General features: G+C 42.0%; 2 protein-coding genes across 2 annotated transcripts; one reads left to right on the forward strand and one right to left on the reverse strand.

Annotated features, from left to right (window-relative positions):
* Positions 1-35,077: 35,077 nt before the first annotated feature.
* Positions 35,078-36,627, forward strand: LOC147424880 (heavy metal-associated isoprenylated plant protein 8-like). The gene is made up of 5 exons (XM_086499796.1): positions 35,078-35,220; positions 35,384-35,480; positions 35,677-35,852; positions 35,925-36,012; positions 36,162-36,627. The coding sequence occupies exons 1-5, from the start codon at positions 35,212-35,214 to the stop codon at positions 36,428-36,430; spliced, it is 639 nt and encodes a 212-aa protein (XP_086355922.1). The 5' UTR covers positions 35,078-35,211; the 3' UTR covers positions 36,431-36,627.
* A 5,189-nt stretch (positions 36,628-41,816) lies between these two features.
* On the reverse strand, positions 41,817-44,337 carry LOC147424881 (uncharacterized). The gene is made up of 8 exons (XM_086500623.1): positions 44,035-44,337; positions 43,560-43,726; positions 43,412-43,466; positions 43,202-43,321; positions 43,026-43,096; positions 42,778-42,819; positions 42,450-42,568; positions 41,817-42,273 (listed from the first exon to the last, which is right to left on the reverse strand). Exons 1-8 carry the CDS (start codon positions 44,302-44,304, stop codon positions 42,251-42,253), a joined length of 867 nt encoding a protein of 288 aa, XP_086356749.1. The 5' UTR covers positions 44,305-44,337; the 3' UTR covers positions 41,817-42,250.
* Between the last annotated feature and the right edge of the window lie 27,752 nt (positions 44,338-72,089).

Below are 72,089 nucleotides of genomic sequence, written 5' to 3' on the forward strand. Positions count from 1 at the left end.
AGTTTGCACGCGGATATGTTTATTTTGTATGCACAGGTCCGGTAAAGTGGGCTGAGTTTGCATATAAGGTGGTGAAGAATGTGACCAATGAAGGTCACTTAGATAGGAAAAGAGAACAATGGAAGTTAGAGACTTCCCAAGTATCCACAGGAACCCCAAGTGGTTCTGCCATGTTATTAGTAAATACCCCATCCAAAAGTACACCAGCCGAAAGTGGGCTTTTTGCGACTACTCAGTCAGCGTTTAGTGTTGAAGTATCCACTTCCTTGCAAGAACTTCTTGTTGAGGTTAGAAAATCTCATGACAATGTATCAGCCGAGTGTCAGAAGGCTAAGGATTCTGTGGTCAAATCTGTGTTGCTGATGTGCATCGTTGTGAGGGTGCCCTTGACACCATCTGAATGCACTTCCCTGACGATGTCAATGTACCAACAGGCTTGCTTGATAGCCTCCAAGAAAAATTTGACCAAGCAAAAGCCACCCTACAGCAGGAACATGTATGCTTTTAACTCCATCTGGTTGTAGTATAATACCTGCACAGTACCATACGGTATGATTTTTCATACCGGTAGGATTATATCATATTCGGTAAGGGTAGAGGACAATACCGGTAGGATGTTATCATACCGGTAGGATTATATCCTACCAGTAAGATTACACCTTACTGGATGTTATCATACCGGTAGGATATTATATCCTACCGGTATGATTATGTCCTACCGGTATGATAACATCCTACCGGTATGGTTACATCCGACCGGTATGGATAGATCCGATCGGTATGATAAAATCCAACTGGTTTGATGTTATACTTCCGGTATAATGTTATTCTACCGGTATGATGTTATACTATCCATTATAATAACATCATACCGGTAGGATGTAATCATACCGATATGATAACATCATTATACTAATCTTCAAGCATTCATACCGATTTTATACCTGTTTGACATTGTCTGATAACAAAGGTCTCTTGCCTACAAGAAGAATTATCCAAATGCTTGGAGCGTGAGGAAACCTTTGGTCTCTGTGTCACATTTGTGACAGACATGATTAGTCAACCAATGCTACCTGAAACCATAGTCTTGCCTGCATGAGTTTCAGCTCTTGGACATAGTGTTGTTCTCATTGATGTGTGCAATGCTTGTGGTGTAAAAATTCATGATCACAATCGCTCAAGCCATGTTGTTCTATTGCCTTGTTCACATGCATACCATGCATTCTGCTATGCTCACTTGGCTGAGAAAGAAAAGTGCATGCTTAAGGATTCCCCCGGAGTTATTTCTGCAGAAGACCAATCCCTTCTAAAGAAGAAGCCAGTTGAACCATGCCCAAAAACAGGTGAGAAAATTGTTTCAATGGGTAAGAAACACACCATTGTTTTAATCAGGTGGTTGATTTTTGTCTTCTCTGATGTTTTTTCAGAGTCAAGCTGCTTCAGAACTACTGCCGGTAAAGACACAGGGAACGATGCAGTGACGCTGCATACAAGACACCTGTGGAGGTTTTGCTTGATGAAAGTGTCCCTGGTAATGTTGAGAAACCTGTTTCGGAAACAACAGAAGAAGAACAAAACTTTGAGGTAAAGGAGCAGAGTATGATTGGTGCTGAAGGGAAAACCCAGAATGAGGAAGACGATGTGTTGCTAGACACTGGCGTGCGGGTGATAGGATCAAAGACCCGGAGAAAACGAGGCCAACGTGGCAAGAGTAAGTTTTTTCATTGGTTAAGGCTCTAATAAGTGATCTTTTGATGCACATCTTTCTAAAGTTGATGGTCGTGTAGATGTCAGGCTGGAGGGAAGTCCCGAGGAGACCCTTGCTCAGCATATAAGAAAGGCAAAATAAAATAAAATTGAGAAGACTGAAGATGAGAAGCCTGAAATGGAGTAAAAAAGCAAGGAAGAGGAAGACACCCAAGGGCAGCCAGAAGAGGAGATGGACATAGAAGACACTAAGGAGATGCAGAATACCGGCACAAGTTCTGACCCTAAACCCAGAGCCTGCAAAAGATTATAGTTTGCCCCCCCTATGTTTCTTTTTATGTAACCACTTCTGAAATTAATATAACTTTCTTTCCCATTCGACGTCTCTTTCATCTTGTGCCTAATTTTTGAACATTGTGTATTTTTATTGTATGATTTCAATCTGTAGATATGTCCTAATTGCATATTTAAATTTGAGTCTTGTGTAATTTTGCATTTGCAGATATGTTTTCAGTTGAAGAATGGCGCCTTGTAGATAGGTTCAGGGCTAACAAGTAGAATGGCAGGGCGGACATTCGTGCAATATGGAATTGCGTGTTGTCTCCTGTAGTGCTCATGTTTCCTCTATGGTATAGACTAATTAAAAGAATCCCACTGATATGGCCAAGGCCACCACCTCCGTTGAGCGTCCAATGTAGGGTTCTCATTTTGGACCTTAATGGAATACTGCTTAAGAAATTTGATGGAAAATATGGTGAAGAATTGCCTTACTGGCCAGAAATGTGGTATGTTGTTGAAGGGGATACACAGTTTTGGGTAAGGCCCGATGCAGAAGTGTTTCTGAATTTTTATTTCAGATGGTTCGAAGTGTGGATATGGAGCTGCTTCGAGTTTGAGAAGCTCAAACGCACACTAGCGACAGTGTTCCCTGACCACCATAAAAGATTCGATAGAGTGGTAAGTCAGGCGCAGTGCACAAGGGCCCCTTTTAAATTGGCTGCGACAGATAAACCGGTGTTCCACAAGAATCTCGAAAATTTTCATGACCTACCACCTGACACACTTATCTTTGATGATTCTAGATATAAGCTAATGTTTAATCCATTGGGGTCATTTCTTGTTTTTCCCAAGCTAGAAAAGCAGTCTAAAGAAGTGCACACCTGTTTTCTGTCAACCACTGCCATAAACTGTCTGGCACACTGGTTGTACTCTAAGGACAGAATTGACTATACAAAGAGGACTGTAATTTGTGCAGACGGACAACCTGACGACACCTATGTGCGTCGTTTTTATTGGAAATGGCGGATTGACTTTTTCAAGAAGAAAGGAACAGATTTTTTTAATTAAAAAAAAGCTTCATAAAGTCTGTGAAGTGGGCGACTTTTGTCAATGTATTTTTTTGTCGATGGATGTAGACGGAGAATTACTCAGCCTTCTTGTCAATCAATGTAACAGAATTCATGTATAATACATTTACAAGCAAATTGCACGACAATACGTTGTATTCTATATTTGAAATATCTTGCAAATAAAAGGAGAGAGGGAGAGGGACAAAGAAGAGAGAGAGAGAGAGAGAGAGAGAGAGAGAGAGAGAGAGAGAGAGAGAGAGAGAGAGAGAGAGAGAGAGAGAGGGGGGGGGGGGGGGGGGGAGGGGGACTTGTATGATACCGGTATGATACTGAGGAGTGACTGGTATGATACCGGTATGATACTGAGAAGTGACAAAGACAGAGAGAGACCTGTGGTAGCAAGAAAACACTTCGATGGTTGTAGCCATAGCCCTATCTAGGTGGGGTGTTGTGTAAGTTGTCTCTGTAGTAGCAGAGAGAGAGAGAGAGAGAGAGAGAGAGAGAGAGAGAGAGAGAGAGAGAGAGAGAGAGAGAGAGAGAGAGAGAGAGAGAGGAACTTGTATGATACCGGTATGATACTGAGGAGTGACTGGTATGATATCGATATGATACTTAGAAGTGACTGGTATGATACTGAGAAGTGACAAAGACAGAGAGAGACCTGTGGTAGCAAGAAAACACTTCAATGGTTGTAGCCATGGCCATATCTAGGTGGGGTGTTGTGTAAGTTGTCTCTGTAGTAGCAGAGAGAGAGAGAGAGAGAGAGAGAGAGAGAGAGAGAGAGAGAGAGAGAGAGAGAGAGAGAGAGAGAGAGAGAGACTTGTATGATACCGGTATGATACTGAGGAGTGACTGGTATGATACCGGTATGATATTGAGAAGTGACTGGTATGATACTGAGAAGTGAGTGAGTGAGAGAGAGAGAGAGAGAGAGAGAGAGATAGAGAGAGAGAGAGAGAGGGAATGTATGATACCGATATGATACTGAGAAATGACTGGTATGATACCGGTATCATACCAGTATGATATTGAGAAGTGACTGGTATGATACCGGTATGATACTGAGAAGTGACTGGTTTCAAACACAATTCAGTTTACAGTTAAAGGCAGATATACACAAAATTATGCATTATGTATTTCTTAGGATGGTTACAGCTCAAAAGGCATACTATTGTAGATAAACTCATTGACATCAAGTGATATTGTATATAGTTTTGAGTTGCTGGGATGGGGTATCATGGGGATTTTGATTGCCCGAACAAGATGTGAATATATGAACATCTCTGGCTTTTTGTCCAAAAGCTCGTAGGTCTGCTCATTTATCATAGGATACATATAGTGACATCCAAGATTACACATGAATTTATCACTCACATTGCATAAATAGTTCTAACATGATTCTAAAGGCAAGTGGCATTATGGTTGCTAGGTAGGACTTCGAAGAACAATAGTCAAATAGGCCACATGGTGGCAAGCCAGGAGATGATGTAGAGTTTCAAAGCATGGCAGCCAAGGAAGCCAGGAAACCAACCAAGAGATCATCCACGGCATAGAATCTCACTTGGTTTGTTATCAACACACACACACTCTATAGGCACATGCACACCTACTCCTAAATACTTGAGGGATTCCTTTTGTATTGGTGGTTCCCATTTGGATAGATAGAACTATTGCACTTGGAATTCATATGATCAATGTGGTCCCTTATCTTGTGATCTTCTATTCAGAAAGCCCACTATCAACATATGTCCCACTTTCTCAACAAAGATTCGACATCTAGTTTTCCCTTCCAGCTCAACTATCATGCGCAAGAAATGACATGTTGGATAGGCAGCTCATGAACAACATCCCTCACCATTCCCCCAACAAAACCAGATAGGGTCATGAGCAACATTCTAATGGAGACCTATCATAGGTCTACCATGGATTCTAAGCGTTTCATACCATCTTAATTTTGCCATGGAAGCCTCTCTGAGCCACAATCCAAATCTTATGCATTGATTGTCTGTGGCTACCACACTGCCACAAAACCCTAAGCATTAGCACCCTCAATTTTGTGTGTGTGTGTGTGTGTGTGTGTGTGTGTGTGTGTGTGTGTGTGCATGCGCACGCACATGCGGAAGCCGCTAGAGAACTCAACAAAACACTTAATATATTCTCTCACTAAGCTGTATTTGAAGGTGATTGGGGCTCATCATGGTGACGTGGGAGGTGGCTGTAGGATACAGATGCAAAAAACCTTTTGCATATGCACTCTCCCTCCTTAAGCACCACCCTATTTTCTACTACATCAGTTTAACATCATCAACCTTCACAAAGCTGCAAATCCTTCCTCACATATAGTCATTGCTTGGATCAAACACATACTATGGTTGGTTGGTCAGACTGACCATAGTGGTAGCCTTACCTATGAACCAACGTGGTCCATGTTGATGAACTCATGAACAACATTCCTCATCCTGTCCCAAACAAAAGCAGAGGCTTCATGAGGGCAATAAAATGTTGGGCCACAGAGAGAGAGAGAGAGAGAGAGAGAGAGAGAGAGAGGAGAGCCTTATTGGAAAAGGCCTTGTCCTTCATCCTACAAATGGCGTGCAAACACATTGCTTGCATGTTCTAGCGTCACCATGTTGCCATCGGCTGCCAATTTAACCATTTTTTAAAACTACTTTTTCTTTTTTCAGAATATTCTACACTCAGCATTGCCTAAATCCCTCCATCAACCACGTGGCAATTTTCTCATGTGCGCATCTGTCGCATGTGTCAAAGCAAGGGACTTTTCGTACATTGTGTGTGAGCCACAAATGGCTGCAAGCACACAACCAGATTAATCTAGCAAGCTCAAGAGAGCAAGGGTGTGTCACTAACCGCCCTACGCTCGCCTTCGTGGAGGATTCCTCGCCGCAAAGAAGAGGAAGCTACGACCGTGCCATGATCAACCGCCTCGCCGTAGTCGTGCAATCGCAATGCCCGATCACACACACATACTCTCTCTCTCTCTCACACACACACACACACACACACACACACACACACACACACACACACACATACACACACACATACACACACACAAGGAGATGAAGAAGAAGATGGAGATGGAGCAAGAGCACTCTCCAATTGCACAAATGAGAGAATGAGTGAATTTTAGGTTTAGGTGACTTTTATATGAGCTCACCCATGCATACTTGGGCGCCCATGCTTAGCCAACTAACCCTTGAATGTTCCAGTTAGAGTGCACCTCTCATTGGCGATCATTCTTACTCTTTTCCTATTGGACCGACAAGCCCGGCCCATGACTACTAGAAGTGGACGCCGGTGGTTAACATGCCCCCCTTCCTGATGTCTAAAGTTACTACAATTAATAGACTATTTAGGAATTAAAGATAACAAATTAAGTGGCTTAGTTTAGCCTAAGGTCCTGATACCTACTTAAAGCCAACTAATACACCAAACTCAAAGAGAAGAAAAAGGTACTAGAAGTTTGAAAAAATTATAGCATCTAAATTGGCAATGTCACAACTGCATAAATTTTATGCATTGTTAGATTTTCAAATGGCAAGATGCAAACATGTAACTGTGGAAAGCATAGATAAAAGGAAGTAGTACACCTGATATAATGGAGAACATCCATTGTAACATGTAAACATCCATTGTTGCTGTCCTTAAAAGGCATCCTTATGTAGTAGTCACAAACTGCACAATAGTCACCACTAAACATCCACCTTCCAGAGGCACATCAATGGGAAGAAAGAATTTTGCTAATCACTAAACTCTAAAACAAAAGCACTCCTATCGTACTAATCCTACCTACCCTCCATCACTCGAGTGATGAGGATCAAAGTAAGTGGATGTTGGAGATCTCGGTCGGTAGCTCTAAGGCTAAACCACCATCCTCATCATCAAGGTAGGTGTAATCCTCTTCGGTAAGGCCGTGTGTCTCATGTGTCCAATCACCATTATCGTCCTCATCCTCTTCTGTGCAGAATAGTATTAGGAATGCCACGAGGTGTGCATACTCAGCCTGACCAAAAGGGTAAACTTGGGAAATTGGGTGAACTTCCTGGATAGAACAAGGATGACCAGCCACTCTAACTCCTCAACATTTCTCTCATAAGCGAGTGTTACAACCGAATCCCATTCAGAGGAAATATGAGGATAACATAAATGCATTACTTGGGATAGGTAAAATTAATATTCATAAGAATCAACCATATATGTGAACACAAATAGAGGATGGTTAGGTGTTTGATGACATAGGTTTTTGTTTCATTGTACCTGATGTGACATGTGTAGGTTTGGGTCAATGATTTTGACTAGTATTGTGCATGCCAAAATTTTGCATTTGAAATAGCCTTTGAATCCAAATTTGCAGTTGCAAAATTCCACCCATACTTGTCATACAAAGTGAGCTTATACAGCCCACGGCATAAAATGCTAGATGCAACAATTTCATCACCGAAACTGAGATCATGTACAGTACATCTACCATCCACAAATTTGACTACAAGACCAAGTCTAGCAAGTGCAGATACATACAAAAGATTCTTCTTGATCCCAGGTACATAAAGTGCATCAACAAGTGTGAAAGAATTGCCATTCGCAATAGTAAGCACAATCTTTCCAAGTCCCTGAACCGGATAAGAGGCATTGTTGACACACGTAATTAAATTCCCATGAGGGACAGACTCAAAGAGGTTAATAAATCATGATGTGAGGTAATGTGCTTTGTAGCACCACTATCAAAATACCACACATGTGAATCTGCATCAACTGACATGCATGCATCATGGACAACATGATTATAGGTACACTCAACACTAAAAGCCCATTTTGCATCAACATCAGCATCACAGTCTCCTTTCACAAAAGACTCAACAATAGCTGCATTTGTAGTGGAGCCAGCATTTGCAGTGGAACCACCCTCTTTCTTCTTAGCCTCTTTGGCCTTCAACTTAGGACACTACTTGATCAAGTGATCATTAGCTTTACAATAATGGCAACCCATCTGCTTTTTTCCCTTTTCACCAGAATTTCTAGACAAATTGCTGCCAGCAGAAGCATTAGGAACATGTGATTTTCCACTTGTTGCAGAAGAACCATGAAAAGTGGCTACATTACTATTATCACATGTTCTTTGAGCAGCAATAAAATCATGTTCAACTACACACTGTCTTGTTGTGGTTTTTTTGGAAAGTGACTCTTGCATCAACAATGTGCATAATGCATCAAACTTGACAACTTCAAGATTTCCTTGGGTCATAAGTCTCCAAGTACTAGCAAAAGTCTGGTAAGAATCTGGCAAGGCATCAAGAATAGTCTGCACAAGGGAACTGTCTGAAATGACTTCACCTGCAGAAATAAGTTGCTCATTGATATCCTTGACACCAGCAAGGAAAGTGTCCATATCATCTTGCTCATGCATCATCTTTGATTCTAGCTCTTTATGCAATAATGCAATTTTATCCTCATTGCGACTTGCATAAAGGGCAGCCAGAATATCCCAAGCCTGTTTTGCAGATTTTGCTGAACAAATGTGAGGAGTAATGGTACGCTTCATAGACAACGCAATCAACACAAGAGTCTGCGCATCCTTTACATCCCAATGAGCTTTTTCTACCGTAGGCAAAACAACTCTAACATCAGCAATCCTTGCAGTAAGACCTGCAACATCCTTAACATCGCCTTCATCCTCAGAACTAGGACATACATCAAAGGCCTGCACAATATTCCAGACGCCCTTTGACACAAGAACATGCTGCATCATGTAAGCCCGTATAGGGTAATTGTCCCATCCAATCTGTCCTCAGTAGCAAACATCTTGAACACATCTGTGTTGTTGTCAGCCATGGTAAATGCTGCACCTGATGTGAAAACTGTTTGAAAAAAGGAGAAACAAAGTGGGAACAACACGTGCTATATAGCACAAAACGTAGAAGACTGTCAAGGACCTCTTATGCAAAAAATGGCACTGACAGAAATTCTACACATATTGATAAAAAGCTTGTGTAGTATTGCCTATAGTGGAAACAAAGGCCGAAATGAGCCCGAATCAGAAATCTGAACAGAAGGTCTTCAAGTCTTCCCAAAAATTTTGACGACCAGCGAATGCTCGCCTAAGCTCACTAAAATCGAAGAAAGTGAGCAGGCGTGTGTTGGAGCTACTGGCGACTAAGCCCGAGAGGACCCAACCTGGTCTGATACCAATTGTTGGAATTAGGGTTGCAAAAAAACACACGCAGCTTGGAGAAGATGAAGGAAGCTCAAGGCACACAATAGAGAGTATATTACTTAGTGTGCAATGAAAAGATAGATAGCCCTAGAATGATGGGCGTATATACAATACACATGAGCAAAAATCTCCTAAAGAAGGAAAAATACCCCGGCGGTCCTAAGTGTGTTCACACACATCACTACCACATGTATATGGTAACAAGGTTCACTTATACAAGCTGGCAACTGTCAATTTGAACACTTGAACGAGTTCATGCTAGGGCAGATATTCACAAGCTCTTTCTCTTCACGATGCTTTCGGACATGTAGTCGTATCTAGAATGGCGTTGGTGTTGGCGAAGATGAAGAGATTACCGTTGGGGAGGAGGTGCAAGAAGGGGTAGATGTTTTCCATTTGCTTGTGTTGGACTTGGCATAGGAAAGGAAGGTATAAAAGAGAGGAGTCGGGGCCGATAGGGTAGAATTCGATGGTGAATTGGCTCCGTCTGTTGACGATGATGATTCGAACATCTAGTACCAATTGATTGGCAACGTACCATCGCCCCGCTACAAGATGCATCTGGTTGAGCTCCTCCCAATCGCAGGTGCCATCTTGGGGGGGACAAGGCAAGGATTTGCAGCTTTTGGTAAAGGCATCGAAATCGCCACCTCTGTGTAGCAGCGTGTCATCTGGTAGAAATCGGGCAAAGGAGCACCTGGTGTCGGAGAAGATGAAGAGCAGATGTAGGGTGTTGGAAGATGGGTCGAACTCCATCGAATGCGCCATGCAATCATGGTTCAACACCTTGTCTGTTGCATCATGACGACACTTGCCCTCGGACAAGTCAATTTGCGAGACGCCAATGTCTGTGCGGTCCAATAAGACCACCGTGTGGAAGTGTGTATCTCTCCTTGCTTTGGCTATGTCGCGCAACCACATAGCCAGAAGGCACAAAATCAATTTCTCTCTCTCTCTCTCTCTCTCTCTCTCTCTCTCTCTCTCTCTCTGTCTGTGCGCTCCAACCTACAGTCCTAAAAAAAGATCTTTTTGTCTCCTCTCTCTCCACGTGCCACCTTTGTTCCTTCTTCTCTTAAACCCAAAAGGGAATCCAATGAGATTCCCCTTAATCAGCACCTCAAAAAAGATTGGCAGGAGTACCTAGGTAGCCTTTGCCTTTCCCTTTTTCTTTACCAAAAGTATTCTAGCCTATATTTTTCTTATCTTTAAAATAGCAATGACAAAATGCATGATTGTTATCATAATGCTCACATGGATTGACAGGGTAGAAATCTTTGGCCAAATTAGTATTTCTTCTACAATGGTATCACTTATTTTTAGGCAATGCCACCACCACATTAAGTGGCTTCTATTGTCTTCTTCTCTTTCTTGGCATGCTTCTTCCCCTCTGCTTAAAGAGTACTGATGATGTTGTTGAACGTTTTTAAAAAACGGTCATCTTTTTGTTTGTAGTGTAAGGATGCTGGGCTTGGGAGATTCGTATAGATACATGTGTGTGACAAGGTGGATGCAAAAGAAGAAGGTTGGGATGATACCCTTTTTCAACTGCGTCAAGATTCAAGCCTCGCTCACTCGCTAACCAAGTCAAGCTTTTTGCAGACCCTTCGCATGGCGGGTCACGGCCAACAAGGTCACTTGCGTGCTTGTCAAGACTACTACTGTGGCTTCTTCTTGTTGTTGACGTGGCGGCATTGTCGTCAGGTCCCAAGCCCCACCACCTTCACTCGGTCCCCTCTCTATCTTCTAGCTTCTCATGCACGTAAGTGAATCCTCACACACATTTGTCCCAAAACATGGACCAGGTTGTTTTTTCTCCGCACTATTTGGCATGGGCATTTCAAATGGTATCGACGATAAGGATCATTCAGGCCGTCAGATGAGTTTTTGTAAATTTGGGCCATTGTGTAAATTCGGGTCGAAAAGTAAATTTAGGTTAGCACGTAAATTGGGGCTAGTAGGTAAATTCAGGCTAGCACCTTGAAGCTCGAACCCACAACCTCCCTTGTGCGGTGCATGTGCTCTAACCACCACGTCCGCATGCATTCACTGAAGTATGTGGCATTTCAATGCCACACATGTAAATGCGGGTCGATTTGTAAATTCGGGACAATTTTATATATTCGAGCCACACAATCTTATGAATTTGGATCACGCGATTTTGTAAATTCGGGCCCGCCCGATCGCACGGAATACAATGCACACGCCTCACTATTTTCACCTCCCAATGTGTTCGTGCCATGTAGTGCTTATCCCTTCCAAATATTAGCCATGTTACATGGTCAAGCAAAGGCCGCATACCATCGGGCAAGGGCCGCGGGTAGACATCACCATGGCCAGCTAATTGATGCACCACGTGTTGGGAACGACGGAGAGAATTCGGCGAGGAACCTTCTCCTCGGGTGACCCACCCCAAGAGGGGGATGAACTCGAATGTCCAAGGGCAAGAGCCCTAGCAACATGAACACCAGGTGATCACAAGGTGTCCCTCTAGAGTGTGACCCAACGGGGGAATTGAACCCACAACCTGTGATTGAGAGGCCAAAACCTTACTGCCGTTAGACCAACTCTTTGCGGACCACTTTTATTTTTTGGGAGAATTTGATATTGTATTAAAAAGGGGGGTTATTAGTTAGTCACAATTTCCCCAAAGATAAGAGGGAATTCATGCAAGCTTGGATGAATCCCCGTTTGATTACCTCAACGAACGCTGCCAAGCAACATGTAACTCTGCCGATTTTGGTAGAGTTACAAATCCCTTTCTCTACCTTCGCCACTCACTCCACACGAACAAAACAAGCAATATCACAATGATAAGTTTGATTAGCTCAGTTTAATTCTGCCCTACGACGTATGAAACTCCTCTAAGAAAAAGGGAATTCTTGAGAGGAAAAGAAAGAAAGAAAAAAAGTCAAGACAACCATAACTGGTAGATTACAATATTCGAAATGGTGGGAAAAATCCATCTAGATTGAAGGTGTCTCCACTTATTGAGCACAAGGACTCTTAAAGATAAGTAGAGTCTTGCCAGTTCCTTGGCCCAAACCTACCATCTTTCTTCTCCTTGAACCCTCGAAGATTCTGAACAAGGGCATCCTGCAGCTTGTTGAAGAAGAACTAGTAAACCTGCACTATCTTAGATTTGAACAGGGACAAGGAGCGAAGATTGTTTCCAATGAAAGTGATAGAATTTCTTTGATCCCACATACATCAAAGTAAACAAATTTTGGTTGTATGCCATAAGCTACATTAATGCCTTACAATCCCCTAGCACAATCTATTGAGAAGGTGAAATCCTTGGGGTGAACTGAAGTGAAATACTATTGAAAGAAGGAAAGCACTTTTTTATTCATTGGGCAAATGAAAAACATATGAACCACTGCTACCTCGGTTTTATGACATGTAAGCATTATCCATTTTTGATACCAAATCTCTTTGCTTTGGCCCCACACCAAACCCCTTGATGAAGGTCTACTAACCGTCAAGGTCCAAGGTCGTGGGGCAGGGGATCTCGGTCACTCATCTACTGTCCATTACTGACAGTAATTTCAACATGGGCCGTCAGATGTGAGACAAATCAGCACGCGTAATCACTCATGGCAATGATTGGCAATCATTTTATGACACCTCAGCATGCGGAAAAATGGCTGCCTGTACTTGCGCTGCAGGACTGCACATGCTCGTCGTTAGAGTCCAGTGCTTGGCCCCCCTCCCCTAGACCTTGACGGCCAGGAAAGGTCTTTTACTGACCTTTCCCTTGTAAAAACTGCTCCCGCCATAGCTCCCGGCTCCCCGCCGGTCGCCATGGGGTCGCACTTTTTACGGGGAAAGGTCAGTAAAAGACCTTTCCCTACCCCATAATAGATGGCCATGCTTGCACTAGGCCTACTGCGAGAATGCCCATGTGGATTTAAATTTGTAGGACTATTGTCCAACACTCTATACTGTTTTCCACTTGGTGTTGAGCTTTTTCTACAGGAAGACTTCTTTGAATTTAATGCACGCTCAAAAATACTTTTGGCCTTATTTTTGGCACAACTATCTATATAGCTCCATTCTCCTTTTATTCTATGCTATGCGTTCTCTTTACTTAATTCAAAAGTCAAAGATAAGTGATTAGACAACCGTGAAGAAGAGTCAGACATGTAATCAATATGCCAAATTTCATGTAGGAGATCTATTAACATGTACAGTCTATCCAGTCTAGGAACTCTATAATTTCTTCCCAATTATGTATCAAATGAGGTGCATCTAGTACCTTCAAAAATGTCACAAAGGCTCAAAGACTTAGCAAGCATATCCCATGCTTTCACTCCCATCAACAACTTTTCCCAAGCTATTCCATTTATCTTCTATGATGTCCACCATGTTAAAATCACTCAATAATAATACAAGGTTAGTCAAACAAGTTAGTTCTTGCCACTTCCTAGATCTGCCAAAAATATTGTTTGGAGCATACACTCTAACAAGAGTAAAATTGAAAAGTGCTAACAAAGAAATTCCAATCCACTTGCCTTGTCTATTGTGATGATCTTATCAACAAAAGAAACCAAAAAAGTGTCAATACCAATGACATCTACTTCTCTTCCAAATGTACCACATGTTGTGTACCAATGATGGATCAAGTTGCACAACCAAGATTGGAACCAAATGGAGCAGAAACACGTAAAAGAGTAGGGGCATCTGACAATCTTGGCATGATTGCATTGGCATTGAAAAAAATAAGTCACTACGAACCCGCAGAAAAAATGGACAATCCTCCTACCCCTATGAAAGCCTTGAACACCGCTTGTAAACATGGGTGGAAGAATAAATATCGGCTAGTGGGGAGATATGAAATTGAGCATAACCAGTTCCTTGGTTGTTGACAGTGTTACACATTTCACAAATTGTCTGTTGGCATTGCCTTATGTGAAATGGGGTGGAGGAGCTGTTGGAAATAGGGTTGTAGGGAAAGACTTACAATTTGGAGAAGATGAATAAGCTCAAGGCATACAACAGAGAGTATATTTCTTAGTGCACAAATGAAAGATAACTTATCTCTATAAGGAAGGGCGTATATACATGCATGGGGGGAAAAACCTCCTAGTGAGGGAAAAAATGCCCTGATGGTCCTAAGTATGTTCACACACATCACTACCACATATGTATGGTAACAAACCCCCCCTAGGAGTGATGCGGTGAACAAGGGCTGGCACCTAGTGTAAAGGGAAGTGCCATGCCCTAAGGAAATTATCAATCCGCAAAGGGGAGTAAGCCCAAAGCTTTGTGGAAATTTTCGAACTTCTCATGTGGTAATGCCTTTGTCAGTAGGATTACCAGTATCAATTTCAAACCTGTTTCCATGGGGGTAGCAATAGGTTTGCAGTCCTCAAGGCCAAACTTACATAGTGAAGTCATGGAGTGGAGCTTAGATCAACACACACACACACACACACACACACACTCACACACACACACACACACACACACACACACACACACACACACACACAAAGAGAGATACACAGACAGAGAGCTTACATAGTACGCAGAGAATTCGTTTTAGGGTTATCACCCAAATCTTATTATTCACACAAGTATAAGTGAGTATATACAAAGAGTTAGTGATAAGCAAGTTAGGTGGGCGGCCGACCATATCCGTATAAGAGGCCACTTGGGCTTTAATCCCAACAACCTCCCACTTAAAGTCCAATGTGGCACTTTAAGTAACTGTAAATCTATGAACATAAATGTACAAAGATTTACATGGCTGCCATCTATCCAATGCCCAATAACTCACGACAATGCACAAAGCTCTCTCCTGGAAGTCCCTTTGTGAGTAGATCAACAGGATTGTCCTTGGTGTGGGTCTTCATCAGTTGTATCTACTTGTCTTCAAGTACTTTCCTAATGAAGTGATATTTTACATCAATATGCTTAGTCTTCGAATGGAACAGTGGATTCTTTGCCAATTGTATAGCACTTTGACTATCACAATATAACTCTGGAATATCTACTTTGATTCCCAAGTCTGCTACCAATCTACCAAGACAAATAGCTTCTTTGCATGCCTCATCTGCTGCAACATACTCAGCTTGTGTAGTAGTAATCAGCTTCTGTAGTAGTAATCAAGATCACCATGATATGGCACCTCCAACCAATGTACATATGAAGCCATTGAAGCTCAAAGGGGAGAGACCATAAGGTGTTGCAACGTCTCCATATGGACAGGGGAAAGGCATTGATGACACCATTGCCGTCATATGTGAAACTAAGCAACACCTTGTCAATATACTCTTCCTGAGATAAGTAAAGCATCTTCTTTGACCTATCTTGCTGGATACGCATACCCAGTATATGACTTGCCTCACCCATGTCTTTCATGTCAAAAACATTTTCCATTTTTGACTTAAGAGCTGAAATTTTTTCCATTTGTCTACCAGCGAGTAACACGTTATCCACATACAAGATGAGGATTATCAAGCTACCATCCTTAGCTTGTCGAGTATACAGGAAATGATCTGTCTCACTTCTCTTGTATCGCTCATAACATCTCACCACAACTGATTCTGCCTCTCTAGCCACTATAGGTTGTTCCTGAGCCTGACCATGCTGTCTTGATGTGCTAGCACTAGGTCTATCTTCCCTGAAGACAACTCTTCTGATCTCCTCTATCTTCTCTAGCTTAGCGTGAAACTTGGCTTCATTGAAATGCACATCATTGCTACGAATAACTTTTCTGGACTCAGGATCCCAAAGCCGGTAACCCATCTTGCCCGATTCTTCGTAGCCAAGAAATATACACTTCCTGCTCTTTGGTTCTAACTTATTCCTCAAATCCTTAGAAATATGGCTATAAGCCTCAGAACCAAAGATCCTGAGATGCTTATATGAAGGAGCCTTTCCTGTCCATAGCATCTCGGCCACTGCTTCCCTCTCCAGAACTCTACTAGGAGATCTGTTGATCAAATGGACTGATGTAGCCACTGCTTCCACCCAAAATCCATCAGGCCACTCAGCATTTGACACCATGCTTCTGACCTTCTCCTATATGGTTCTATTCATACATTCTGCAACCCCATTCTATGAAGGATTATATGGTCCAGTAAGTTCCCGCTTAATCCCTTTTGCTTCACAAAAGTCTTGAAAAGCTTTGGAAACGTACTCTCCACCATTGTCAGTTCTCAAGCACTTCAGCTTTTGACCACTTTTATTCTCCACAAGCTGCAAGAATGTCTTAAAGACCTTGAGCACCTCATCCTTGTGCTTCACAAAATAAACCCATACTTTATGAGAATAGTCATCTATGAATGTACAAAAGTACTCTGCTCCCCCTAGTGATAAACTATGCATTGGTCCGCATAGATCACTGTGCACAAGAGCTAACTGTTTGTCCTACGATCCTCTTTGATCTATGTGGTTTCTGTTTTTGCTTACCATAAACACAATGCTCACAAAACTCAAAATCTTGAAATGAAATTCAAGGCAAATAACCATAACGAGAAAGTATTTCCATTCCTCTTTTTGACATATGTCCCAGCCTACAATGCCACAGTGAGACACTTGGCTGCTCAACCACATTAATTACATGGTTTTTAACCTCTGAAACATGTAAAGTGTACAGAGTTCTTGACTTGCTGCCATGTGCTACGGTCATCGAACCTTTGGAGATCTTCCAAGCGATGTTCCCAAAAACTGTCACATAACCCGCATCATCCAACTTCCCTGTACGGATCAAGCTCTTTCGGATTGCTGGAACATGGCTGACATTCTTGAGCCATAAAGAAGAGCCATTATAAAACTTCAACTGCACATCTCCCACTCCAAGTATGTCACAAACCTGCTCATTGCCAAGTCTGACATAATCTTTAGTAGCCACATATGAAATAAACCACTCTGTGTGCGGAGAAACATGTAAAGATGCCTTGAGTCGATAATCCAATCACTCATAGCATGTCCATCCTCTGCAGTCAAGAAAACAGAATCAAAATTGATTGTAAGGAAGATGTCACCAGTTGCTATACCAGAATCGCTGTCTGAACCAGATCCTGTGACATTCACCTCTTCAATCTTCACTGAACTCTTCTTTTCATCTTGCTCAGAACTCTTTGTTTTGCCTTTTTCTTGTTTCCACTTTGTACAGTCTCTCTTCATGTGACCCTTCTTGCCACAATGGTAGCATTATATGTCATCCTTTGACTTTGAGTCACGAGACTTACTTTGGTTTTGTGCCTTTTTACGCTTCTTCTCTTTAGATTGTTGTCTCCCTCGAACGATCAAAGCACTATTGCCTTTGCCTTTGTCAATGTTCTTCCTATTCACTTCCTCTGTGAGCAAGTTGCCTTCTACATTGATGGATGTCCCTTCATCTTCAAATCCACCTTTCTTGAGCCAGTAAATCTGAGAAGCAGTACTTTGTTTCTCGTACATACCACATAGCTTTTGCCATACGCCATACACTGTAGTCTCTTCTGCTACGTTGAAGTAAACATTTTTTGCCAGTGTCAATATGATTGTGGAACAAGCTAACTCGTCAAGCTCTTCCCACTCATCTTCAACCATACCTTCTGGTCTCTCCCCTTTGAGCTTCAGTGGCTTCACTTGTTTTTTCTGCACCAAAACCTGTCAAATCTGCTTCTTCCAGAATGGAAAGTTTGTGCCATCCAACTTCTTTATGTTGTAAAGAGTCTCACTTGGAGAAGATGCCATGTTTGCCAAATTGTTTACTCTTAGTAAAAATCCGACAAAGTTTCCCCTGTAAACTGGCCTCTGTACACAATAAACAAGTTGTAAACAACAAGCTGAACACCTCTCCTCAAGAACTGTCATTATTTTAAAAAAATTTGACAGTCTTCCCTGTAAACTGAGCTCTAGAAACCAAAAGATAGCTCAAAAACAACCATAAATAGCTGGCCAATGACAAACCTAAAAATCTCTGTAATATGCTATCTTGTAAGCATACATTGTCTCCTGTCTGGGTGATCACAAAACCTGTATCTGTCTCAAGACTGAACACTGAACAATGCCTCAACGGCCTGACGCATAAGATGCAATCCAGTGTCTACACAAAGTCATACATCCTATGGGATAAAAGTCGCCGAATAGGATGCGTGTAGAGGGGAACTCCACCAACCTAATCCACCTCACACTGGGTAACCCATCCCCCAGTGCTTGGCTTCAAAAAACCTCACACACGACCCTCTCATATGTCTCAGCAAACTGCCCAGAACTAGCATACATCCTACAATAGACCAATCACTATCCTATGACCATTGTGGCGGTCTGTCTGCTAGCATGACTCACAACTAGCAGATCCACAATCACAGTACATCAATCTGCAATACATGCCAGTGGTGTCAAGCCGTCGTATGTCCACACCTCCCCTAGAACCAGGCAAGCGCAAGAAGTAGCAATGCAGACTGCAATATATATCTCTGATGATATATATGTGTACATGGTCTATAGATGATGCTTTGAAGACTAATGAGTGATGTATGTCGATGCTGATATTGATGCCGACTACCTCCTGCTTGCCAATCTACACAAGACGAGTTTCTTTGCGACTGAAACGTATCTTTTGATGTAGTGCTCAGAACAAAATTCTGAGGGCATAAAAAACTTCGAAAGGAGGGTAAAACCCCAGGTCGCCTAATGGAAATACTCCCGGAACGCCGAGTGTGAATTTCCAAGCTCTGGATCCAGAATCTGCCTGAAAAGTGCACGCGCACCCGATAATGCAAAAACGCACTGAACCTTGCTCTAATACCAATTGAAGTCACGGAGCGGAGCTTAGATCGACACACACACACACACACACACACACACACACACACACACACACACAGAGATACACAGACAGAGAGCATACACAGTACACAGAGAATTTGTTTAATGGTTATCACCCAGATCTTATTATTCACACAAGTATAAGTGAGTATATACAAAAAGTTAGTAATAAGCGAGTTAGGCGGGCGGGCGGCCATATCTATATAAGAGGCCACTTGGGCTTTAATCCCAACACATAGCAATCTCTCTATGTAGCTTGTTTACACAAGGCAATACCACCATCACATTGCTTAAATTGTATACCCAAGCAATGATGCAATAACCCCCAAATATTTCATCTTGAAAGTAGCATTCAGATCAACCTTAAATTCAGAATATGTATCTCATTTGTTCTAGTAATCAACAAATCATAGAGAACGATGATGAGAAGTACATCGCCCTCACGCTTTACATACAAAGTGCTTTCTATTGGACTGTTACAAAAGCTTCGTTCCACCAAATGAGTGTCAACTTTCTCATACCAAGATTGAGGAGATCACTTTAACCCATACAAATCTTTCTTACATTTTCACAATTTATCTTGTTTTCCTTTTATGACAAAACCGTGAGGCTATGCTACATAAACTTTCTCAAATATATCACCATTCAAGAAAGCAATAACAATGTCTGATTGATGTACATACCATCCAAAGTGAGTTGCCAATGCACATAGAGAATGCACAATAGTCATACAACAAGTGGGAGCAAAAGTCTCTTCATAATCTTGCCTTTCTGTTGTACACAATCTTTTGCAACAAGTTGAGCCTTATAGCAATCAATATCACCATCCGGCTTACATTTCAACTTCTAAACCCACTTCGTACCAATGACCTTTTTGCTAGGAGGAAAATCACATAAAGTCCATGTGTCATTTTTTGTAAGTGCATCATATTTTGATTGCATGGAAGCCATCCAATTTTCAGAGTTCTGTGATTTATCAAAATTGGAAACAACCAAAGCATAGCAATCTGACACATAAGATGCATGGTGGGAACATGAACGAGTACGACTAGACATAGGTACATCCAATTTACTATCACACAAAGTATGCATTAGCCATTTTGGCATACCTCTAACCTACTCATTCTCAGCCCTTTCCACATTAAGTACATCATGTACATCTGCATAAAAAATAGGCTGATCCATAGCATGTAAACTCCATAGCTGACCTCGTTGGAATTTACATTTAAGTTTCCACCATTGAAAAGAGGTAGCAAACTGTCATAAATGTCATGTGAGCTTACATTACTATCTCTAGTACATGACAACAAAGGCTGAACAGAATCTTCCTTAAACACAACATCTCATGACACTAAGATACGTTTCGTTTGAGGATGGTCTAACCTGCAACCTTTGCTTTCAATACTGTAACAAGCAAAAATGCATTTAATAGCCTTATCATCCAATTTTCTACGTTGTGTTTGTGGCACCAAAGCATAATCCAAACAATCAAAAATGCGCATGTGATCAATAGATGACTTCTTTTTATGCCATGCTTCATAAGGAGTAATAGATTGCAAAGATTTTCTAGGACACCCGTTAAACTTTGGTGGAATGGGCTTCAAAAGCAAAAAGAGGAAAAGTGAGAAACAAAACAAAAAATACCTCTAAGAGGCAGTGGCGCCGCGCTGTGGCTAAAAAAAGAAAGGTTTTTTTTTGTTTGAAAAAGCTAAGAGGAAAAGGGGAGAGAGAGATCAGCCGTTTTCGAAGAAAGAGGGAGGGCTTTTCTTTTGGCAAGGAAGGGGAAGAGGAAGGGGTTTTTTTTGTGCTTCCGGCGATTGAGGCCAGTGTACACGTTGTTCGTGATGCGGGTCAAAGGAGCGAGGTCCTGGTAGAGGAGGCAGCCAACGGAGGAGAAAGAGAAGGGGCTTTCGGGTGTGCTCGACAGTCGGAGCTGACACACGATGGTGAAGTGTGGTCCGTGAAGCGATCCGAGAGCACGAGGGCTCAGAAGAAGAGGGAGCCAACGAAGGCTACCAAGAGGAAAGGCTGCTATCGAAGCCAAGCCAGAGTTGAATTTTTTCGTCGATGTGTGTGCCAACGTAGTCAAGTGGCGAGGGAGGTGTGTGCCCCTCTGTGTGAAGCAGGTGATGGCCTTGTTGTGACCAAGAGCAGGCCATATGGATTTTGTACAGGTGTTTTTGTTTTGAAGGAGAAGCTTTCATTGTCGATTTTGGCGTCGTTTTTCCCCCCTTCTCCCCTTTCTTCTTTGCTCGTCTCCAGGGTGTGTGGTGTCGGTGTGCGTGAGCGTGTGCGTCCCCCGGGCCCCCTGTGTGTGAGAGAGAGAAAGAGAGAGAGGTGTTGAGTTGTGGAAGAGCTAAACGCGGGCAAGATCGGTGTGGTAGCTGTCTGAGGATTGTGCAACGCATGTGTGCGTTGGGCGAAGTGTAGGCGAGGCCCTGCTAGTGTGAATCGTCTTTTTTGAAGGTGTTTTCGAGAGGACAGGGGTGCTGTGAATACCCTGAGCTATATAGAGGCAGTTGCGTGTGTGTCGGGTGTGTTCCCCATTCCCCCTTTCCAATGCTTTGAAGCTTTTGAAAGTCACTCTAGAACTTGCTTTAACTTTAAGAGAGGACTCATTTTTCTTTGTGTGCAGGAAAAGCACAAGAACGCCCGTCTTGATTGAACTTGAAGGAGTAATGTCGCCTCAGTGGTGTGAGCTCAGTATTCTCTCTCTGAAACCTTCTCTCACCCTGCTTGTACACGAGGAGCTCTTTCTCTCTCTCACTCGTCGGGTATGTGGACAGGGGCAAAATGCCGAGCCGATAGCCGAGAGTAGGAGGGTGGGGTGTGCAACCACCCTAAGGATTATTAAAAAACAATTCAATGCTTTGTCAAATGTTGCAAGAGTCTCTAACAAAGACAAGTTGTGTGTGTGTGTGTGTGTGTGTGTGTGTGTGCGCGCGCGCGTGCGCACAACACCACCGCACACTCAAAAAACAGTGTTGCCTTCAATTGCTACCAAATTGTTTTGCTCGCAATTGCTTCACTTCAAAGTCTCACAATGCTGCTTTCCCTTGATTCCTTGCGTTGGTTTGCCTTCAATTTACTGCTTGCCTTGATGTCTTGCAATCCCCCAAGCTTGCTCGAAAGCTTCATGCTCCCTGACACTCAATCCTTGCTTCTCAAACTCCCCCAACTTACTTGGATTTTCTTTGCTGGTCTAATTTGTTGATGCAAATTTTTTTAAGATACTCAATTCTGCTCACACAGTGCTCCCCAATTTGTTTCTTCTCGTTTGGCTCCTTGCTTGCTTTTTTAAAAGAAATTGCCAAATGCTTTCAATTTATCGGCTCTCGATTCTCCGCTAAAATCCCCAAATGCTCAACTCTATGCTCTCAATTTTGATTTTCTCGACCCAGCATTGCTTTATCGAGATCTCCTCCAGCTCGTTTCCACTTGCAGCTTCAAGCTCAAGAGCTTCAAGGTTTCAAGGAGAGTTGCGCGCGATGGGGGAAGCGAGGGGCAAGCCTATGCTTTGATACCAGTTGTAGGGATCACGTGGATCAACGGTGGGTGTGTGTTCCAGGAGATTCAAAATCAATCAAATACATGGTTTACATAGAGAGAGAGAGAGAGAGAGAGAGAGAGAGAGAGAGAGAGAGAGAGAGGTACTCGTAACTTAGGCTCATGATATGATTACAAAATACACACTAGCAGAAAATATGTACATGGAGGGCTTTATTTATAAGCCTTGAATAGATATCCAACTGGCACTCCTCTACTTGGCTTACATATAGCCATATAGAAAACCTAACAGCTCATAAGCCAAATGCCATACTAAGATATACATGTGTGGAGGTGTTTCCCATGTCCACCTTTCACAAGATGCTACAACAAAATGAACCTCATCAACAAATTCATCGACCAATGAAGCCAATATAGCCCTCGACCACCAATCAACAACCTTCCAGCCTCCACGGACACTTCTCAACAGGGCCCGAGGATGGGTATTAAAATAAAAAAGGCTCAGTTAACATTCGAATACAAAGAAACAATAAAGATTGGAGATACACATTTTCACATGTTTTCAAAATGACCATGTATTATAATTTTTCAATTTATTTCAAGCCATTGTAAAAATAAATTGTGTTACGGACTCAATGAGAGTTCCAAGCTGTAAAGAATATGTTAGTTAGTGTGCCTAGGTTGCAGATACAGTACTAAACGCCTTAGGCACTCAAACATTGCTAAGGTATAAAATCCAATTTTTTGTACGAGTTTTGTAGGTTTTGGATAATAAGCATTACAACGTCTCTGCAGATCACTATGTACTCTCCTCTTGTATTTTCAAGCTTCTAAATCCCTTGTGAAGTGTCGAGTTAAAGTGTCGTCTGCTTCATCGCGTTCGTAGGTGAAAGCCCTTCGCGACATTGTGCTTCGCTCAATGTAAAAGTATGTTTTTGTTGCAGCTAACCTCCTTCTAAATCTACTCATAACTCAAGATTTACATCACAAAACTGCATTTTATGCATGGGAAGGATGTTGCAGCATCATTGCTAAGGTCTAGGGAGCATTCAAGGTTGAAACGGTCAGTTCAAATCTGCCCTATAGATAATATGCACAATTTTGGCAAATGGTCGAAGGGGGATTTAAGGGCACGGGCATGTTTCGTTAGATGTTCCCTACCCATCCTATAAATTTCATCCATTTGGACTTCATTTGCTTAGTGAATTGACGAGATTTGCTTGTTCTGTCGTAGTTAGCTTCTGCTACCTGACATGCAGTTGAGTGTAGCTTTAAAATGCCTATGCAAATTATAATTGTTTATATCTTCCTCTCTCTCTCTCTCTCTCTCTCTCTCTCTCTCTCTCTCTCTCTCTCTCTCTTCATGTCTCTCTCCTTAGTGTGTGTGTTCTCAATATATGCTCGTCCTTACAGTTGCTCATTAAACAACAAAACAAAGATGCTTGTTGGCTACTAATAACAAATCTCAATGTTTGAGAGAAATTCACTCGGTTTTTTTTTTGCTTGAGAATGTTCTCTCGCCATTTAATAAGACTTATCTTCATCAAAGCTTGCCCATAGATAGTTGGAAAGGCTCTCAAGATTGTGCAAATGTTAACCACAGCCTCTAAGTCAAAATGCAATATTGAAAAATCAAGATTGATTTCAGTGTCAGAAAACTACTTGTTCGATCCATTTGTGTGGACTGGAGAGATAGCTTCAAAAGGAAAGATCATCCATATTCACCTAGGTGCTTTGTTGGGGGTTGACATAATGCACAAGCAAAGATTCCAGTAGGTCATGGACAAGATAAGTTGGACCAACCTAGGACTAGGCGGCACAATGGGTGAGATAGTACGGAAGTGTACTAGAGCATCGAAGGAATTGGAGTGGGGAGAGTTAACAAGGTATTTTCAATAATCTATTTACTCACTGGTACCCTTGGCTCTTTAAAGTAGGAAGCATCCCTTTGGACCCTTTGTGGAGAGAAATAGCTAGAAGATCAACAATAAAGGACTCATATAAGTGGCCCTTTTTTGAGGCAGCAATAGCAAGAGCTGAAAAGGAACATACCAATTGGCTACCCAATTCTACCTCAATGGGATTGAAAGATTGGTGGTCAACAAAGCTTTGGTAGGCTTAACAACTACTGTATGTCGATGTGCGAGTCCAAGGTTGAGTGGAAATCTTGGTGGTGGTCCAAGAGCAGCCACTTCTTAAAACCAAAAACCAAGGATATGTGCCACACTCTAATGATATCGAATGATTGGTTCTCCCCCCTCAACAAGCAATGGAGAAAGCATTGGCCGGAGGCAAGATGGGTGGCAATAGCAAATAACTACTGAATCCACAATGGCCATTGGTGATGAATATGGGAGGCTTTGTCGACATGAGTAAAGATTCTTGCCAAAGGATCCGGTTTTGATAGATGTTTGGTTGCAAAATGGCTTGTGAGGACCTCTCTCACCTATTCAAGAAGTGCCACGAGTGCCCAACTATAAGTGGCTTGGAAAAGAAGATTTGCAAATGGATAGATTGAAAGTAAATTACATGTGGTCAAGCATAGGGAACACTACCTGGGGCGAAATGTGTTTCAGTCTTCTGTGGTAGAAGTTAATAGGGTGAAACGTGAGGAAATATCATCATGCAGAAAAGAAGCACAACAAGTACCCAAGTCCTTGACCTCTCTTTTTTTCTTTTTTTCAACAAACTATTATTGGTCATAGATCCTGAAACATTTACAATATGGCTAATGAGGTCTAGCTTCTAATTTTGTATGCCCTCAATAGTAATGTTGGGTTGGAGGATTTCATTGGTCGCTAGAACCTCTATAGAGGGGCCATTAGGGAGTTCTAGTTTCTCTTGCATCTCTTCAGACAGGCAGACAATCTCTTTGTTCATCTCATCACACGAGTCACATTCTTGTCACTGTCATCTTCCTCTAGCTTGACTCTTAGTAGGCTTGGCATCCTTAGTGACACGCCTTCAAGTGGTCTTGACCACTGGATTGCGGACTACTTTTGCCTCAAGGAAATTTCTAGCATAGTGACCAATTTTGCAACATTTGTAGCAAGAGTTGGAAAATGATTCAAACACCACCTCTTATCGAAAGGTACCAAAGCTTCCCATATTGGGATCCAAGTATTTGGGGATGGGCTTGCTCATGTTCCACAATATGCATAGCTTTACATCCAAGCCTCATCGAACACACTGCAACTTCAAAATGAACAACACACGGCCCATCATAGCAACAATGGAGTCCATGTGGAGTCGGAGTCACAGAGGAAGCCTCTTGAGTGTGACCCACAGTGGGAAATATTCCATAAACTCTTCATTAGGATCTAATTCGTGCATCCAAGGCATTGCGTAAGCAAAGTAGGAAGCCCCTTAAATACCTCCTTTGATAAGGTCAAATCCTACACAATGTGCTATGAGCCACATTTTGTCACATAGAAGCTTTTTCCCACCACTGCGAAATGGCTAATCGCATTTTTGTTATTTATCACCGCTATTGCCCACTCTTATAATAAGCCTTGGGTCGACATTCGACGGCCCATAAATTAGGACCACCGATTGAGCACAACAGGCCTCTAAGCTCTGTATCGCTAACTCCATACTAAAGTCGACCTACATCACCTACCCATCCTCAACCTTGTTCTGGGTAAACATTATCTCCCCATGCAAAATCTCTTTAGTCAAGGTACGAACGCCAAAGGAAGAAGGCTTCAAATTTTTTGAGGAATGGATGCGTTTGCACAGGCTTCATTGGCTCTTTTCTTTGCGAACACGAACGCAATGTCCATGCCGATTAGAGTGCCCCTCTAGGAGAATCTGATTCCTTCCCCATAGAATCGCATTGAATCTCAAGCATCAGACCATAAGGTCCATGCCAATCCAGAGAGAGAGAGAGAGAGAGAGAGAGAGAGAGAGAAGGGGGGGGGGGGGGGGGGAGGTGCAAGTTGCAAAGCCCAAAAACTATTGCTTTAGTTCTTAAGGTATGAAGTAAGAACATTGCAAACAAGGTTCGGTTTTTCCAAAACTTGCTCAAATCCGAAAGTGGCCATCTCAAGTTTTTGCAAGAAGGATGTGATGCTGGCTCAATTTTCAACATTTTTAGTTTAAAATTTCAAATTTATGCACAATTTTCCTTCTCAAAAATGGTTTTCACCTTTTGAAAAAGGGGTGAAAAAGATCCAAAGCCTGGTCCATAAAATCATTTTCCTGAGCTTTGCTTCCAAACCTTAGTGGTAAGAGGATCCCCCATACCACTACTATAGAGGACATGTGAATTTTAAAGGACTCAATTGTAGCTAGCGCACACTCTCCATATCCTCACGAGCAGGTAGTCTACTCCATGCAAAGAAGCAATAGTACACAGAATGTTGCTGACTGGGTAACTGGATAGTAGCGGTTGTAAAGGTGGAAGCTCCATGTAGGGGGTGATTGAAATACCCTCACCGGTCACCACCTTCATTTTCGCAAGTGGGTGCTTTTTCTTGAGCGGAGGGTATGGAGCACGCAAATTTCTTTTTGGATGGGCCCTCTATGCCTGCAAAAAAGCAAAGGGGATAAAAAGGGTGGTTAAAAAAAAGGAGCGAGTTTGGTTGGTTGAGCACTCGACCACCATGAACCGGGTCATGGGTTCGAGTATAGCCAAGCGACCCTGATAACGCTCACAGATGTGTTTGTCGTTTCGCACGTAATTTGTACGATCTTCCAAAACAAAAAAAGGTCGTTAAAAAAAGGTGAAGGAGAGAAGACGTCATAGAAAATTATCTCGACGCGGGCCCAAAAGTTTGACTTGGCTAGTGAGCGAGCCTTGACTCTAGAGGAAGTTGAAAATGGTAACCTGGATTCTTCTTCGGCTTCCGCTTCTTCCTGGCTTCTTCTTCGGCTCCTACTGCACATATATATACCAATCTCCTACCCAAGCCCCTTCCGCGCCCAGCTCTCTCTCTCTCTCTCTCTCTCTCTCTCTCTCTCTCTCTCTCTCTCTCTCTCTCTCTCTCTCTCTCATACATACACACGCTCCTAGTCGAGCCTATCGCTTTTCCAAGTATTATAATTTTTTGATTTATTTCAAGCCATTGTAATAATTAAAATGTGTTAGAGACTCAATGAGAGTTCCAAGCTGTAAAGAATATGTCAGTTAGTGTGCCTAGGTTGCAAATACAGTACTAAACGCCTTGGGCACTCAAACATGGCTAAGGTATAAAATCCAATTTTTTGTACGGGTTTTGTAGGTTTTGGATAATAAGCATTACAACGTCTTTGCAGATCACTATGTACTCTCCTCAAGCTTCTAAATCCCTTGTGAAGTGTCGAGTTAAAGTGTCGTCTGCTTCATCGCGTTCACAGGTGAAAGCTCTTCGCCACATTGTGCTCTACTCAATGTAAAGGTATGTTTTTGTTGCAGCTCACCTCCTTCTAAATCTACTCATAACTCAAGATTTACATCACAAAACTGCATTTTATGCATGGGAAGGATGTTGCAGCATCATTGATAAGGTCTAGGGTGCATTCAGGGTTGAAATGGTTAGTTCAAATCTGCCCTATAGATAATATGCACAATTTTGGCAAATGGTCGAAGGGGGACTTAAGGGCACGGGCATGTTTCTTTAGATGTTCCCTACCCATCCTATAAATTTCGTCTCATTTGGACTTCATTTGCTTAGTGAATTAACGAGATTTTCTTGCGATGTCGTAGTTAGCTTCTGCTACCTGACATGGAGTTGAGTGTAGCTTTAAAATGCCTATGCAAATTATAATTGTTTATATCGTCCTCTCTCTCTCTCTCTCACCCCTCATGTCTCTCTCCTTAGTGTGTGTGCTCTCAATATATGCTCTTCCTTACAGTTGCTCATTAAAGAACAAAACAAAGATGCTTGTTGGCTACTAATAACGAATCTCAATGTTTGAGAGAAATTCTCTCGGTTTTTTTTTTGCTTGAGGATGTTCTCTCGCCATTCGATAAGACTTATCTTCATCAAAGCTTGCCCACATATAGTTAGAAAGGCTCTCAAGATTGTGCAAATGTTAACCACAGCCTCTAAGTCAAAATGCAATATTGAAAAATCAAGATTGATTTCAGTGTCAGAAAACTACTTGTTCGATCCATTTGTGTGGACTAGAGAGATAGTGTCAAAAGGAAAGATCTTCCATATTCACCTAGGTGCTTTTTTGGGGGTTGACATAATGCACAAGCAAAGATTCCAGTAGGTCATGGACAAGATAAGGAGCAAGATGTGAGGTGGGAGTATGCGCTTCTTCCTTTCCCAAGTAAGGTGAAAGTGATCAATTCGCTTATCCTCCCATACATACCCAAGTGACCAGGGTGAAAGTGATCAATTTTTTTATGCTCCCATACATAGCCTTTACTAGTCTGCTCCTCAAGATAGCCATGTGCAGCTGGAGCATTTCTTGAAACTGGTGAAAAAAAGTCTTATGGGAAAATAACACTAAAGACTCGATTCGATGGGAATGGGCCAAATGGGAGTCTATCTTGCAAGACCAATGGAGCAAGCAGGCATTGGGATTCTCAACCCTGCTATCCATACAGAGGCTTAGTGTGCCAAATTTCTAATGTTAATCACTAAGCAAGACTAGGCATGGGCTATTATGGCAAAGGACATGATTTGACAAGGAAAAACTCTTCTTTCAAGGTGGCTAGTGGAAAGGCCTAGAGGTGTACGACAAGGTGCTTTCTTCTCATTGGACCACCAACCTAGGACTAGGAGGCACAATGGGTGAGATAGTACGGAAGTGTACTAGAGCATTGAAGGAATTGGAGTGGGAGAGTTAACAAGGTATTTTCAATACTCCATTACTCATTGGTACCCTTGGCTCTTTAAAGTAGAAAGCATCCCTTTGGACCCTTTGTGGAGAGAAATAGCTAGAAGATAAACAATAAAGGACTCATATAAGTGGCCCTTTTTTGAGGCAGCAATAGCAAGAGCTGAAAAGGAACAGACCAATTGCTACCCAATTCCACCTCAATGCCAGATTGAAAGAGGTGGTCAACAAAGCTTTGGCAGGCTTAACAACTACTATATGCCGATGTGTGAGTCCAAGGTTGAGTGGAAATCCTTGTGGTGGTCCAAGAGGAGCCACTTCTTAAAACCAAAAACCAAGGATATGTGCCACACTCTAATGATATCGAATGATTGGTTCTCCCCCCTCAACAAGCAATGGAGAAAGCATTGGCCGGAGGCAAGATGGGTGGAAATAGCAAATAACATATGAATCCACAATGGCCATTGGTGATGAATATGGGAGGCTTTGTCGACATGAGTAAAGATTCTTGCCAAAGGATATGGCTCTGATAGATGTTTGGTTGCAAAATGGCTTGTGAGGACCTCTCTCACCTATTCAAGGAGTGTCAGGAGTGCCCAACTATAAGTGGCCTGGAAAAGAAAGATTTGTAAATGGATAGATTCAAAGTAAATTACATGTGGTCGAGCATGTGGAACACTACCCGGGGGGAAATGCGTTTCAGTCTTCAGTGGGAGAAGTTAATAGGGTGAAACGTGAGGAAAGTAAAGGGTTTGAGTGTGTGTGGTTGCGGAGGGGTTTATATATGATGTAAAGTTAGGTGGAGGGAGAAAGAAGGGAAGTGAAATGTTTTTTAAACATAAGATGTGAAAAATGTCGAGGGTTTAAAAATTCAGGTATAAGGAGGGTTTCTTTTTTTTGTCAGACTCACAATAGTGAGTGGAGAAATACATAAAAAAACAAAAAACAAATACAATGAAAGCTATGCCCTCTTTGAGGCACGTCATCTATTACCAACGAAAAAGCCATATACATAAGCTGATAAAGAACACCACCTTGAAACTATAAGTTCAGTTGTTATGGAGCTACCTAGGGCAAAGAAGAGCATATATTAGCTTGGGTTGCCACCAAGAAGAAAGCCCTTCCACAACAAACCCCTTGACCACCAAGCCAATGTGATGGAACATCATGCCTGAAAGAAGCACAAGTACCCAAGTCCTTGACCTCTCTTTTTTTTCTTTTTTTCAGCAAACTATTATTCTTGTCACTGGCATCTTCCTCTAGCTTGACTCTTAGTAGGCTTCGCATCCTTAGTGACACGCCTTCAAGTGGTTTTGACCACCGGATTGCGGACTACTTCTGCCTCAGGGCAATTCCTAACATAGTGACCAATTTTGCGACATTTGTAGCAAGAGTTGGGAAATGATTCAAACACAACCTCTTATCGAAAGGTACCAAAGCTTCCCATATTGGGATCCAAGTATTTGGGGATGGGCTTGCTCATGTTCCACAGTATGCATAGCTTTACATCCAAGCCTCATCGAACACGCTGCAACTATAAAATGAACAACACACGGCCCATCATAGCAACAATGGAGTCCATGTGGAGTCGGAGCCACAGAGGAAGCCTCTTGAGTGTGACCCACAGTGGGAAATAGTCCATAAACTCTTCATTAGGATAGAACTCATGCATCCAAGGCATTGCGTAAGCAAAGTAGGAAGCCCCTTAAATACCTCCTTTGATAAGGTCAAATCCTACACAATGTGCTATGAGGCACATTTTGCCACATAGAAGCTTTTTCCCACCACTGTGAAATGGCTAATCACATTTTTGTTATTTATCACCGTTATTGGCCACTCTTATAATAAGCCTTGGGTCGACATTCGATGGCCCATAAAGTAGGACCACCGATTGAGCACAACAGGCCTCTAAGCTTGGGGGTGGAATTGGGGGTTTGGGGTATTTATAACTCAGCATTAGCATCAATTTCTTGCATAACATCATCAAATAAAACCAAAAATTGAGTTACACACACTCAAAAACCAACAAAATTAGTAGTGAAATTACTATATTCTACACATCCTACATTCACTAGTTTAGATTATCGATCCCCGGCAATGACGCCAAATGTAGGGTGGCGTTGTAACACAACCTAATCGCAACCCACAAAGTTATCAAATCCACTGATCGGCAACCCGGCTAGGGCATGGAAGCACGAGCATCAGATGAATGAAATATAGGATTCAAGAGATCACCTCTCCAATGCAAGTAGAGATTAGCCATGGCAAGGCTAACTCTAAACCTACTCTCATCACTAATCAAGCAATTCCTACACACATCAAGCCCACCAAAGTCCGACTTACCATAGACTAGAAACCCCAAGCACACTAATGATAAGCACACACTAATTACCACATGTCAATCACGGCACTTCATCAATAGGTACACACACGAAGTGAATGGTGCTAGATCTTCATAAAAGCTATCTACACATAAGCAAACAATAGGGCACACACACTAATTACAAGATTAAGACCCAACTTAATCAACCTAATTAGTGATGCTAAATATCACAAATAAAAATGCTTATGGAAGAATAGGAGTGGTTACTAGTAAGAAGAATGGAGGCTCCTTGCCGAAAGGCTTCCTTTTGTGAGGTCCCCACCCCGCCGTCTCAAACGGCGGATCTGATGGTGAACCTGGTGGCCACTAGATCTATAGCGGAAGCAAACAAAGTGGTTCGGGGTTCAGCTAGCAGATGATCTCTCATCACAAGTGAGTCGAGTTCGAGCCTACTAGTAGTGAGATTTAGCTCCACCTCGCAGGGGAAGCGTACTTAACCTATCTAGCGATCCTAAGACCCACCTTCCAAGAGGAGAGAAATCCCGAGTACCTTTTTCCCCATGTTTCAGAGGCACGTACACTTGAGACTTTGCCGCTCTAGGGGCAATGAGTATTACTAGTATCGACTTAAACACTATGGGGACAGCTCTGTATCGCTAACTCCAGACTGAAGTCGACCTGCATCACCTACCCATCCTCAACCTTGTTCTTGCTAAGCATTATCTCCCCATGCAAAATCTCTTCAGTCAAGGTACTAACGCCAAAGGTAGAAGGCTTCAAAATTTTTTGAGGAATGGATGCGTTTGCGCAGGCTTCATTGGATCTTTTATTACCCTCTACTATTGCGAACACGAACGCAATGTCCATGCCGATTGGAGTGCCCCTACTAGGAGAATCAGATTCCTTTCCCCATAGATTGCATTGAATCTCAAGCATCACACCATCAAGGTCCATGCCCATCCTGAGAGAGAGAGAGAGAGAGAGAGAGAGAGAGAGAGAGAAGGAGGGAGGGAGCTGCAAGTTGCAAGGCCCAAAAACTGTTGCTTTAGTTCTTAAGGTTTGAAGTAAGAACATTGCAAACAAGGATCGGTTTTTCCAAAACTTGCTCAAATCCGAAAGTGGCCACCTCAAATTTTTGCAAGAAGGATGTGATGCTGGCTCAATTTTCAACATTTTTAGTTTAAAAGTTCAAATTTATGTAGAATTTTCCTTCTCAAAAATGGTTTTCACCTCTTGAAAAAGGGGTGAAAAATATCCAAAGCCTGGTCCATAAAATCATTTTCGTGAGCCTTGCTTCCAAACCTTAGTGGTAAGAGAACCCCCCATACCACTACTATAGAGGACCTGTGAATTTTAGCTAGCATGAAATGGCTAATCGCATTTTTGTTATTTATCACCGCTATTGCCCACTCTTATAATAAGCCTTGCGTCGACATTCGACGGCCCATAAAGTAGGACCACCGATTGAGCACAATAGGCCTCTAAGCTCTGTATCGCTAACTCCAGACTGAAGTCGACCTGCATCACCTACCCATCCTCAACCTTGTTCTGGCTAAACATTATCTCCCCATGCAAAATCTCTTTAGTCAAGGTACGAACGCCAAAGGAAGAAGGCTTCAAAAATTTTTGAGGAATGGATGCGTTTGCACATGCTTCATTGGCTCTTTTATTACCCTCTACTACTGCGAACACGAACGCAATGTCCATGCCGATTGGAGTGCCCCTACTAGGAGAATGAGATTCCTTTCCCCATAGAATCGCATTGAATCTCAAGCATCACACCATCAAGGTCCATGCCAATCTTGAGATTGAGAGAGAGAGAGAGAGAGAGAGAGAGAGGGAGGGAGGTGCAAGTTGCAAAGCCCAAAAACTGTTGCTTCAGTTCTTAAGGTATGAAGTAAGAACATTGCAAACAAGGTTCGGTTTTTCCAAAACTTGCTCAAATCCGAAAGTGGCCACCTCACATTTTTGCAAGAAGGATGTGATGCTGGCTAGTTTAAAAGTTCAAATTTATGTAGAATTTTCCTTCTCAAAAATGGTTTTCACCTCTTGAAAAACGGGTGAAAAAGATCCAAAGCCCGGTCCATAAAATCATTTTCCTGGGCCTTGCTTCCAAACCTTAGTGGTAAGAGGACCCCCCATACCACTACTATAGAGGACCTGTGAATTTTAAAGGGCTCAATTGTAGCTAGCGCACACTCTCCATATCCTCACAAGCAGGCAATCTACTCCATGCGAAGAAACAATAGTACACAAAACGTTGATGACTGGGTAATTGGATAGTAGCAGTTGTAAAGGTGGAAGCTCCATGTAGGGGGTGATTGAAATACCCTCACCGAAGCTATTGTGGTCACCACCTTCATTTTTGCAAGCGGGTGCTTTTTCTTGAGCGGAGGGTATGAAGCACGCAAAATTTTTTGGATGGGCCCTCTATGCCTGCAAAAAAGCAAAGGGGATAAAAAGGGTGGTAAAAAAACGGGAGCGAGCTTGGTTGGTTGAGCACTCAACCGCTGTGAACCGGGTCATGGGTTCGAGTGTAGCCAAGCGACCCTGGTAACGCTCACAGATGTGTTTGTCGTTTCACACGAGATTTGTACGATCTGCCAAAACAAAAAAAAAAGTGTTTTAAAAAAAGGTGAAGGAGAGAAGATTATTTTAGGGGAAATTACCAAAATATCCCTCTAATTTGAAGAAATTCTCAAAATACCCCTCAAATTTCAAAAATTCCCAAAATGCCCCCGATATTTTGTCATAACCAAAATGCCCTTCAAATTTTCCAAAATTCCCAAAATACCCCTGGTTGTGAGACTAAATTTCTCGAAAAATAAATTTTTTTGTAGGTCTTCACAAGAAGAGTGATTGTCTGTCGTACAAGATGCTAAAACTACAATTTGAGTTGGTTACGTAGGCTTTGGAGATGAATTGCTTCATTATTTTTAGACATGATTGCCTTTTTTGTGATGGTAACTGGTGACAAATTACATGTTGAGCACTCTAATACGGATCTCAATTGTCAAAAACGAATGAAGATTAGAAAATCTTGAACATTCCAACCAAAATAGATACAAGGGTATTTTGGGAATTTTCTCAAATTAGAGGGGTATTTTGGTAATTTTCCCATTATTTTGACGTCATAGGAAATTATCCCGACGCGGGCCCAAAAGTTTGACTTGGCTGGTGAGCGAGCCTTGACTCTAGAGGAAGTTGAAAAAGGTAACCTGCTTTACAAGCTTCTTCCTGGCTTCTTCTTCGGCTTCCAGCTTCTCAAACACACGCGGACTCGGTCTCTCCTACTGTATATATATATCCTACCCAAGCCCCTTCCGCGCCCAGCTTCTTTCTCTCTCTCTCTCTCTCTCTCTCTCTCTCTCTCTCTCTCTCTCTCTCTCTTACACACACACTCCAGGTCTCTCTCTCTCTCTCTCTCTCTCTCTCTTACACACACACACTCCAGGTCTCTCTCCCCAGAGACCCACACACACAACACTACATTCTTTATAGCTGTGCATATACAGTTGAGCAAAGAGCTCTGCGCTACGTCGTCACCTGCCGCAGCTATGCCTGAGGTGATTTCTCAACCCACTAGTAGCGTAGCCATAATTAGCAGTGAACTACTGCCAATTTAGCGGCGATTAGAGCATGATTCAGCTAAACTGGCAGCAATTCGCATTAGTCCATCTCATCTATTGAAGCTTTCATTATTCCTTTGACAATATTTCCTTTTTCCAGGACAACAAGAAGGATGACGGCAAGATCGTGTTGGAGACCAAAATGCACTGCGAGGCTTGCCGCTACAAAGTGTACAAGGCAATCATTGGCCAGCCCGGTATGCACCTCTAGATCCTTTTCACACCTTTAAATGCCAAAACCTATGCATCGGATCAAAATAGAACCAGCACGATTGTAACAAGCATTCTTGAGATGCTGATTAATCTAATGTGTAGTGCTAATGTTACTAGGGTATCGAACTCGTTCGGCTTTATTGTTCTCTTTTCTAACACTCGAGCATTTTGACCTTGAAGGTGTGGAGGATTTTAGCATAGACTTGAAAACCAACAAAGTGACATTAAAAGCCCCCAACGTGGATGCCAAAAAGCTATTTGAGTCGGCGAAGAAGAAAAGTGGGGGGAAAATCACAAAACTATTATATCCTGATCCCAAAGAGGAGAAGAAAGTGGAAAAGAAGCAAGAGGAGAAGGTAAGCTATCCACCACTCGTCAATACAACTTTTCTTCTTTAATTGTCTGATGTGATTTTTTCTTTTTATCAGCCTATTGAAGTCACCGTGGTACTGAAAGTGAACATGGATTGCGCTTCATGCACTCATAAGGTGGAAAAGGTTGCATGGAAATTGAAAGGTATGTTTTGTTTCCCATTTATTACTATTACACATATAAGTGGAGGGGATATGCTTAGATAAATCACATAATAATGTAGATTCGTGATATCCTATATATTTACAATGCCTTAGATTGTGTCTAATGAGCATGAATAACATTTTATGCAGATGTGTACAGTGTAAAGGTCACGGATCAAATTTTGACCTTAAAAGGATGGGACTTGGATCCAAAGAAGGTATGTGGAGAGATAATTAAAAAATCAGGAAAGCATGCAGAAATAGTACCCCCAAAGAAACAAGAGGATAAGAAAGATGGCGAGAAGAAAGATGGTGACACAAAGAAAGAACAAAAAGAGCCCCCAAAGATGGTAACAGAGTATGTATATCCTCCTCAATACTTTAGTGACGAGAATCCCAATGCATGTGTTGTTATGTGAGAGACAGGGAAAAGTTGTGGACATGAGCTAAGTTAGAGACAACTTTTTAGCATCCTTGGCACATTGTCAAAGGTGTCACTAATGTTTGATAGTTCTCAACAACACTGCTAACACTCCTCTTCCTCCATTGGAGCGGCACTTTGTACATATTCTAGAGCGTTCATTATTGAATTCAAAATCATTCTTTGTGTGTATGATCTTGAGGTTTCATTGTAAAATTCAAAATCTTTCTTGATTTGATCTCTAAATTCTCCTTTTACGTAAAATAACACACAACTGTATATGCAAGTTTTCCCTTGTTATAAATGAGCCTTGTAAGTGTACAAGTGGCTTCAAAGTCCTTTTAAACTCAAGCTTATTGATATAAAACAGTCATTAGGTCTCCCCAATCTTAGGAAAATAAAAGCTCTCTCAAAAAATTCATCTCTATACAAAGAAAATTGTGTATTGATGTTAAAGTGTAATAATGTTCCCTTACTCGTACCTTGCCCAACAGACCTATATTATCAACTTTTGGCATTCACACTGAAGGTCTAAATAGAAATTGGCCTATGAGGATGTAGCATCAAAGGGAATATTCCCCAAACTAGCTCACAATCCTCATGATCACAACAACAAGTACTTCAACATTGGTCTTATCCAATTAAACTAATTCCTCTTTATGATATATATATTCAAATCATCTAAAGCACAACAATTCGATGAGTAAGAGCCGTGCTAAGAATTGAGTAAGAGCCATGCTAAGACATCAAGTTTGCAAGCCCCTAAAGTCTTCCTTTCTCAATTTTAGCTCTTTCCTCATCAAGTACTTCCCATATGCCTACATCAACTAATAGAAAAATATTCTACAAAAACTACATTTGCACTATTCTAGTTGCCCCTCGTGTTTTGAGTGGTAGCCAAAAAATAACCATTTCATATTGCATTATGATCCATATTTTTTAGCTGTTTCTTAGGCACTAAAGAACTTTTAGATTTGACTTGCTTGGAAAGTGTTTGATATGGTCTTTCCCAAAGCATTTTCTAACCTATGGATTGTAACTTTTATGGTTGATAGATCTAAAAGTGTTTAATTTGGAGCACAATATAATCCAAATATAATTTGCATTGTGCATTGGAATGGGTACTATCACAATATATCAAAGCATAGAAAAAACCTTTCAAGGTTTCCATTACATAACTTAGTAGTTAACTTAGTTATGGGTGGGTTTAAACTTTATTGTCATCACTATACAATGGCTCTTATGCAACCATTGTATGCAGAATAACAATGGCCCTTTAGATAAAGGCATCCTTACATAACCAAATAGTTAAGGCTTGGGTTTGAACTTTATCTTCATTAGCAAAAAATGCATTTTGTGTAGCTTTGCAAGCTTGATGCAATGGCATGGAAACTATTAGAAGCATGTAGCCTTTGTGACCCTATAAATAAACTATTAAAACCTTGTGCTACCCTCAAGATAGAAGATAGAGTGTAGAGTATAGAGTGAGAGACTAGTTCGCAAGCATTCTCATATGACAAAAATATTTTTGGGGCACTTAAGAGGAGGTTTTTTGTCACTATTTTGAGGGACGAGGGGGGTCATGTTTTTTTTTTTTGGGGCAACTTGGGAAGGACTCTCACGTGGAGAGTTGAAGGGCGTAAAGGGCTATCTCTCTCTTGTGCTCTCTCCCTTGAAGGGGAGTGGAGATCGACAAGACACAGTTTTGCAAGCTCTCCCAATGGAGAGTTGAAGACGTGGTATGCAAGAAAGAAGAGTAGAGAAGGAAGGGGGAACTGCTTTAGTAAGATCACTCTCATACTCTCTTGCTCAGACTCTAAATCAACAGCCTTAGGTTGTGCAGGCTTAATAGGGTTCAATTAGAGTAGATTTGGGGTTGGATTTGAAGCTAGTTATTTGATTATTTTCATTGGGATTATACAGTCAAAGCATAAACTAATCCATACTTAGTATATGGCCACTTTGTACCATTTGGTTATTCTAAAATCGTTAATTGGAATAATATGTCGGCTTCCCCTTTTATTTATTCCTTTATAATTTGTGTTAAATTTTAATTATCATCTATGATTAGCAATCTATTATCTAAATCTACATTGTTTTCTCTTTGTTTCTTCTCAACTCTCACATCTTTCATAGCTAGAGGCTTGATGCTGACCCAATTTTCCCTACAGAACTATGTACTTCAACACCATTTCGGTGAATCTATCGGGGTGAGTTAGTGAAGATGAAGTCGCATACAGAGGTGAAGCAATTTATATAGAAAATTGCAAAGGTTAGCTCGAATTCTTCAAAGAGGCTCAAAAGACACCGGGTTTTGTTAAATTAATGCAAATAATCAACAATTTTTCAATATTGAAGATAAAAAGGAAACAAAGCAATCAAAACAAAATGAAGCAAGAGCACTTGCTCAAGTGTATGATGTGAAGGGTATTTTGATTGGAATGATAAAGAAAATTATCTTTGCATGCTACAAACTAGAGATAAACTTCAAAGGTGTATTAGATTATCATTAATTAATTTTTGGAGCGGATCCGCCACGAACTTAAGTCCTAAATGAAATGAGCAAGTTCCAACCGGTGCACACGCGAGGCACCAGCTCCGACCACTCCCCTTGTGCCCTGTCCCTCCCTTCTACACCTGCCACTGCTGTGAGCTCTGTCTCCCCCGCCTGCAAGGCACCAGCTCCGACCACTCCCCCTGTGCCCCGTCTCTCCCTCCTGCACCTGCCGCTCCTGTGAGCTCTCTCTCCCCCTCCTGCACGTGCCGGTCCTCCGACCTCTGCCCCTCTGCCTTGCGTGTGGCTCCGTCCCAACAAGCTCCGCCTACAGTGTCCGCGTAGCTGCTCTGCACGACGACGACATTACCCCGAGCGCCATACGTTCACGCAAAAACTATCGACCCTAACGAGGCCCAGCTCTGGAGCTGAAACACAGGGCTGCTCATCTCCTCAGCGTGCAGGACGTCCGCAGCGACCAAGGATAACGCCTCTCTCTCTCTCTCTCTCTCCCTCTCTCGGACGTCCTAACACTTGGGCTGCCCGAGCATCCCCAGGTTGACCCCCCTCTTCTCTCTCTCCTCCACACGGCCTTCTCCTCCTCCATTTTCTTCTAAGGCACGATGCCTTGCCTTAAAAAATATCTTGCATTGCTTGAGTTTTACCTTCAACACAAAGAGAGGATCTTACTAGATTCCTTATAAAACAAATGAAAAAAAGATTGGGACCACATACTCGTATGATCATAGACTTTGAGCAAATGGTGAGTTCACATTTGAGAGAGCACATGCAAGGGTTTTTCAAAGTATATGAGGATTATTGAGAGACTTTCAAAGAAGCGTTTTACAAGTAAGTGCACGTTATCTAAATTCACAAACACAGTGTCTCTTTTTCGTAATGAGAGTGCTCTAGAAAAAACAATGTAACCAATTACTAAAAACGCCGATGCAATGTGTTTATGGCTTATGCTACAGATGTCAGGAACAATGCTTCCAATGATGATGTAGGTTGTCTTATTACTAATTTGCAAGAAAGTACCATCTACATGGACTATTTTCAGGTTTACCATGATTCTATGTAGGCTATCAAAGATGTGACTATTGGTTTAGAGGTTTCTTGTGAGCCTATGCATGAATCTTTGACAATTGCAAAAGGGAAAAATGCAATTGATGAGATCTTAGGGAGTACCTATTCAGAGGGGGTGCATGAAGATGTGTAGCCTCTTAGTGTCGAAGCTACAAAGATGTGTTATCGTGATGCTACGGAAAGAGAAGTGAATTCCATTTTTGTGATGTATGATGAGTCTTATGCTAGTGGAGTTCAAAGATATTTAATGGAAGGTGAGTAGGTTGAGGATCTATTTATAGGGCAGAAGGTGAGTAGGTTGAGGATCTATTTATAGGGCAAAAGACCCCGATTATTTTATCGATTTTTGTGTTTTGTTTAGGAGGAATTTGGAGGTCCATAATTGGGAAGTTCACCTAGGTGGCCTTTAATAATCCCACATATGATTCTAGGCAAAGGGAATTTGCACTATATACATTAAAGTGTGGAAGACTCACTAGTAACAGAAACAAAGGGAACTCGCTCCTTTGCCGCCATGGCATTCTATCGGTTGCCTTGATGTGGGCACTGCACATTGATGCTACCAAAGGCACCACCGGTTGTGGTAGTGGCATGGCCATGGACCGTGTAGTTAGTGGCAGGCATGTTTACTCGCGGGCAACCATTATGGACGGCCCTTTATGCAAGTCAAGGTGCACACATTCATTCGGGATTGTGCAGTCGAAGTATCTACCGACCGATCCATATCGAGTTAATGGCCGCTTTGTATGGCTTAGATGGTTAAATCATCAATTGAAATCATTTGTTGGCTTTGCCTTTTATTTATTCCTATATAATTCATATTAGATCTTAATTATCATATATGATTAACAATCTATTATCCAAATCTGCACTTTTCTCTCTCCACTCACATCTCTCATAGCTAAGGGCTTGGTGCATTCCTGGTCTCCTTTGGAGAATAACGCACTCCAATATCAAAATCATAATCATCTTCAAAGCACCTTAAAAAAAGAGGTGTCCTAAGAGGCCTAAGGCCAATTGCCTTGTGTCAAGCTTAAGCTATTGCTCAATGCAAAGCTCTCATGCATTATTCTCCATGGCGTCAAAACGTTTTGAATGCCACTGGCCTAATTCTAAGCAAAACAAACATTAATTCAATCCATCTTGAGTATGAGGCCATTTGCAACCGCCTTTATCATGTCCCTCTAAGGATCCATGAGAAGTTTTCAAGCCTAATCTACACATGCAAATTTAGTACAAGGCTCCTTTCGAGGATTAATATTGTGGCTCCATTTGCCACACCTAATGTAGTAGCATTCATGCTTGTTATGTGTAATTGCAAAACAAGCAAGACACCATTTTTCGATTAGAATACCATTTTTCAATTGCAACATAGTTGGCCACCAAATGATCAAGGTTCTAAGGATGTGATAAAGCGTGCACTAGTTATCAATAATATATTATTGATGCAACTATGTCATCACCATACTTACAAAAAGATTTGCATAGCTGCATATAACATATAACTAATGCATGTGTGATTATACATGAGGCACAATTATATCAAAAGGTAATTGATAACTATGCCTCATGAACATTGTCTAATATTGCATACACGGAATATCCTTTTGTGATTAAGAAGCCTCGAACTTCCTTTCTTTTGGAACGCAAGGCACACTTGAAAGACTCAAGGACTAAAAATCAAAGTGTAAGTTTTTACCACTAATATCACTACTTGGTTGCTTGCAGTGTCCTTGAATGTTTTGTCTTACAGGACTAAGAAGAATTTGTATCCCTCAAAACAAGCTCACAACGATTACGGCTGCATCAAATGATCCAACATGATTAATATATTATTGATGCAACTATGTCATCATCATACTTACAAAAAGATTTGCATAGTTGCATATAAGACACATAACTAGTGTGATCCTACATGAGGCACAATCATATCATAAGGTAATTGATAACTATGCCTCGCATGACCACTGATTAATATTGCATACATGGAATTTTCTCTTGTGATTCAGAAGCCTCGAACTTCCTTTCTTTTGAAACGCAACCCACTCTTGAAAGACTCAAGGGCTAAGAATCAAAGTGTAGGTTTTTACCACTAATATCACTACTTGGCTGCTTGAAGTGTCCTTGAATGTTTTGTCTTCCAGGACTTGGAAGAATTTGTATCCCTCAAAACAATCACAACGATTATGGCTCTATCAAAAGATCCAACATTGTGGTAGCCTTGTTGAGATTTGGTAATCATTCGGAACCTCTTGCATTGACTGTTGAGCCACAAGAAAACGTCGCATTAACATGGAAAATTTGGACACATATTCTTCCACAAGGTCATTGTTATGACACAAAACCCAGTCTAACCAAATTTTGAGGTACTTTCTTCTCATGTCAAAACATCCATAAGAATAAATCTTGAACAAGTGCAAAGGTAAAGACAACACACCGGGTGTTCTAAAATGGATTGGAAGTAACCGTCTTTGAAGCTGTGACGTTGAAGGTAAACCACTGCTACCCACAAGAAAATCCAACTGGACTACCCATGGCACAATTTTGTAAGGGTGCCTGAGAAAGTAATATCAAAACTAAAAAACTACATAAGGTTTTGGCTCATTGAGTAGTAGTTGAAATGTGCCGAGGTATTATTGATATGTGATAGCTCATTGGAATAGTATAATCAAAGAGCTTGGAAAGCCCATGATTTTAGCGAAAGTGTTCTTCTACAACCATTTTTGACCAAAAATTCATAGATCTTATTGACAAGACAGGAGTACCATGAGTGCTCAACAAGAGTAGAAAATAGACTGAGCAGAGTCCTTCAAGGTTTGTCAAAGAGGGGCAGCTTTGAGATTGTCACGTATAAAAGAGAGTTGTACGACTGCATCTTAACCAAGCCAAACGAGATGCTCGATCGGAAGCTTTCTCAAGCTGGTAGTTAGAATAATTGATAGAAGACCGATAATGTGTGCCAAGCAAGAAAAGCCTTATGGCAGTGAAATGATACCGTTCAAAACTCTGTTACTGCAATACAAAACGTTTAGCATTCCACACTATGCTCATTCTGATGTCTCTTGACAATATAAAGCAACGTACCTGTTCTGCCCATGGGCACCATTTTGCATGCAGATAAGCATGTAAGGGGACATGTAAAGAAAAACTCAGAGATTTCACGCATATATACAAGCACCAATGACATACCTCTCGTATGGTGAAAAAGTTTCCCAGTGACTTGGACATCTTTTGCGTGTCCACAGTTACAAACCCATTGTGCAACCAGGTAATTGAAACGACTCTGGTGGCATGCTGCGCAACTCTGAGCTATTTCATTCTCATGATGAGGAAAGATCAGATTATCAAAGCATGAACCAAGATGCTCTGCACTCATGGAACTACACTCAATGTGCCAACCTGGCCGACCCAGGCCCCATGGACTTTTCCAGGCAGGCTGGCCTTGCTTTGCACTCTGGAAAACAGGAACCAAAAAAATTCCACATATCAAGTGGTGAAGTCAACACCCAAAATTTCTATATTCCAAATACCCTTACTTTATACATACCTTCCAAGAAGCGAAATCTGCTGGATTGTGCTTTCGTTCATAACCGATGACATGCTCACCAGCTCGATTTTCATCAAAGTCACGACCAGATAGAGATCCATATGTACCATGCTCCTCAACATATTTGTCAACAGAAACGTAGACATCTCCACTTTCTTGCGCACTATCTGAAATGAATCCATCCACAATAGCTGAGTAACTGTGAGATTGTCGAAAAGTGTGATTCCACACATTCACATTCACCCCAAAAAGAAAAACCGCCTATTATGGGTCTAATTCCTTGTGGTATCCCACTTGAGCCCATGAAAGCTACACCTTCACCAGGATAGAGCACAAGCACCAGGATATGCTACTTGATTCCAGATGAAGATCTTTGAGGCCACAGGAAGATCTGCCCTAGGGGAAGATTATCTTACTGAGATTTCTCACTCTGCAAAACATCGCGAGAATCTTGGTATGCTTCATCCGCACTTACTGCCTGAACTCTGATGCGTGCTCTGCGTGTTTCCAAGGTGCTAGGCCTTCCTGGTGCAGCTTGCCATAAACAAATTAGATGCCATGCCATCGGTACCGGCCCTAAAAGCATCCGATAATACCTGTGACGATACACTAGGGGGGGAAATATTAGACGCGCTAGTGGCTCATTTCCTGGCCTCAGGCGTGTGTTCGTTAGCTCTTGGGTATGACAACCTGCAGAAATGGCGTGGCCTATTTCGGCGAAGAATGCAGAAAGAGGGTAGGGCATTTGCAAAAGGCTTTCTGATCTTCATTTTCAAACACTAACCTAGAGTGCTTCGTTAGCTGCGTTCGCTTCCAATTGAGGCTGGGTTCAGACTGGGTGGCGGCACATATACCCACAGGGGCCTCTTCGTGAGATGGCGCACGAATATTGGAGGAAAAGAACACAAAGTTCTCCGGACCCACCAAGATTTTGGGCGACCCTCCCCCCCCCCCCCCCCCCCCAACCAAGAGTTGCCGCCTTTAGTGAAACAGGGGGGTGGAAGCAGACGAATTCGATTAAGGCTGTCGGCGCCCTCGTCTAAACCCAGCCTGAGATAGAGCAAAGTATGCATACACCATTTCAGCACTTCTCAAATGAAAAAAGAAAAGACAAATTTTATTATTTGATGCTATTAATTATGTCTAAGATATTTATTTACTGGGAAGAGAGTCATAAAAATGAAGCACAAAGAGAGAGAGATATATATATATATATATATTTCATCAAAGAGTGTGTTTGGGATACTGATCGTGGTGTTTTAGAGGTGTATCTCGTCCAAAACCACAAGGGGGATTATAGTTTTTTAAAGTTCAATGTTTGTAATCATACAAGATGTCAATGTTATTAATTGTTTATTTTTTTGTTTTTATAGTTCAAAAAAAAGAAGACATGCAAGTCTCCTTGCATGGAAGAGTTTGCAAAGTCCTCCCCAAATTTTATAATACGAGGGAACGTGCCATTGCCACGGCAACGTGCAATTTTGAGTGTGTTCATTAACTGCATTCTCAGTGTCAAAAATAAAAAATGGTAATGTTTACTCACCTGCGTTGAATGTCTATTATCAATGTACACAAGTTGCATTTAACCTTCCGTATGACTGCACTTCTCGAAACAAACATGATAGTGGAGGTGGAGTGGACATTGCAAAGCTTGAAGCTGTGTTACCAAGCTTTGGTATGCAAGAGTTGACAGGGCTCTTTTACAGTGTTAGAGGAACATTTTGAGCGTGGTAGGTACTAGTTAATGCATATGCTACCTTCCAAGGGTGGATGAATAGAGTGTTTGGTCCCTACTTGGGTAAGTTCATTCGAGTTTTCATGGATAACATTGGCTGTTATAGCTCCAGGGCTACACATTTGGAGCAGCTGAAATTGAGTTTTGAAAGGCTTCAACAAGAGGGTGGGCAACTCAACCCAAAGAAGTGTAAGTTTGCTCATGCCAAAGTCCATTTGCTAGGACATGTGGTTTCCCAAAATGGAATAGAAGTCGACCAAGAGAAAGTTAAGGCTTTGTTGCTTATGGGTCCACCGAGCAACACAAAGGATTTGGCATCGTTTGTGGAATGAATACATGCCACATGCTTTTGATGGTATCAAGAGGTATTGTGTGCTTTACCAATAGTGAGTCCTCCTGACTTGCAATCGATTTTCTATGTATCTATCAGTGTGGGGTCAATAGCTTTTGGGTCGGTGCTTTTACAAAAGCTGGGAAGGAACTTCAAGCCTATCTATTTTGAGAGCAATATGAAGAATGTAAGTGAGTTCTCCTACACATAAATGGAGTAGTGAGTATTAGCCTTGGTTCTTGCTTGTCGTAGGTTCAAAACATATCTGCTGCCCCAAAAGTTCTATGTGCTCACCACATCAAACCTTTTGCCGGATGTAAGACAACAATTGAAGCCTAGCAAGTGCATTTTAAAGTGGACTATGGACTTCAAGAGTATGAATTTGAGTTTAAAGTGGATCATTCCGTTAAAGCTCACCCGGTGGACATAGTGGTATACAAGGGAGAGGAGCTTCCATCTTACCCAAGAGTTGACAAGGATGATCATCAAGAGGAAGTAGATATTACAAATGCGTATACGATGATGTTTGATGGTGCATACAGGAAAGTTTTGCAAAAGGCAAGTGGCGGGGTAATCATTTAGAACCCAAAAGGCGATCTAATATTTTCTAGAGCTTACAATCTTGATGAAGCTGAAGTAATAATGAGGTTGTGTATCTCATGCTTTTCCTTGGGTTGAAGAAATGTGTTGAGTTTGGATTGAAGAGGGTCATTGCAAAAGGGGATGCGTTGCTAGTCATGAATCAATTGCTTGGTTTGTGAAATGTTAAGAAATACAATTTGAAGAAGTGATTCTATGGCATCAAGAAGCTTTTGAATGAGTTTGAGAAGATGCAGTTTAAGCATGTTCCTTGTGAGAACAATAAAGAAGCCGATGAGTTGGCTAGGGACAAGTTGGATGCCTTGGTAGCACCTTCAAAGGTCAAGGAAGCCTTGTATGCAGGAAGGGAATCATTTCAAGATGTAGAAGTATTTCTTGGTAAAGGACAGTGTCTAGAGGGCATATCAATGGTTCAATGTAAGACAATAGTTGCAAAAGCAAGAAACTACACATTAATAGGTAAGGATCTCATGTTTTATGGGGAAAGTGTTGTACAAAGAAATAATAGGCTTGATTTTGAAGCACTGCCATGAAGAAACAGGCCATCAAGGTAAGGATCAAGTTGTCTTTTTCATTTTGAGAGCGGGTTACTGTTGGGCCTCTATGATGAGAGATGCTTATTTCTGGTGCAAGTCGTGCCATGAATGCCAAGTGTTTGCAAGCTGAAAGCTTTTGGCTGAGCCTCAAAAATCTATAATGTCTTTTGATGCATTTGAAAAATGGGGAGTGGATGTTGTAGGTCCAATGCCAAGGACCAACAATGGCAAAAAGTATATCCTTGTGGTTGTGGACTATTCGACAAAGTGGGTGGAAACAAGAGCTATAAAGGATGTAACAGCAGGAAGAGTGGCCTCTTTTTTGTATGAACAGGTGTGTTGCAGGTTTGGAGCCCCTATGGTTATCATTTCTGATCGTGGACCAAGCTTCAGGGGAAAACTTGTTGGTGCTCTCATGGAGAAATTGAAAATTCAGCATAGACATTCTTCTCCTTACTACCCACAATGTAATGAGCTGGTTGAAAATTGCAATGGTCAAATTGTGAAGATGCTATCAAAGTATTTTAGAGAGCATACTAAAGAGTGGAACTTGGACTTGGACTTGGAAAAGTGTTTGTGGGCTTATAAAACCGCGTATAGAGTATCAACACAGTTCATGCCATATGAGCTTGTTTATGGAAAGGAAGCTCTCATGCCCATATAGGTGCAGGTCCTTGAAATTGTTGTGTAGAATGCAAGGGCAGCATAAAGACAAGTTGTAGAAAAGAATTCTTGCTCTAGAGTTGTTGCAAATGAATAGAGAGAAATCCAATGATTATTATTTTAACAAGCAAAGACAAGGATGGAGAAATTGAATAAGAAGCTGCCAGAGAATGAGATTAAAGAGGGAGATCTGGTGATGAAGTGTGACTCTTGCTTGGATTTCACTTTTCAGAAGAAGTTGAGGGACAAATGGTTGGGTCCACACATAGTGAAGCATGTATTTTCTAATGGCACATATGAGTTGGAGAAATTGTCTGGTAAATGCTTGCGCTATAGAATAAATGGTTATAGATTAAATAAATATTTTGCAAGGGATGTGGTTCCAGATGCAAATAGTCTATTGGTTGAGCATAAATGCTCTACATAGAGGGCGGGCAATGATGATAGAACGCTTTTGGCATGTACAAATTAGCGTGTATATGCATGGGCATATGTACAAAAAGATGTAAATACAATGTCATTCATTTAAGAGCTTTGCAGAGTTGTTTTGGGTTTGAAACATGATGCAATGTGTACACATTGTGAATATTCAAGTTTGCCTGTCGGACACACATACATGCCTGGATAGGGTATTGAGGCCTTGGATATGGTTCTAGGTGGCTTCTTTTGGTTCTAGGGATTGTGTTTAAGCTTTCTAGAATATAAAAAATGCAAGTGGGAGGTGTGGGCACCCTGGATCCACCGGAGAAGTTTGACACATGCAATAATTGTCTATTTTCGGTGCTTGATCTGCGATGATGCATGCACTGCCCTAGAAGTGGTCAAAAATGTAATGTGGGGATGTGGAAAAGAAATTTGGGATTAAGGATCAAGCGTACAAAATTTGGTGAATTTTGGAGTTTGTTTGGGGGTTTTCTGGTGAAAAAAATGCCAGATCGGGGTCAAATTTGGACCAAAAAGGGTCAAAAAATGGTCAAAAATGGTGTGAAAAGGGGGTAAATTTCCACATCACTCATGGTTCCACGAGTTTCCAAGCTTAAGGAGAAATTTTAAATCCAATACTCAACACTTTCACCTCTCTATGTGTGGGAGGAAGTAGGATTCCTACATGTGGTCTCATGCAGTCCCATTGCGTTTGCATCCTGTATTCGAGTGTGTGAGGTGTGGAGGAGTGAATGAGAGATTTTTCTCTTCAATTTTGCACTTGGGATAGTCTATGGAAGTTTTGAGGTTTCCATGGATGTGTGTGTGTGAGCAAAGGGAAGAAGGTGCCGCTTTCTGCAAGACTATGTGACCTTGTATCGGTGCCATTAGGGTTGTGGCTACTCCAAATAGTCCAAAAGAGTAGAGTTTGGTGAAGGCTTTGCAATGGTTTGAGAGAGGCCTTTTGTGCCTGGAGTTTTTGAGTGTTTGATGGTTTTCTTGTATATTTTGGTCACCATCGAGTATGATTTTAAGCGTTGATCAACTCGACTCACCTTGCAGTGTCTGCGGACAAGCAAGGGCTTGTAGGTTGAGGTGTTTGGGGTTTGAATTGAGCTTGTGGGTAGTATTTATAACGATCTTTTGAATCGTGGTGAGTGAGGTGAGAAAATTAAGGAAATACCTTGTGTTGTGTTAAGGTTTTTGGGTGTGTGAGTGTGCGCACCACGTCTTTTTCTCCATCAATGTTCAATCGTGCCATGTGTGAGGGCCTACCTGATACTTGCATTTTGTCTACTATTGTACCTATCTTGAAGCTAGGGGACCCTATGGAGCCTATGAACTACTGCACTATCATGATTGGACACGCATCATCACGGTTGTATGCATCCATCCTTCAGCAAAAGTTGAGTAGATGGACAACGAGAGAGGGTGTATGGGTAGCAGGACAGGTTGGTTTCAAGAGAGGTTTTGTCTAGTCTTGATCATATTCTGACACATAGAGCCATTATTTAGGAGGGGTAATCACATGGGAGATGGTTCTATTGTTTCTTTGTGGATTTTTGCAAAGCCTTCAATACAGTGCCCAAAGCTAGACTGATGTGCACATTATAGAAGATGGGGGTACCCGCATAGTTCACTTGGGGAATCATAGCTCTATACAAGTTAATAGTGGGGCTTGTGTGCACTCTAGAGGGTATTTCTGATTTGGTTCACTCCATTATCGAGGTGAAATAGGGTTGCCAACTATCTCCTACACTATTTGGCATGTATGTGGATTAGGTTTCTAACTACATTGAGAGAGTTGGTGATAGAGGAGCACATTTGGTAGGGACATGGATCCCACTACTGTTATATGATGATGATATTGTTTTGATTTCTCACTCTCCCAAGGGGATGCAGCGTCACTTAGATGCTTTGTACACATTTTCTCATGATAGTGGATTGTCTGTTAACCTTAGGAAAACCAAGGTTATGGTGTTTAACACCACACCACAACGGGTCAAGAGGTCGGCACCCACATTTACATATGGCTAAGAGGCGGTGGAGTATACAGATTCATAAACTTATCTTGGGGTAGTCTTTAGTGGATCTATGTTTTTAGTGAGGAGAGAAATTGAGACTAGACTGACAAGAGCTTATGCAACCTTGGGAGGATTGGAGAGGACGCCTTCATAGGTTCAAGAACCTCAAACAAAGCTCTGGATTTTTGACACTCTAGTGGCTTCGTTTATGCTTTATGGAGTTTCAATATGGGGACCCTCATTGGACCACCATGGTAGCTGTGGTAGCACTGATGGATGGATATGTATGGAGAGGCCTTTAGTGTAACATTTAATGGTCTAAAAACTTATGTGTAACGGAAATTAGCATGAACATAGTGGGCATTTCATTAGAATAGATTCCTAATGAGAATTACAAGAGTGCTTGGGTGGAGAGAGAAACAAAAAGCATAACACCTAGTTAGATAGCATCAACAATACTTTCAAAAGAGAGAGAAATTAAGCTATTGACAACAGTTGAGGACCGGATTTGCATGGAGCCGGTCCCCCCTCCAAAAGGCTTTTTATTATGGTTTCTCCCATCAAGAGAGACATTGTACAATACAATTCTTTGTGTTCCTTCAAGACTAGCTAGTGCAATGAAGATGAAAGCTTCATGCACTAAGCAAAACACTTAGTAAACACAACTTTAATTATCCCTGTTCTCAGACCCAAGACCTCACACACCTTCGAAGATGGTGAGAGCTAGCAGGGTATGAAAGTAGATTGAGAGGAAGAAGGAGTATCTTACGAGAAAGATGTACATCTCCTCACATAATCACTCATATTAGCATAGCTTTAGCTTAGTAATTAGCTTGGTAGAGGAGATGAGCATGCATTGAAGCTTGGCTCTTGGTTGGATTTGCATCCACAAGCCAAGAGTCTGTCGATGTAGGCTTCTATCTCACAAGCTTGGAGTAGGTGATGAGCTCTCCATTAAAGCTTGGGAAGAGATAGTCTTCTCTTTCTTCACACATGAGATTGTGTGAGTGTGTGTGATAATGCCTTGCAAAAATCAGCCCCCTCTCTCTCTTGGGCGAGCCCTCTTGCTATTTGCTCTTGCAGGCTCCCCATTGGACCTCCCCAAGTCAAGCCAATGGCTATTAAGCAGCATAAGTGATAGCCTTCTGACATGTGTCCCCCTTTCCCCTTTTGTGAGAGCTTTAGGTAATTTAATAATTAAACTAAACTCTCATTGGACCCCTTTGCCTCCTGGCCAATAGGAATCAGGCAAGCCATTGGGCTCCTGAATGCTCATTGGACCCCTTGGGAGACTGTCCAATAGTCTTCTAGGAGACTTAATTCTCATTGGTTCTTTTATTAAGTGTTTTTAAATTAATTAAACTAGATTTACTCTAGCCTAATTCTCATTGGTCCACCTCCAAGGCCATCCAATAGGAATTGGGCACACCTTGTGGGCATCTGAGCTAGGGAGCTGACATGTGTCCCTAATTTCCTTTGTGTAAAGGGAGCCTGTGTGTGTGTGTGACTTTCTCTCTCATCCCCTAGAAGAAGGGCTCGCCCCCTCCCATGTAGGGATATGAAAAGACTTTTTAGTTACACACAAAGCATCCAATTTCCCCTAGGGTTGACCTTTGGACACAACCTTTGAATTTTGGAACCTTAGCATTTTGGAAGTCTTAATGGGCTAAACCTTAGGGTCTTTTTAGCCCATTGTTGCACATGGCTCTATTGTGGCTGGTCTGCTAGCTTAACCAATATTCTAGATTTTTCTCCCCAGGCACTTCCCCACATTAAATGATCAGTTTAATATGAGAAAATCATTTAGGAGAATTAGATATTGATTATTATGACATTACCTCTCTCTTGAAATCATAGTCGTCCTCGACTATGGTGTAGAGAAGATAAAGCATATTCATGAGTCCTTTTCTTAGCGGGTAGAGGATCCCTATGTTACCCTACGACATCATTCCACAATGGATGACTAGTCCATTTGGCGCTTGAGAGCCTGAGGCTACCGCAAGCATGTCTGCACATTAGTCCTATCAGTCTTCCATAGTAGAGTGACAAGCTCTACTTGGTGTTTGGGAGACGTTGTCTCCACAAACTTGATCTAAGCATGCATACTACTTCATTTCTGTGCACAATAAAGAAAAAGAGAGTCTTATAAGACAAAAAAACTTTGTTCATTTTTAACATTTTTTACATTTTCTTACTCTTGGGAAGCATTGTAAGCATTGACAAGGTTTAGGTTATCCTTTAATTGTATGCCTTGCATCCATCTAGCATCTTCAAAAGGATAATTCTTAAACTTAATAAGATATCATCGGATAGTCTTACCGCCTCTTAATACCTTGTCTTCATGTCGGAGAATGGACTCGGGCTGCAGCACCTCCTCTTGGTCCTCGATCTCCGGTGGGTCTTCAATAGTTGGTTCTTGAGGTGGCTCTCCTTTGTAAGGCTTTAATAGGCTCACATGGAAAGCATTGTGTATGAGCCAATGATTGGGCAACTTGAGTTGATAGGCCATCTCATTGATTGGCCTAAGAATCTGGAAGGGACCATAGTACCTTTTTGCTAGTTTAGCATAGTACTTTTGGTGGCCCGTAGGATTCTTGCCCGTCGTGTGCCTTAATCGAGCCTTGGGAAACTTTAACAAGACACAATCGTTTTCTTTAAAGGCTTGGGCTCTTCTGTGCTTGTCAGCAGCAGCCTTTTGCCTTTGCTGTGAGATAGAGATAGCATCCTTAATCTTTTGAAAAGATTCTTGTAGGTCTTGGCTATACTCATCTGCAGCGAAGATCGTCCCATGTACCTTAAGTAGCAAGGGACTTTTTGATCTTCCCTCAATTACCTCGAAAGGTGCTTTTCCCGTGGACGTATGTACAGTGTTATTGTAAGCATACTCCACTAAGGGTAAGTACTTCTCCCATTGGGATCTTTGATCTACTTCCATTACATAGGCTTTCAGTAGATCGAGAATTGTTAGGTTAGCTATTTCACTTTGGCCATACGTTTGTGGATGATAGGCCGAAGAGAAGTTTAGCCTTGTTCCTAAATTCTCAAAGAGACCCTTCCAGAAATTACTGGTCATTCTAGGATCTCTATCCGACACTATAGACATTGGCAAGCCATGGTACTTGAAAATTTGTGAAATGAAGAGGGTTGCCATTTGATGGTCTTTGATAGTCTTTTTGACAGGTATAAAATGAGCATGTTTATTGAACCTATCTACTATCGTCCATATTCCCGTATTCCCATGGATAGACTTAGGCAATCCAAAGATAAAATCCATGGATATGCTCTCCCATGGTGAATTAGGGATTGACAAGGGTTGAAGCAATACAAGTTGCTTCCCTCTATCAAATTTTGTCTTTTGGCAAACCACACATTTAGAAACATACTCTTGTATGTTCACTTTCATGGTAGGCCAATAGAAATATGTTTCAATTCCCTTTAAGGTAGACTAAACCCCTCTATGCCCCGCATACGGTGGAGCATGAGATTCATACATTACTTTCTCACGTAGTGAGTTAGTAACGCATAGTCTATTGCCATAGAGAAGATAACCATCTTGTAAAGTAAATGGTTCTTCTTTCTTCCCTAATGCAAGGGCTGAAATCACATCTCTAAAATCGTGATCAATAGCGTACTCATCTATCATTGAAGATAGATCATTGTGAGTTTCTATGGAAACCGCATTCACTCTCGGCCGTCTTGAGAGTGCATCAGCTACTTGATTATGCTCGCCAGCAATGTGAGCAATATGAAAATGAAATTGCGAAAGGAAATTTGCCCACCTCATTTGTTTGTCGGAGAGCTTGGTCTGCGTCATGAAGTACTTAAGACTTTGGTGATCCGTTTGCAGAATGAAAGGAGTCCCCAATAAATAGTGCTTCCATGAGTCTAAGGCATGTAGAACTGCAAGGAGTTCCTTTTCATATATGCCTAGAGCTTGCTCAACAGGGTCGAGCCTTCAACTCTCATAGCCTATGGCGTGCCCTTCTTGGAGTAAAACAGCTCCAAGGCAATCACCACTTAGCAGACCATGTGTACCTAATGCTTTTCTTTGTTAGGTCATGTAATGGTCCCGCAATTCGTGAGAACTTTTCTATGAAGCGTCTATAGTATGCACACATACCTATAAAGCTTCTTAGTTCATGAAGATTCCTTGGTTTAGGCCATCCTTTTATTACCTCTAACTTTGATGGATCCATTTGGATGCCATCTTGAGAGATAATGTGACCTAAATACTGAATCTCTTGCAAGAAAAATTCACTTTTCTTTCGATTAACATAAAGTTTATTCTCTCTCAAAACTTGAAATATTACATGGAGGTGTTGCTTGTGTTCGTCTAATGAATTAGAGTAGATGATAATATCATCAAAGAACACTCCAGTGAAGGTTCGATGAGGCCGGAACAGCTTCTCCATCAAGCGGTTGAATGTGGCTGATGCATTGGTCAAGTCAAAAGGCATGACAATGTATTCGTAAAGACCAAATGTGGTGTGAAATGCGGTCTTTACAATATCTTGATCAACTATCCTTATCTGATGATAGCCACTTTTTAGGTCAATCCTACTGAAGTAGGTTGATCCTTGTAGCTTATCAAATAGGTCTTCTACCCGTGGAACGGGAAACCTATTCTTGATAGTGATCCTATTTAGTGCTCTATAGTCGACACACATACGATATGTGCCGTCTTTCTTTTACACTAATAGCACCGGTGAGCAAAATGGAGATGAGCTAGGCCTAACCATGCCCTTCTCAACTAACTCATGCACTTGCCACATAATCTCCTCTTGTTGAGCTTTTTATAAGGAGGTTTGTTAGGCGGTGAACTTCCTGGAAGAAGTTCAATTGCATGGTCATCATTACCTCGTTTAGGAGGTAGCTCACAAGGGATGTCGTCAATAAAAACATCTTGAAACCCCTTGAGAAAATTGGATAACTCTAATTCCTTTTGGTTGCTTTTATTTTCTTTTGCTAAAGCATTAGGTTCATTTTGAGAATCTTTAACAAAAATCATGTACACGGAAATAGAGCTCTTTATTGACTTGTTGAAAGCTGGTGTATGTACAATGGGGATAGTGTTACCCATTTCCTTAGCATCTATATACATGTCTTTTTCCCTGAACTTAAAGGAAATTCTCCTTTCAGGAAATTTAAGATCGGCAGCCAGGCGGTCAAACCATGGTGCCCCTAGGATTACATCCTCATGCTTGAGAGGAGAGATAAAGAAGTCCTCTTTGTCCACATAGCCTTGGACATGAAGCCTCAATTTCCCGATTAAGGGAGTGACTGAAGCTTCTTGCCCCTTGAACGCACTGTCTGCGGGTAGGACATCTCCCATCTCGTAGGATTGTAAGCCTAGCTTGGTGGCCAACTCTATAGATATAAAATTGTGAGTAGAACCAGGGTCAAAGAGAATAAAAGCATCATGTTCTCTTACCTTTCCCCAAGCATGGCATAGAGGAGATCCTTTGTGATGAGTTTGGTGAGTCTCCTCCTCTTGGATTTCAACCAAGGAAGCTCTAGGAGGATCTTGACGGTTGTTCTTTTGGGGACAAGCGCGGTACGCATGCCCTTGTTCGCCGCACTTGAAACACTGGTTATCCTTGCGATAACGCTCAAGCTCTTCAGGAGAGAGTTTGTTCTTACCTTTGTAAACTCCCTTCTCTTTAGCTTTGTTGGAGTTGCCCTTAGGAGACTTTTGGACATTGTCCTTCCCCTTAGGCTCATTGGAACCCTTGTTTTCCGGGGGCTTATTATTTCTTTTAGCCCCCGTTTGGAAATTGATTCGTGAGGCCACCATAGTATGGTGTGTTACCGCCGATATGGTACGTGGCCTTTGGGAGTTGACATACTCCGCCATTTCTTCGGTTAAGCCCGCACAGAATTGTTGCTTTTGCTCTCCAAAATCCAACCTTTTAAAGACAGTGGCTTTGAGTTGTAGGTCCCAAAAATTTTCTACATATTTGTGGATGGATTCATTGGGAGAGAGATTTAAGCTTCGCCATTCGGTGAGTACTTTGTCTTTGGCATCGTGGCCAAAAACTGCTTCATAATGGAAGCTCTTAAAGCTTTCCATTTTTCTGGAGCTTCACCGTTGGCTCGTAGGCTAGACCACCATTGCCTGGCGGACTTTTGAAAGTGCATAGCTACATGGCATAGCTTAGAGGACTCCGTGAAGCCCTCATCTCCAAACGCCGCATCAAATTGCTGGATAAAGGCCAAGACTTTGTCCGTAGCACCAAAGGTACCATCATAGGTAAGGAAAGATATGCTCTTCCCTACCTCTTTGAATTTCTTCAGCTTGGATGACCTCTTCCATGCGGCATAGGATTTCCTATGGCCTCTTCTTTTTGATGGTTCAAAGGTTGCACCATCACTTTCTTCAGAAGGTGAAGAATTTGAAGAAGGTGGAGAAGAGGGTGACCTCTTTCTCGCCCTTTTCTTGTTTTGATCTTCGTTGTCTTCACCATCACTTTCATAAGAGGAAGAGGAAGAAGAAGATGGAGAAGAGGGTGTCCTCTTTCTCGCCTTTTTCTTCACTTGCTTTTTATCATCCCTCTTTGAATTATGGCGTGGAGAAGAGTGTGATGGTCTTCTCCGCTTTGGTGGTGATGGAGAGAGTTTAGCCCGCCGTCTTCGTGGAGCCATCTCCACTGAGGTGGCGGGAGACTCACTTCTTTCTCGTTCCTTCGATTGAGGCTCTTGAGTTCTCCTTTGGGAAGGAGATGCATCATCAAGAAGTAAATTCTTGAGCCCTTCGTAGGGATTCTCTTCTTCTTCCCGAATCGGAGAGAGACCTCTTTTGGGAGTCTCACAAGGAGGCTTCCTAGGTGTTCTCTCGTCATGGTGATGAGCTTGGAGAATCCCATGAGCACGGAGCTGCCGTTGCACTTCACTTTGGAGAGATGGATTGCCCATGGCTTGTTGAAGCCTAGAAACAAGATAGTTAACAAGCATTGAAGCATCATTAGTAGCTTGCTCATGAGCAAAATCAAAGTTATCAACATTAATTTCACTCTCTTTACTATTGTCAGCCATTCTAACAATGTTTAGGTGTAAACTTTTTAGGTGTACTTTGGCACTTCAAGCCCTAGTTGCTACTCCTCTTTACCCCTTTAGAAAAAGCACTCAAGCTACTGTACCCACGGCTCGAATACCATTAATTGCAAGGAATAGAAGAGAGGGTCTTTCGACACCAAAACAGCACCGGCTCCTGTCAAGCTTCTAATAGCCCAATAGTGGTTAAGCCATAGGCAAGCCCTGTAGGACTCCACTATTAAGACCATAGCTCTCGACGGTGATGCCCCGTTAACTGCACAAAGGCAGGCGCACTGCAAGGCTGAAAAATCCCTATTCTACTTACTCACAGGCAATTAATAATACCAACCATTTATAGCTAGCTTGAGGACCTCCCTTCTTGAGCAAGAAAAGAGAAACCTTGTGCTCCATGTAACATTTAATGGTCTAAAAACTTATGTGTAGCGGAAATTAGCATGTGATGAGTGCGCGTGTGCGTGTACGGAGTGTGTGCAAGAGAGGGGAAGAAGAGAAATGGGGAAGGGGGAGATGCACATGCAGCCACTATGTGGGTTAGTGGAGAAGAAAAGAGAAGAGTCAACTCTACCTCTTTTTCTCCCTATATTGAAAGTGTACAAGGGTGGTTTCCCACGGCCACCTGGCCTACACCCCAACAACCTCCTACTTGAAGGTCATGGTGGCCAATAGTGGCATTAGTATAGTTAGTCTATACAAAATTGATGAAGCATTGCCGAGGCTTCATCCCACACCCATAAGTTCTATACAATGTGTAAATCGCTCCGAGGCTAGGCTCTTTGTGAGAGCATCTACGGGGTTGTTGACAGTGTGAACCTTAACAAGCTCGATACGCTTGCCAACCAATGCATCTCGTATGACATGGTATCTGATCTCTATGTGTTTCGACTTTGAGTGAAACACTGGATTCTTTGCCAAAGCAATGGTACTCTGACTATCACAATGTAGTACAGGAACCTCGTGAATGCCCAAATCTTCCACTAGACGAGCCAACCATATGGCTTCCTTGCTGGCGTCAGACACAGCAACATATTCTGCCTCAGTGGGGAAAGACATTGAGTACTCCATTGGCTCCATATGTGAAACTTTATAAAAATGATTGCCCTAAGTCTAAAGAGAAAAAGGTTGAAAGGGCACAAGTGCCTTATTCATCTGCAGTTGGGAGTTTGATGTATGCTATGATTGCTACACGTCCTGATATTGCTTTTGCAGTGGGAGTTGTTAGCAGATATATGTCAAATCTAGGCAAGAAACATTGGGAGGCAGTGAAAGGGGTTATGCATTATTTGAATGGTACAAAATGCATGTGCATTTGCTTTGGAAGAAAGGAAGCATGTGTAATGGGTTACATGGATGTAGATTATGCATGTGTAGTGGGTTACATGGATGTAGATTATGCATGTGTAATGGGTTACATGGATGTAATCATGTGTAATGGGTTACATGGATGTAGATTATGCATGTGTAGTGGGTTACATGGATGTAGATTATGCAAGAGAATTGGACAAGAGAAGGTCCACTTCAGGCTATGTTTTTAAATTCATTGGAGGTAAGGTATCATGGAAATCTTGTTTGCAAGATTGTGTTACCTTGTCTACTACAAAGGCTGAATATGTTGCAGCTTCAGAAGCTTGCAAGGAAGCTATATGTCTTCGTCAGCTAGTGGGAGACTTGGGAATCAATGTTGAGATGCATGTGTTACATTGTGACAGCCAAAGTGCTATACAATTGGCAAAGAATCCAGTGTTTCATGCAAAGACAAAGCATGTGGATGTGAAGTATCACTTCATTTGTGAGGTGCTTGAGGACAAGCGATTGTAGCTTGCCGAGATTCACACCACTAAGAATCCTGATGATCTTCTAACAAAGGGATTACCTGCAGAGCGGTTTGCACATTGTCGAGCACTCATGGGCATTGGGTAGATGATCATGGTCATTGTCTACCTGTATTGTATGTATATATACATTGTCACCCCAGCTTAAAGGCACATTGTCCTTTAAGTGGGAGCTTGTTGGGGTGGTAAAGCCCAATCTTCCACGCCTAAGTGTTGGGCGGCCGGAGACTAACCGGGAACTAGCACTGACCATTCATTCTACATAAAACAATAAGGACTCATAACACTAACACTATTGTGTCTGCAGTCCACCCAAACCTATGTCTCATCTCTTCTTCTCTCTTCTCCATTGTTGCAGACACACACATGCTCTCGCACGTGCACTTCACTTGGCAACAAACAAAAGTACCGATGCAATGTGATGAGATGCCATTGTGACCAATGATGGGAGCAAGGGTTTTTGCCTATCTCATCGCTAGCATATCCAAATATATTATAGTAGCCACATATTACTTGACCAAATGGATAGAAGCAAAGAAAACACAAAAAATGACACCAGAACAACAACGTAGTTCTTGTATGAGAACATCTTCACGAGATATGGGTTTTCAATTAAGATAGTGAGCGATTGTGGGACTCATTCCCTCAATGAGATGATTGATTATCTATTTCACAATTTTATGGTGCTTCATTCAAAATCAATGCCATACCACCCTCAAGAAAATAGACAAGCCAAGAGCTTGAAGGTGAAGATTGATGAGCGGCTTTGGGGTGTCCCGATGGAGCAGATTTTAGAGCTGTTTTGTAATGTCCAAGGAGGCAGCATAGATAGGAGTGTCAGGTGGGGAGGAGGAAGGAGCCTGCACCTTATCCCCTATATGATAGCTCAACTTGTCAAATATTTGCTCCTTGGGAACCATATGTTTACTGCCTGAGTAAGAAGGAATCAATTCTGCTGAGCCTTTAGCTAATGTAAGACAATTTTTTAAGAAGTGTCTCAAAAGACCGCAATGCCTGATTTCTATTAGGATAGTTGATAGTTGGGGAAAATAGTACTTTGCCTAAAGATACAACTAAATCATTGATAGTAGGCCACAAGAATGCCGGCAGATGTACAAATTCAACCCAAACTGAGCATTTGGAAAGCAAATCCTCCTTCAGCGTTTTCACTGGTTGCCAAGGAAAGACACGCACCACTTGTCCACATAAGATGATGGTCGTGTTTTTGAAGGATTTTTTATCTTCTACCTTGAAGAAAAGGACTTCGTATAGCCCTGATCCAATGTAGAATAACCTATCCACAACAACCCTCTTAAACCCTTGATCCAAGTAACCGGTTATCTTATTCAAAGTAGGTAATTTCCCTGTGAAATACAAGATGATAGACTGAGTTGTGAAGACAGACTCCTGGCTAAGCACTACATTGTCATGCAAAGTTACTTTGTGTTGACCCTGTACTTCGGAATCTGTTGTGAGAGTATCTTGGATGCTATGGGCCAGAGTTTCTTTGTCCAAAATCTTTTCGGATGCAATAGAGGATGCTGCTGCTTTGCAAGGGTTAAGAAGGAATGCAGAAGGAAGTGCCATGGATGCTCGCCTTCTCACTCTCTCTTTCTTTGTGCTGTCGTTTTTGATGGTGCTGTTGGATTTGGCTGACTTGCGAGCTTTGTGGAGAACTTGTTAGCCTCAGGAGACCATCATGTGCCTCTCTCTTGCTATATTGGATTGCACTGTCGTACTAGACAGACTCGCGAGCCTATGAAGAACGTGTTACCTCAGGAGACCATTCTCTCTCTCTCTCTCTCTCTCTCTCTCTCTCTCTCTCTCTCTCTCTCTCTTTTGCTGGAAGAAACTTGAATTACAGTTCACAAGACTCTCTCCCTCCCTCTCTCCCCGTCTCTCTCTCTCTCTCCCTCTCTCTCTCTCTCTCTCTCTCTCTCTCTCTCTCTCTCTCTCGCTAACTTAAATTTGAATTACAAATGAAAAGACAATAATACAAGAAGTTTAGTTGTGGTCCTCTCTCTCTCTCACTCTCTCTCTCTCTCTCTCTCTCTCTCTATATATATATATATATATATATATATATATATATATATATATATGGGTGAAAGCATGGTTTGGTGGTACAAAAAAAGGACCTATTTTGCTTCTACCTGGTTGGTACTTCTACATATGTCCACACTTTGGAGGGAACCTTTTTTTTCATCTATATTAAAGAATGGTAGGAGGGAAATTTGTATGATTTAAACTTTCCATGAAAGATCAAAACATGGGTGGGGCAATAAGTAATGCGAGTGGTGTTTTGAAACCGTGCCAAAAGTCCCATCATAGACTGCGTTTGTGAGTGGCGCAGTTGCTCAACACATTTTCCAGCTTCCGCCTTGCTCTCTTACTACATCGCCTTCTGCAAACCACTACAGTTGCAGGTAACAAGCTCCTCGGCTACTCACAATCAGGAAGATTAGGACGCCAGCGAGGAAAGCAGCAGCAAAAGCGTCATCGAACAATGGGAAAAAGAAGAAGAGGACAATGGATGCAAAATCCCCTCGGAACATCGACACCCCAAATACAAGGGCTAGCAAGGGGGCCTCCTTTGTGGAGAGGGAGAAACCTGCTGTGTCCATGGAGACTTCATTTAAGCATGGGCCTCTTTTTGTCGATGATGAGACTCCACGGTCATCTACAACATCTTAAGGTAGGTGCTATGAGAGCTGTGCGTTTTCTGGTGATTTACCATTTTATTTTCCATGCATGCAAGCTTCTACATGTCTTTTATCTGATGAGGTCTGCATTTGCTTTTTTTGCATGCAGCAAGTACATGTGCATGTTTGGGATCTTCTTAGGAATTTAGGGTTTAGGAAAGTTACAAAGTTACATGTCTAAGCTTCTCTTTAGATTGCTAACTTGCATGCATGCAAGTGCAAAAATCAGTATATGTGCATGAGCATAGCACAAAGTCGAAGCTCAGTAGGGATGTCAGCATAACCAAATTTGGTTAGTACCAAATTTGGTACTAACCACTACCAAATTTGATACTAACCACTACCAAATTTGGCTTTGTACACAACTGAATTTTGCAATTGTCACCTGAATGAGATACATTCATTTCATTCCATGTGTTTTGTTTTGCACAACTGAAATGAGGCATATAATGAGGGCATGTCTTTACTTGCGTGTTGTTTCCACATCGCAGGAAAAAACAAGATGGAGGAGTACCCTATCTTGACAAAGTTCTGCTATACAGCACAAGAGCTTCATGATGAGTATGGATTGAGCATGGAGGGGGTGCTGCCAAAGGATCTTACGGAAGATGACATCCCCGATGACCAGTGGCTCACTGTATTCAGGCATTCCGGCCAGAAGAAGACAAAGATTTACTTAAATCACGTGCAGCCACGGCTTCAAGATGAATGCAGGTTCCTGTTCCATAAGGTGTACCAAGCCCCACCATCATGCGGGAAGATCACTACAAAATTTGCCCGCTGTTTTGCATATGAGAAGTGTCATGCAGCCACAAAGGACCCTGCGGGCCACAGGGTTGCATGGGCCAGGTTTGGTGAGAGTGTACTCAACATGTGTTCCTCCCGACCAGGAGGCTTGGAAAAGAAGGCTGAGAATTGGCGAAAGGCAAACGGTGCAACCCAAGGAGGCCACCCGTCAAATACCAAGAAGCCCTTACGCCAGTCGGTAGTGTGCCCCCTACACAGAAAGTCCCCCCACAGCGTCATGAGGAGAAGACACCTGATTATATTGCGGACCTTGAAGCTATGGTTGGGAGAGTCCCTCGGACATGTGTCGGGGTAGCCGATAGGCTGAAAGAGCTGACAATGTCTCTAAAGCAGAAGAAGGAAACACTCTTGAGGGCAGAGGGTTCCAATAAACTTGTCAAGCAGATTATGGACGACATCAAGGAATATGAGACCCAACTGGAAACACTGAGAGAGGCCAACATTGGCGATGACGCAGAAATCAATGTGATAGAAGCTGATTTGGCTGCCAGTCGAAGGATGCTACGTCGATATGGAATCAGTGAAGATACGTCATTGCTCGACAAGGAGATTCTAGAGCAACAGGTGCTGGTAGTTTTGGGAGTTTTTGGTAGAACTTGTTATGCTTGGTTTGGTGGGATTGGTAGTGTTAGGTACCTTTGGTAGAACTGCTTATGCTTGGTTTGGTGGGATTGGTAGTATTAGGTACTCATGGTAGAACTGTTTTTATTCTAGGTAGTTTATGGTTTCCTTCTGTCTTATGGTTTGGTATTTTTGGTACTATGAAGAAGTTTTGGTACTTTAAGGTACTTTTTGAAAGTGCTGCAAAAGGTGTTATGGTAGTTCTATTCTGATAGCTTTGGTAGTTTTGCTAGTTTTGGTACTTTCAGGTACTATTTGAAAGTGCTGCAAAAGTGTAATTGGTAGTTTGATTTTGGCAATTTTGGTAGTTTTTGAAAGTGCTGCAAAAAGTGTTTCTTTGGTAATCTTGGTAGTTTTGGTTGTTTTGGTACTATTTGAAAGTTTGATTTTGGGAGTTTTGGTACTTTTGGTACTTTTAGGTACTATTAGAAAGTGCTGCAAAAAGTGGCTTCTGTAGTTTGATTTGGTAGTTTTGGTACTTTTAGGTACTATTTGAAAGTGCTACAAAAAGTGGGTTTGGTAGTTTGATTTTGGTAGTTTTGGTACTTTTAGGTACTATTTGAAAGTGCTGCAAAAAGCTTGTTTGGTAGTTTGATTTTGGTAGTTTTGGTAGTTTTGGGTACTTTTAGGTACTATTTGAAAGTGATGCAAAAAGCTTGTTTGGTAGTTTTGGTACTTTTAGGTACTATTTGAAAGTGCTGCAAAAAGTGGCTTTTGGTAGTTTTGATAAGGTTTGGGTAGTTTAGTTCTGCATTGAGGGTATTTATATGTTTTTGGTACTATATGATTCCCGAGTTTGGTAGTTTTTGGTAGTTTTGGTGGTTTTGGTAGTTTGGGTTCTGTTTCGTAGTACAGTACTTAGAAGTACCAGTCTCGGTATGACTTCTTGGTAGTTTTTGAAACTAATTGGGACCGTTGGTTGTCAACAGGCTGAGTATGACACTCTGGAGAAAAAATGGAAGGAAGGTCAAGAGCATACCCTATTTGTGAAGGAGACATTGTCTGATATCAGGCTTGGGAAGAGGTTCCTACTATATCCTAGGCCCCAGGTTAATGATTCGGTAAATGTGATCCCGGTGTTTGGTATGTGTGTTGCATGCGGTGAGCCCTTGGAGTGCGCATATGTAGTCAGAACCTTCATGCTAGAGTGTCGACACCAATATCATCCCTTGTGCTTCAGTGCTCTGTTACAAAGCAGGGATCAGTGTGTCAAGCTGGGTTGAAATATGGTAATCTCTGATTTGGCAAAGTCCTGGGCCAGTGGGCTTCAAGTTGTCAAGAGTAAGTATGTGTGCATTTTTGAATACATATGCGCACTTGCAACTTAGTGAGGTTTTCATACAAGTTAGTATGTGTTGTCTTTCTTTGTGTTTGCAGAGGAGCAGGATGCTGCAGTTGCTGACCAGCACGCCACAAAGTCGGATGCAAGTCGAATATGGGACGTGGATGAGGTGACAAGGGAGATATCAGATGTTCTCCACGATTTGAAGCAAGGTAATTTTGTAGGGAAAGACAATGTGACGGGGCAAAGATGTGAGGCAACAGGTGACAACGAAAGTAAAAGTGAGGAGGAGGCCAGAGATGGTAAAAAGACTAAGGACAAGGAGGAAGGTAAAGTCCCTGTTGTTGTGGAGTTGGATGCGGAGGAAAGCCAGGATGCTGCCAACACAAAGCTCGATGAAGCAACGGCCAAGAAGGGAGAGGAAGAACCCACAAAGGGGGGTGTTGGGGAGGGGGTGGAAACCACAAAGGGGAGTGAAGGGGAGGTCAAAGAGGGGTCGGAAGGCAACAAAGATCGGAGGGAGGCCGAGGATGAGCAGGAAGAAGTACTTGCGAACGATACTATTGTGGACAGCACTGACGGGGGCATTGACTCTACTGCTGCCGATGCTGTTTCGAAGCGGAGAGGTGATTCCCCTGATTCCGTGACCCTGCAAGAACTTTTTTGTTTGCAGAGAAAGAAGCGCAATCGCGCCCGTGATCAATTATCCCGTGCATGCAAACTGTAGCCAGTGAGAATCTATTGTATTCCGCACTTTGTGCTTTTTAGTGACTGAGTCAACTTGATTTTTTGGCCCTGAGCTTTATCTGTTCTCTCTATCTAGTTCTGTGTTGGTATGTTACCTTTCGTTACATTACTGTTTCAGTTGTCCTCACTATATGTGCATTACAGTACCAAATTTGGTACTGTTGAACTTGGGTGCACGTCTGTCCACTATTACAGTACCAATTTGGTACTTCTTGAACTTGCGATTTCGGATAGTCCTTATCACTTGTGCAATATAGTACCAAATTTGGTAGTTTTTGGACCAGTTTTTTGTTTTAGATATGATGTTTGCATTGTGTATTTTTCCCCACTCATTATGTTTGTTGGTGTTGTAGTAAGTTGGTGGCTAGACGAGACACCGACAAGCACATTGTTGCAGCCTGATGTGGCTGCTAGACGCGGGCGGATGATTGTGCTTGATCTTAATGGCGTGCTACTAACCAGCTGCAGCGAAATCCCTGAGGAACTTGAGTGCCTGCCAAAGGAGCACACGCCACGGGTAGTCTATCTCCAAAAGAATGTAATTTGTCTTGTAAGGCCGGATGAGGAGCAGTTCATCCTACGGCTTAAACAGAAAGCCAGCCTAGTGTTGTGGTCCTGCTGTAGAAGGGAAAAACTGTTACACATGGTGAACACGTGCTTCCCCAACCATAGAAGGCAAAAATATTTTGCAGGTAAAGCATGCCCGCTTTGAATGTTGCAGGACATAAGTTACGCATACCTCTAACCTCGTTTTTTGGCATTAGCAGATATAAGAGGACTGTGAAATATGGTGGCCCCGTATGTCGGAGGTGCCGGTTGTGCCCAAACACATGGGCGATAAGCCCATTTTCCTGAAGAAGCTACGGATGCTGTGGGCAAGGCACACGAAGTACGATGCCAGCAACACTATTCTTGTAGATGATTGTAGATACAAGTCTCTAAAAAATGACTATGAAAACTGTATGGCAATCCGATCATACGATCCCATGGTAGTAGGAACCGATTACCCGTTTTACTTGCTGGATTTTGTTGTGCCTTGGTTGCTCGGGTGGATAAGGGATCGGTACCCAACAACGTACACTCGCAAAAACCCAGTCTTTGACACTGAAGACGATATTTCTAGGTACATTACTGATTACTTCATACAGATGGAGGGGTACTTCTATAAATTTGATCCCCCGAGGTAGCAGATTTCCATAATCATGTAAATAGTGGAATTTTGTAACCCGATACTATACATAATGGAAAACCACTTCTCTTGTTCAGACTGTCTTGGTATCTTGATCTCTACTATTGAAACCTCTGACTAATTCTGTTGAAACCTCTTGGAGCTAACCAGGTTTCCCAACATTTTAATTTTTGAGGCAGATAGCATCTATGTTTGGCATACCTTTCATGTTATCAACGTAGTTCTAGACATTGCTCAAGGTGATCGTATCAAATACGAATAGACAAACTGAAAAATACCAAGAAATAAAGTAAACCATAAGTGATACAGCAAGTTCAAGGAGTACCAAATTGTACCAAATTTGGTACTGTAATAGTGGACAGGAGTGCACCCAAGTTCAACACAATACCAAAAAGTACCAAATTTGGTACTGTAATAGTGGACCGACGTGCACCCAAGTTCAACAGTACCAGAAAGTAGAGATATAGTGAGGACAACTGAAACAGTAATGTAATGAAAGGTAACATACCAACACAGAACCAGATAGAGCAATAAAGTAAACCATAAGTGATACAACAAGTTCAAGCAGTTCCAATTTGGTACTGTAATAGTGGATAGACGTGCACCCAAGTTCAACAGTACCAAAAAGTACCAAATTTGGTACTGTAATAGTGGACAGAGAAGCACCCAAGTTCAACAGTACCAAAATGTACCAAATGCACATATAATGAGGACAACTGAAATAGTAATGTAATGAAAGGTAACATACCAACACAGAACTAGATAGAGAGAACAGATAAAGCTCAGGGCCAAAAAATCAAGTTGACTCAGTCACTAAAAAGCACATAGTGCGGAATACACTTGGTACTGTTGACTACCAGATTTGGTACTATTGACTACCGGATTCAGTTGTTCAATCAGGGCTTCTCATTGCCCTCAAGTAACATGGACGCACCTTCGTCGCTCTCATCATCATGATATGGCATTCTATTGTATATCCTCTCATATACTTCAGTAGACAACTTGTATTGTAAAATTTGACCTAGGGATCTTGCAATAGGCTCCATCGGGAAACGTATGGCCCTAACAAGATGTGAGTAGATCATTACCAGAGATGTGTGATCCAATAGCCGGTATGTATCAGCTTTTCCTTCAACTTGGCCATAAAAAAAGCCTTCAACAACCTTCCCTCCTCTAACAATTTTGTTATGCCACTTATCCTTTTGTGCTTTCACCGTTTGGTACAACACTTCTGTGCATTTGATAATGTAGAAGTCTTTGTTTGCCTCAGCTGCTTTTACTGCAAAATTATCCCCTATGGACAGCATGCCACTTAACATTTCAAGGCATCCTTCATATAGTGGCAGGTTGGACACTTGGCTCATCGGAATCGATGTTGAATCTCCACCCTCCTCCTCGTCATCTGATTCTTCATCCCTAATTGTATCCCCGGACTCTGGCAATGGTTTTATGCAAACATATTTCCATTCTTCAATGTGCATTCTGTTCCTGCATCTTCTCTACAACCCACACATACACGGATCACAAAAGCATGAAAGTGATCGAAAGCGTATGGCGGTGCGGTTGTCTTGTGAATAGCCATCAGCACAATGAAATGAGCGGGAGCCAACGATGCGCTCACAGTCCCATTGCATATTTCGCTGCACTTCATTCGCGCCAATAAGCCAAAAGACTCTTTGCGTATTACACCTCTGAGACTGTTCTCTTGGCTGAAAAGTTGCTTTCAAAAAGTTGACAACATCGGCTGCACACTTCATACGCCAGCCATCTGGTTTCAATTACTCATGCGTCAAAGTTCTCTTGATGACTGCCCCTGCCCCATCATGTTCACCTTTTCCATGGCCGGATGCAGAGAAGTTATGCATCATGTGCAAGCCTGTCATTTGATAGTACCTAGCCACAAAATAGTAAGGTCTACGGGCCTTGAATTGTGAAGCAGCACCATCTGACCAAACCCAATGTTGTTGCAGAGAATGTCCTCGTTCTTTCAGCCACTTGTCATGCAGCAAGAAACAATGTTGTACAAACAATGTGTCATGCTGCTTGTCATCCGATATGTAGAAGTGTAGCGTCTTCTGTGTACCACCTGCTGCATTTCTTACGTAAGTGATGTGCACAAGTATTGTGACTTGGGAAGACCACCAATGCATTGATTGAATTTCATTCTGTACTTTAAAGGAATAATTCTCTGCAAAGTCAATAACAGATACTACAACGTTGCTAGGAAAATTTTGCAAACAGTCCTTGAATTGTTAGGCTTGCCAGCGGAAGACAAAGTTGTGCCTGATGAAGCCTATCAGATGGGCTGAAAACAGGCTAAGAAAAGTTCCACTTTTCATCCGTTTCACAATCAAGTCCTTTCTCTTCTTCTCACTCCCACCTTCGTGAACTTGTCCTGTTCCAACCTCCATGAAAACCTTCACAGACACCTCCTTGCTATCCTCTGCTATCTCATCGGGACAAAATGTCATCCTCCGTACTCCACATTGTGAGCACCCCATCAAGCATTTCTTTGCATGGTATTCACCATTTGGAGGCTTTGGGCACATGATGGATTCCCACATAACGGTGATGTGCTGACACACTGCTTGGTTTGCAAAACACGTTCTTCTCTCATCACCTCTGCAACAAACGGAGCAAGTGCAAAGGTGACCTTTCCCGTGGTGCCCGAACTTGTTCTGCCGCATTTGATTAAGGGCCTCTTTGAAATAGAGCATATGCACATGAACCACACAGCAGCAAGTATTTTTGTCCTTCAACTTCCGTACAAAGTATGGCTTCAATGCCTCGAAGCATCTAAGAGACACTACCACTGTTGGGTGAGCCTTCTTGAATCTTTGGTACAACTCAACCTATGGCACAAAAACAAAACGATTCAGAAAAAAACCAACATCATGGTACTGGTAAAATTTCACTATGCAGTATTGCCAAAACTACCTTTCGACAGTTCCAAATATGGTACTATAATAGTGGATAGACATGCACCCAAGTTCAACAGTACCCAAAAGTACCAAATTTGGTACTGTAATAGTGGACAGACGTGCACCCAAGTTCAACAGTACCAAAAAGTTCCAAATATGGTATCGTAGATTTGGTACTGTTGGTAGGCTTTGGTGCTCTATAGATATTATTTGGTACTCTACATATAGGCTTTGGTACTATCAGAAGTGTGGGGTACCCTATAAATATACTTTGGTCCTATAGTGGTAGGCTTTGGTACTCTACAGATAGGATCTGGTACTCTTCAGAGAGGATTTGGTACTCTACAGATAGTCTTTGGTGGTATTCGATGAGTTTGGTACTCTACATATAGGCTTTGGTACTATCAGAGTGTGGGGTACCCTATAAATAGACTTTGGTCCTATAGTGGTAGGCTTTGGTACTCTACAAATAGGATCTGGTACTCTTCAGAGTGGATTTGGTACTCTACAGATAGTCTTTGGTGGTATCCGATGAGTTTTGTACTCTGTAAATAGACTTTGGTTCTCTATACATAGGCATTGGTACTGGATAAATAGGTTTTGGTACTCTGTCGAGAGGATTTTAAACTCTATGGATAGGCTTTGGCACTCGATCGCTAGGATTTTGTACTCGATATACCGGATTTGGTACTCTACAGATCTGAGTTGGTACTCCATAGATAGGCTTTGGTACTTGATATACCGGATTTGGTACCCTACATATGTGCTTTGGTACTTTATAGATAGCCTTTGGTACTCAATAGACAGTATTTGGTACTCTACATATAGGCTTTGGTACTATCAAAAGTGTGGGGTACCCTGTGTATAGACTTTGGTCCTATAGTGATAGGCTTTGGTACTCTAGAGATAGGATTTGGTACTCTACAAAGAATATTTGGTACTCTACAGATAGTCTTTGGTGGTATCCCGATGAGTTTGGTACTCTGTAAATAGTTTTTGGTTCTCTATACATAGGCATTGGTACTGGATAAATAGGTATTGGTACTCTATCGAGAGGGTTTGAAACTCTATGGATAGGCTTTAGCACTCGATAGCTAGGATTTTGTACTTGATATACGGGATTTGGTACTCTATAGATCTGCTTTGGTACTCCATACATATGCTTTGGTACTAGATACACCGGATTTGGTACTCTACAGATGTGCTTTGGTACTCCATAGATAGCCTTTGGTACTCGATAGACATGATTTGGTGCTCTACATATAGGCTTTCGTACTATCAGAAGTGTGGGGTACCCTGTAAATAGATCCTGGTCCTATAGTGATAGGATTTGGTACTCTACAGAGAGGCTTTGGTGGTATCCGTTGAGTTTGGTACTCTGTAAATAGACTTTTGGTTCTCTATACATAGGCATTAGTACTGGATAATTAGGTTTTGGTACTCTATAGAGAGGGTTTTAAACTCTATGGATAGGGATTGGCAGTCCATAGCTAGGATTTGGTACTTTATAGATATTCTTTGGTACTGTAAACACCCTCTGCCGTACAATAGACTACCAAATTTGGTACTGTCTGGACCAAATAAGCCTTAAGTAGCACCAAACAAGATGAACAATTACTAGAAGTTGTTGGTACCTGAGATTCGTCGAGTAGATGTATAGAATGTTTGACTACACTTTTCCTTCCAATTCTCATCTTGCATATGTCTTTCTTGTTGGGTGAAACTCTGCTCTCTGATGTCCAAAAGGCATATACCAAATCTCTTGTTTCATTGGTAATAACGGTTCCTCGTGGCAATTGTCTCTCACAAGCACTCAATGGCAACACTTCATCTCCATCTTTATTCTCTAGCCGTGAGCTTGCTACAGCTATATTCCTTCGATGGATCCCCAAGATACTAGCCATTCTGGATTGGTTTACTGATTGTGAGTTTGTACTATTGTTCAGAATCATTTCCAAAGAGCTTCTCTTTACAAAAAGTTCACTTGCTGAATGAGGGACCTTGATTTGAGTCAAAGTGTTGCGCACACCCGATACAACAGTGTCTTCGACTTTGCTGAAATTTGATGGTTGCAGCAAGGAAAATGTTTGGTGGTCCAGGAGTTGCCGAAATATTTCCTTCTGCTCATTCTTTGCAATCCCTACTCTTTGCTTGCGCCAACATCGAGCCACCTCTGCACAAATGTTCTTTCTTGACCAGGCTTCCCGTAATCCAAGAGCAGACATAGGATGTCTTTCCTTGCTTCTTTGTGCGCCTTTCTTTGCAGCCCAATAATCACGAAGAAAAACCTGATTACTGGCTGGAATACTAGTGCTAATGGAATTGATGTGCATCTGCTGAACATTGCTTGGGCCACCTTGTACCTCGTCAAAAGAGAGGAACTGTGCATCACCTTCCATCTCGTCGATAGAGAGGAGCTGTGCATCACCTTCTACCTCGTTGAAAGAGAGGTCCTGAGCATCACCTTCTATGTCATCGAAAGAAAGGTCCTGAGCATCACCAAGACAGTAATCTCCTGCGCTACTATCCATTTGTAGAGAGAGAGAGAGAGAGAGAGAGAGAGAGAGAGAGAGAGAGAGAGAGAGAGAGAGAGAGAGAGAGAGAAAACAACAGCTCGGTGGCTATGGAGGCGGCAAGGAAGGCGAGAAGGTTCAAAACTGAGAGAGACACACAGGGAGAGGGACGTGCGAGGGAGGGAGGGAGGGAGGGAGAGAGAGAGAGAGAGAGAGGTGCTGGAGTGAAAGCTCCCAACCGTAACCCCACCCCCCGGCCCCGCCATCACCCCCACCTCTTCTTAGGATTGCATGCTTCTAAAGTTAAAAAAACGTCCACTTAAAAAAGAAGTTTATTTGCCCTCCCCAATTCCAAAAAAATGCCCATGGTTTTTACACACAAGAATCACCAAGCATATGTTGTGTCAAGGACATTACTTTTTGTACCACCAAACCATGCTTTGACCCATATATATATGTATATATGTATATATATATCCTGCTAGCTTAGATGTGAATTATAGATCACAAGACAATAGTACACAAAATCAATTTGTGGTCAACTCAAGGCATTC

The sequence above is a fragment of the Adiantum capillus-veneris genome, chromosome 25 (genome assembly GCF_014529385.1).
Source record: "Adiantum capillus-veneris isolate H3 chromosome 25, ASM1452938v2, whole genome shotgun sequence".
NCBI lineage: Eukaryota > Viridiplantae > Streptophyta > Polypodiopsida > Polypodiales > Pteridaceae > Adiantum > Adiantum capillus-veneris.

Bases quoted from the DNA above. Each gene is read 5' to 3' on its own strand.
- LOC147424880 (XM_086499796.1), top strand. The intron at 35,853-35,924 runs GTAAGCTATCCA...TCTTTTTATCAG, and splicing joins AAAAGAAGCAAGAGGAGAAG to CCTATTGAAGTCACCGTGGT. The intron at 36,013-36,161 runs GTATGTTTTGTT...CATTTTATGCAG, and splicing joins GGTTGCATGGAAATTGAAAG to ATGTGTACAGTGTAAAGGTC.
- LOC147424881 (XM_086500623.1), bottom strand. From the start codon at position 44,304: ATGCCCTACCCTCTTTCTGCATTCTTCGCCGAAATAGGCCACGCCATT. The intron at 43,097-43,201 runs GTATGTCATTGG...TGGGCAGAACAG, and splicing joins ACTTTTTCACCATACGAGAG to GTACGTTGCTTTATATTGTC. The intron at 42,569-42,777 runs GTACTCCTGTCT...TTACTTTCTCAG, and splicing joins ACTCTTGTTGAGCACTCATG to GCACCCTTACAAAATTGTGC.